Raw genomic sequence first — 62,179 nt, 5'->3', positions numbered from 1 at the left:
AGTCCGTTCACTTTTCTGCTCCAAGCTGCTGGGTTCTGCATTAAGTCCTTGTGCTTCTGGGGCCATGGCCGTGCTGGAGAGCCGCTCGTGGGGGGCGACTGGTGACCTCGGTAGGGCGTGAAGGACGGAGCGGAACGCCCTCCGACCCATGAGGTTTTAGTTGCCCCCACTCCCCCGGCTCATACCTGCTGTCCACAAGGCTCCCATGTGGCCGCCATCTTTCTTTCCAGAGGGAGGAGGGCGGAAGGGAGCAACACCCTTTCCCCTCTGGGCAGAAATGATTGCCTGGATTAACGCTCTAAAACCTCATGGGAAGGGGGGCGTTCCGGTCCGTCCTTCACGCCCTACCGAGGTCACCAGTTGCCCCCCACGAGCGGCTCTCCAGCACAGCCACGGCCCCAGAAGCACAAGGACTTAATGCAGAACCCAGCAGCTTGGAGCAGAAAAGTGAACGGATTATGCATTGATCCAGGCCATCAAGTCTGCCGGAGGGGAAAGGGTGTTGCCCCATTCGCCCTCTCCTCTCTGGAAAGAAAGATGGCGGCCACATGGGAGCCTTGTGGACAGCAGGTATGAGCCAGGAGTGTGGGGGCGACTAAAACCTCATGGGAAGGGGGGCGTTTCGGTCCGCCCTTCACGCCCTACCGAGGCCACCAGTTGCCCCCGCGAGCGGCTCTCCAGCACGGCCACAGCCCCAGAAGCACAATGACCTAATGCAGAACCCAGCAGCTTGGAGCAGAAAAGTGAAAGGACTATGCGACTACTTTTTAAATATTTTTTCTTGTTTTAATAAGTAACTGTAATTTACAAAGTTATTGATAGTTGAGTTTTAAACATACACTATTGAAACACCAGTCTCACCACCTCACGAGTGTTCCCTCACGAGTGTTCCCAGCTTCCCTCCCCATAACCCCGCCTTCAACTTGACAGGCACAGTGCAAAGTTCCAGTGGTTGCAGTTATGATCTCATGCTTTCAGTGTTGTTCAGTCTGTGTTTTGGATATGTGGCTATACCACTCACCCATATCACTAGTATAACAGAAGCCCGATGCCCGTTCATCCATTATTTCTCATTCTCCACACTTTCCAGCCCCCGATTTCTCTCCACCTCTGTCCTACTCTCAAATGCTTGGGCCAAGGGTGCTCTAGACATCCCCTTTTACTACAATACACTCCTCATCCAGTATTCTATATACCAAGGGTAAGTGAGATCATACTGTTTTTCTTCTTCTAGCTTGCTTCACTCAATGTATCTTGCAGTTTCAACTAAGTTGCAGCAAATTGCATTATCTTATCATTGCTTGCAACTCCATAGATGAGTTTAGCAACTATTAAAAGTAGTTCCTGTGGGCTGTCTTTGGGAGACGAACTACTAACAAGGGTCACAAAGAATTTCAGAGAAGTAAAAGCCGAGGCAGGGGGGTATGGAACAAAGAAACCAAGAGAGTGTTGCAAGAAAAAGGAAATGTCTGACAATACCGAGCATTCCTAAGAAGTCAAGAGAAGAACTGAAACTTGCCTGTCAAACTAAGCAACAAGAAAGTCATCAGTGACCCTGATGAAAGGTGAAAGGACAGAGGTCAAGGCTGACCTGCAGTGATGTGAAGAAATGGAGGTAGATTTTATATTTGTTGATCCTTTTTTCCATTTTTATCAAGAAATTTGATTGTGAAGTGGAAGCTAGTTACGAGTAAGAGAGTCAAGTAAAGAGTTTCATTTACTTAACAACGGGAAAGGAAGCCTTAATCAGGAAGGCTCTGGATTATGGAAAAGTCAGGACTTATACCAATTTGACTTCTTCACTTTACTTTCTCTATGAATGTTTTCCAGTTACCTTCCGGAGATGTGATGCTTCCTGCTCTCTGGTTTTGAGGCGGGTTCTGTGTTGTATTGTATCAACACAGTATTGTTGTATTGTATCAAGCCTCACTTGATACGATAGTTATTTCTATTAATGACATTCAGCAAAATATTTATTGAACCTTATATATGCTATATCAAAGAACAAAAGATCAACAGAGCTACATACAAATATATAAAAATCATAACCTGACTTTACTTGTCATGCAAAGGAACATATCAGTGCAAAAATGACGTTCTCTGGAAGGAGAGAACTCTGGGATGTTGCTTTTAAAATGAGGGAAAAAGTCAGTTTTCACAATAGCTATGCATTCTGGATAGAATATTTTGGGAAAATTATTCTCATTGATCACAAAGGAGTCGTCAGCAAATTCTAAAGTAGGTCTAGAGTTACAAGTGACCCCATCAGTTTATTTTTTTATTTTTTATTTTTTTTATGTAGGAGTACTGCTATTTATTCAGCCACTGATTAACTGATTGAATTGTGCATGAACTCCACCTTACTTTTTAAAATTTTTTTTATAATTTTATTTATTGAATCACCGTGAGAGCAGCTACAAAGCTTTCGGGTCTAAGTCTCGGTCATACAATGAAACACCCGTACCTTCACCAGTGCCCATTCTCCACCACCAAAAACCCCAGCATACCTCCATCCCAGCATACACCCTCCCCTACCTGTGGAGCAGATGATTTCCACATTACTCTCTCTCTACTTTGATCACATTCAATATTTTGATACCAGACCCACCATATTATTTGAGATTTTACCCCAACACTCAGATCTGCTGAAAAGGCAACAGTAGACAATTTGTGTTCTATTGCTGGTTATGAATAACATATGATGTCATGTGGCTGCCGTAGGGCTACATGATTTTGAAATTCCGAAATTTTAGCACTTAAATCTGGAGGGATTTCTGCCAAAACCTGCTGGGCTCCGTGATTTGCTCCTGAGTCTCTGGGATCATAGCCGTTAAGCAGCTTGATCAGGAACCAGAAAGGCCTTTTGTGGGCGATGACTTGAGGTCTCGTTGGGGTGGGGAGGACAGGCCCGGCTCCACCCCCATCCCGTGAAGCCCAAAGTGTCTCGTCACTGCGGGCCCAGACCTGACTGTCCAATGGCCTCTGGAAGATGATGGTCACCGTGCCGCCATGGGGAAGCAGGTGGAGGCACAACATTCTTTCCCCCCTGGGGTGGCCTGGCGACAGTAACCTACTGTGTGGTCCGGACACGTTTCTGCCAAAAGCCACTGGGTTTCGAGATTTGTTTCTGAGTCTCTGGGATCATAGCCATTAAGCAGCTTGATCAGGAGCCAGAGAGGCCATTCGTGGGCGATGACTTGAGGTCTCGTTAGGACGGGGAGACCAGGACCGGCTCCACCCCCATCCTGTGAGGCCCAACAAGTTTCATCACTATGGGCCCAAGCCTGACTGTCCAATGGCCTCTGGAGGACAACAGTCACAGAGCCACCAAGGGGGAGCAGACGGAGGGACAACACTCTTTCCCCCCTGGGGTGGCCTGGCGACAATAACTTACTGCGGGGTCCAGATGCATTTCTGCCAAAAGCCGCTGGGTTTCAAGATTTGTTTCTGAGTCTCTGGGATCATGGCCATTAAGCAGCTTGATCAGGAGCCAGAGAGGCCGTTCATGGGCGATGACTTGGGGTCTCGTTGGGGTGGGGAGGACAGGCCTGGCTCCACCCCATCCCGTGAGTCCCAACAAGTTTCATCACTGGAGGCCCAAGCTTGACTGTCCAATGGCCTCTGAAGGGGGAGCAGGTGGAATGACAACACCCTTTCCTCCCTGGGGTGGCCTGGCAACAGTAACATACTGTGGGGTCCAGACGCATTTCTGCCAAAAGCCACTGGATTTCGAGATTTGTTTCTGAGTCTCTGGGATCATGGCCGTTAAGCAGCTTGATCAGGAGCCAGCGAGATTGTTCGTGGGCGATGACTTGGGGTCTCATTGGGGTGAGGAGGACGGGACCGGCACCACCCCCATCCCATTAGGCCCTGCGTGTTATTTATTTTGAATACCCATCCCTCCACCAGTAACCATTTCCCATCACCACACATCCCAGTAACCCTCCCACCCCCCATTCCATCCCACCCTGCCTCTGTGGCAGGGCATTCTCTTTTGTTCTCTCTTTCCTATTTGGTGTTGTGGTTTGTAAAAGAGTTGAGCCTGATTTTCAGGGAGAAACGTTGGAGAATTTACTTTCCATTGACCACTTTATATATAAGAAGATGTTGCATGGTCGTGTAAGCGGCCACACGGTTAGGAGTAAGAGTCCTGGTTCCTGCATAAGCAAGCTATGCTTGTAGAGGCTCATGGTCACCGGGGTTCCCTCTGGAGGAGGCGGGATGTGGCACCTACCCTATTTGGGACTTCCCGGTGGTCTTGGCTCTCTTCGGGACCGGGAGCATTCTCGGTAGCTGTGGAGCCCCTCTCCCCCCGCAGCCTTTCTTCTCTGTGGCTGTGTGCTGTAAAGATGGCGCTGGGGGGCGGGTTGTGGGTATGACTTCCAGAGTCAGAGGTTACCTGGGTGCCGGGGCAGTCCCAGCAGTTTGCAGTGAGAGTCTTGGTTCCTGCATAAGTGAGCTATGCTTGTAGAGGCTCATGGTCACCGCGGTTCCCTCTGGAGGAGGCGGGATGCAGCACCTACCCCATCTGGGACTTCCCGGTGATCTGGGCTCTCTTGGGACCCAGAGCGTTCTTGGTAGCTGTGGAAGGCCCCTCGCCTCGAGATTTGTTTTTGAGTCTCTGGGATCATGGTCATTAAGCAGTTCAATCAGGAACCAGAGAGGCCATGCCTCCGATTATATAGCTGAGCTGGAGGTGGTTTGTGGGTGTGTTTCCCACATACCTAACTTTTGGCCCTTTACTTTCTTGGTAAATTTTGCCCCAAATTTTTGGGGTCTGGCCAAAGGCACAGCAGCAATTTTGGGGTGTCTGGAAGTCTGAAGGTGCCATCAGGCTGTTGATGCACTTGCCTCACAGGTACAGATTGACCTGCTGACTGCACCATACCCCCAGACCCCATCAGTTTAAACCAGTTGAAGTAAAGCAGTTTTGACATTTCCTTAGCTTCTTTGATTAAAAAAAAAAGGGAAAATTCACAAAGCATTGTTTTATTCTCTTGAAAAGCAAAGGTAGTTCTTGCTCTTTTTCAAGCTGTCAGCTTAAATAGAGGTAGAAGAAACTAGGACCGTACAGAGCAGCAGGAGACATAGCGATGGAGGTGACCATGGACAGTGATGTCCACAGGAAGGTCAGTAAGGAGGAATTGGGAACCAGGCCTTGGAGTACTGACTGGAAAAGTAAATGGTAAGAGAGAGATGAACTGTCCCAGCAAGGAGAGAGCAGGTGGAGAGACCTGTCCTCAGACAAGGGTGTCTATCTTAGAAGCTGGGCAGCTAAATCTGTGTTCTAATACTACCCTCTCAGAGTCAAAGCTGCTCCTGTTGCTGTATGACCTTGGGACCCTTACTGACCCTTATAAAACAGGGGTCTGACCTGTGCAGGCCCCTCACATGCAGATTTTCTAGTAAATATATGACATAAATTTATAGTATTGATAAAAGGAATACAAGTACCATCAGTGTATTTTCTCTTCTCTTTCTTCTGATTTTTTTAATAACACTGTCTTTTCTCTAGTTTGCTCTATTGTAAAAATAAATTATTGTAAAAGATACAGTGTAACCCATACATATAACTTGTGAAATATGTAACAATCAGTTAATTGTGTTAATGGTAAGGCTTCCAGTTAATAGCAGGCTATTAGTAAGTTTTGGGTGAGTTAAAAGTTAAATATGAAGTGAACTTAGTCCTATTCCTCCCCACTTGGTGAGCTCTTTTTCTCTGCTACTTTCCAATAAACCTACTACTTTCCAGTTAAAAAAAAAAAAAGTTGGGACTGGAGTAATATCACAGTGGGTAGGGCGTTTGCCTTACACGCAGCCAACCCAGGTTCGATTCCCAGCATTCCATATGGTTCCCCGAGAACTCTATTTTTTAAATAGAGACTTGTTGTTACTGTGTTTGCATATTGAACACGTCCTGGGCAACTTGCCAGGCTCTGCCATGCAGGCGAGATACTCTTGGACTCTCTGAGAGGGGCGGAAAAATCGAACCCTGCTCGGCCGGGCTGGCTGCACGCAAGGCAAATGCCTTACCACTGTGCTATCGCTGTTACTAATTTTCCAAGAAACAGAGAAAGTGCCAGGAATAGTTTAGAAATTACTTGAGGGGCTGGAGCGATAGCACAGTGGGTAGGGCGTTTGCCTTGCACGCAGCTGACCTGGGTTCCAACCCCAGCATCCCATAGGTTCCCCTGGGCACCGCCAAGAGTAATTCCTGAGTGCAAAGCCAGGAGTAACCCCTGTGCCTCGCCAGGTGTGACCCAACAAAGAAAAAAAAAAGAAAAAAAAGTTAATATGAAGTCTGGGCTGGAGCGATAGCACAGTGGGTAGGGCGATTGCCTTGCATATGGCTGACCCGGCTGACCCGGGTTCGATTCCTCCATCTCTCTCAGAAAGCCTGGCAAGCTACCGAGAGTATCTTGCCCTCATGGCAAAGCCTGGCAAACCACCCGTGACGTATTCGATATGCCAAACACAGTAACAAGTCTCACCATGGAGGTGTTACTGGGCCCGCTCGAGCAAATCGATGATCAACGGGAGGGCAGTGCTACAGTGCAATATGAAGTCTTTTAAACTACAAAGGATTCAGAGCACCTGACCCCCCACATTGTTCAGGGGTCAATGGTCCCTAATTTTCGTATTTATTAAAGAAAGAAGAAAAGAGCTATAGCTGTTTTTAAGAGTGTGGGGATCCAGAAACTCACAAATGAATCTCAGAAGAGAGCAGCATGCCCCAGAGATGTTCCCCCACCCCCCGCTCAACCCCCCCATCCCCGCCCCCGCCACAAGGCTGATCTCACAGGAGGGGGCAGATGTGTCCTTCTGCCTACCCCAAATGAACTCCGGCAGTAGCAAACCTCCAGAACCCAATAGCCATCACGCTCACAGCTGACTTTCACAGGCTTGTCCAGAGCCCCCCAAGCATGAGAATGAATCAGGTGAAAACCCAGGTATGTATGCAGCATTAGTGACTGAAAACTCTAGACCTCTGAGTTGGGAATGGGCTCCTCTTCCCATCTCCCCGCCCTTCTCAGGCCCATGAACTGCCACTGGGCACCATTAAAGCGCATTAATGACCATGATTCAGAAGCTCACAAATCAATCTTGGAAGAGAGCAGCACACCGTAGAGATGCCTCTGAATTCTTTTTTAAATATTCTTCAAATATTATTCAAATATTAAAAAAATTTTGATTCCAGGAGCATGCATCCACTTCTGCAGTCCTGCGACATCTCATTATGTTCATACCAAGCAATGCAAAAGGAGTCATTTAGCATCTGCCTATGGGACTGGCTTGGGTGGTGATGGGAAAATTCAAATAATGGTGGTCAGGAGGTGTAATGGTGGTGGGATTAGTGTTGAAATATTGAATATAAACAATTAATTGAACAACTTTATGAAAATAAAATTAAAAAATTAAAAAATTGTGTGGGATCCAATGAGATGATTTGTTTAAAAGTACACTCAGCTTGATTCCACATATGTAATCAATAAACATTAACTATTACTATTCCTGGGATTCAAAAAAATTCAAAAAATGGAAGAACTTTTACATAAACATTTCAGCCCATCTTTAAAAAAAAGAGGAAGTACAAAGATATAAAGGCTATTCCTAAAGTGAGATGGTCCTAGTACACAACCCAGATTCTTTGACTCTGCACTGTAATTGATATTGATATGTGCCAAGCGTCAGTTTCTAGGGGGCATATTCTGGGAGACAGCTGGAGAGACAGATGTCTTCTAATCACTCCCCAAAGGGGGCTAATAAGTGTTTTCCATATCAGACTCACAGAATTTGAGAATATCCTGTGCCATAGGGAAACTCTCTTATTCACTGCCAGAAGATACCACATTCAGTCGCAGACTCTGCACACATTCCACTGGCCTGCCTGCGTGTGTGCTGCACGTGTTTCCACAGACTGGCAGCAGCCCCACGTACACATCTAGCATAGATCAGCAGCACAAGGAGTGGAGCGCTGCTCATCACTGTCATCCAGAGAATATACAGTCTGCTTCATTCTAGCAAGCACCGGGGTACTTCCGCACTGTCTTGCAGTGGGGAGGATGGGTGGATGGGCTGGGCAGGGAGGAAGTCTGTATAGCTTGCCCTGAAGAATTTTTAGGCTGCACAGAGTTTGACCTTGAGGGGTCATTGGTTAGGAAGGTTGTTTAACTGGCTCTGAGGAATTTACAGGTGGGCTTCTTAATTGGGTTTAGGGTTAAGTTTGGTTCTCCTTCATTGCTTCTAGAAGAGTCTGTCCTGGAATCTATGTGTTTTCTTCTGGTCTTGTCTGAAGATGGAAAACAGTATGTGTAGAGGTTGGAAAGATAATACAGGGATTAAGGCTCATACCTTGCATGCTGTTGCCCTCAGTTTGACCCAGGAACCCCACTGTCCCATAAGTATCATGGAGGACACCTCCAGGTGTGGCCCCGGATGCCTGCTGAGCTCCTCCAGGTTGGCCCAGGAGATCTCTGATACGACAGGATCTAAGCAGTACCATGTCGTCAGGCCTTTGCATTTAACCACCAACCTGGTTGAACATAATCATCAGTAGGCTCTCTGGATGCTGGGGCTGTTGGTGACAGCCTCTCCACAAACAAAACACAAACCAAACCAACAAAAAATGCCACATGGATTCAAATTTTTCTCTCTAGTGCATGCTGTGTTATGGCATTAATCATGATGGTGAACCTAAGTCTCAGTTTTGGTTTCCTGTACTATAAAGAGGATATAGTCCTCAGTAATCCCCTGTCATGGGAATTAAATCTGATGACAAGCAACCATGACACATACAGAAATACAGCCAAAGAATCATCATGGCCTCTCTCTGACCTTTCCTCTTCTTTGCTACGAGGACTGTTTCTCAAAAGGAAGACATGGAAAGGGAGATAGGAGTCAGACAGTGAATTCCTTCCTGAACCCTGAATTCTGCCAAGAACCATGGGCAAGCTCTTCTCTACTGTGCAGGGAGAATTTTACAAAGCAGGAGACTTCACTGGAAAGAGTGCTGGAGCAGAAGGCAGTAGGGAGGCTATGCCCCAGGGTTTAGGGGTCCATCAGCATTCAGGGATGTCACAGGTTCAGTCAACTTGATTATACCCATATGTATCTTGCACACAACCTCTGTTAGGATGGATTAGAGTGCAGGTTTCCGGGACACTTACAGGCATTTTTTACAGGACATTGTTTCTTCTCTTCTGAGTCCCTACCAGGTTCTTTCCAAGTGGTTTTAGCAGCACTCAATGGTTCTGTGCTCAGATCACAATATCCTGTTATGAGACAATTAATACAAGAAGTTATTTTGTGCATGTCAAGGGTGTGGGTGTCAGACAGTGGTTCCCAACAAATTCTCAAGACTCCCCACCCCCGCCATTCCCCCAATTATTTTGTTCTGGACAATGACACAAATAATTTGTCCAACTTTAGTGGAGGGAAGGGAACATTGATGAAGCACATTGGTGCACAATTACTGTACGCCTGAAACTCAACCATGAATAATTTTAGAGTATCTCGCCCACACGGCAAAGCCTGGCAAGCTCCCCATGACATATTCAATATGCCAAACCCAGTAATAAGTCTCACAATGTTACAGGTGCCTGCTCGAGCAAATCGATGAACAACGGGAGGAGAGTGACAGTGACAGTGACAGTAGCTCATAGTGACTCAAAATTTTTTAAAAAGTGTCCAAATTTATAGCTATAAATTCACTAATAGAGTGAGATTTTGGAGGAAAGACATTCAAACGGGCCGAGGAGCTGTTCTGAACAATAGAGGGCAGCTGGATTATGGGAAAGAAAGAAGTTCAGGCAGAAACATGGGGCTTGGTAGACATAATGGTGGTTTTTTAATATATTGCTCAGTTTCTGATTTCTCATAAAATTGGAATCTGAGAAGGTTTTGAAGGAAGCACTGCTAAAACATCAGAGCCTTCAGGAGAGAGAAAACTTAAAAAACAGAGACAGTAGGAGACAAAAGGTGGGAAGACAGGAGAGCTCTTTCAGAAGAAGGGACAAGACTTGGCTGGATATGGGGACACAGGCATAAAGCAGGAGCAAGACTGCATCAAGGTGTTCATGATCTGACAAGTGACAATATTCCTTTGCCCAAATACCATCTCACATTTATCCCATGTGATGTCAGAAGTGTGATGTCCTCTAAGTAATCTGTACCTGTGTACTCAACTCAGTATCCTTCCCTCATACTCTGAAACCCTTTGATAGGACAGACCCTGGTGAAAAAAGGAACCCCTACTTACCTACTTCCTACTTCATTCTTTGTCAAGATCTCTGCTCCAACACATCTTCCGAACTCTACCCAGATAGTCATAGGGGCATTTTATTTGGTATCTCTTCTTCCATTTTCTCTCCACTCAATCTACCCAAAAGGTCACCGTTAGGAAAAGTTCAATGCTGTCACTTGTCAGAAAACTTTGATACTGTGGTGTTTTGGTCTGTGGTGTTTCTTTCTTTAACTCAGTTTTTGTTTCATTTTATTTTCTCTCTTCTTTATTGTTGCTGCACTAGCAGGAGTTGAACACTTGGCAGCAGAGCTTAGACAGTTGTTTCTCTCCTTAAGAGGCCTACACTCAGTTGCATGCCAGCACACACTTGGCTGCACTGGACCAGAGACCACACTTGGTGCCAGAAACCACACCTGGCGTGGTGGGAGCAGGGCTGGGTGGGGGAGTGAAGGGCAGTGCTAGAGACTGAACTCAAGGCCTCTTTCTTGCATGTGAGCCACTTACCCTGGCTCAAGAGCAATATTTTAAAACATTTCTGATCTGTCATGAGTCACTGCTTTTGTAGAACACAGTGAAAATGAATTTTAGGGGGCCAGAGGTAAGGTGCCCTGTACCAGAGGCAAGGTACCAGAGGTAAGGTGTACCAGAGGTAAGGTACAACAGGTATCTTGTACCAGATGTAAGGTACCATAGGTAGGGTACAACAGATAAGGTGCTTACCTTGCACATGGCTGACCTGTGTTCAGTCCCTGACACTCCATAAGGTTCTCAAGCCCACCAGGAGTGATCCCTAGTACACAGTCAGGAATAAGTCCTAAACATTGCTGGATGTGAGTCAAACCACCCCTGCCCATTTTTCTCTAGGAAAATAAAAATTAAAATACATAAAATAAAAGCCCCAATTTTGTTATTAGTAGAGGCTGGATAAAACTTGTTCTTTCTTTGTTTTCTTGCTTGGGGACCACATCTGACTGATACTCAGAGGTTACTTTGCACTCAGGGATCACTCCTGGTGATGCTGGGGACCATTTGGTATGCCAGGGATCAAACCCAGATTGGCTGTGTATAAGGAAAAAAGCCTTCAGTTGTGCTGCGCTCAAGGTCCGTGTCAGACTTGCTCTGTCAGGTCTCCTTTGACCCCTGTATTCCACTTACCACATCGAAGTCAGAACAGGCCTTTTCTATCTCAACACCCTCCCATGACTTCTGACACATTATGAATATAACCCAGAGTGTAGTTAAGTCTGGGAGGTTTTTAATAATAGGGTTCTTGCTTCCAACCTTATCTCTCACCCACCACTCAAGTCAAACTGGCATAGCTGTCCCTTGAACACACCGTCAGATGCTATCTCAGGGCCTTTGCACCTGAAGCTCTAGTTTTCCTTCTTCTCTTAGATGTTCTGCTGTGAGCTCTTTGCTTGCCTGATTCCCTATATCTTTTGTTGTTATTGTTCAGTCTAAATTTGAAGGACATTTCCTAAGATTTGCTTCTGCCTCATTGCCTGTTTGTTATATGTACTCTGTTCTTTGGAATGGTTTTATCTTTATCATGTGTTTGTGTTTCTGACTCTCCACCAAGAATTCAAGTGCCCACTTCTTGTACAGAGATGGAGATCATAGCCAAGCAAGTGGGCATATAGAAGATATTCAATAACTATCTGTTGAGTGAAAGAATGATTGATCCCAGGTGTAAGTAGCAGCTCCAGAGCTACAGAGTAGACAATTCAAAGAGATTTTTGAAGTTAGAGTCTACAGGTAAAATCAGAGCCTCCTCAGAGAGGCTTTGCAGGGAACTAACCAACCACTTGGCACATGGGGTTGGAATCAGCTAAGAGCTGGAGTCTTGGCTCTGCTTCTTTCCAGCTGGACATGAGCTTTGAGTAAGTTCTTTAACCCTCAGTTCACTCATCTCTGAGGATGGGAGCACTCCAAAGCCATCACAGAGTGGTTCTGGGTTCATTAGAAGTTCAACCTGCATCTCTTATCTTGTACTGAACATTAATCAAGTGCTAACTTGATATTAGGTGCTATTCTTCTAAAGATTACAGTCCTATGTTCAGTTTATCACCTGCATGAGGACAACAAAGTCACTGGAGCTAGGGGATGCACAAAAGGGGGTCTGTGCTGCTACAATCCCTCTGTCCCAAGTAACCACATGGCACTTTTTTCTCTGCTACAGTAAAACCTTGTGTGGGAGTGAAGTCATTGGGTACAGGAAGTGGGTGGTGGGAACAGAAACTTCTCAACTTCCTCCTCTGGCAAGACCAGGCCCAGCCTCCCAGGTTAGGAGACAGTGATGGAATAGATGATCAGCATTTTTCCAAAGAATTTAGAGCTGTCATAAATTCTGCAATACTGTGTATTGCACACACCAATTGCATTTGCAATGTTGTGTGATGTGTGTGTGTGTGATATGATGTGTGTTTGGTGATAGAGAAGGAGGAGAAATCAAAGTAGTAGACAATAAGCTGCTCTGTGACTCCTGGGTAGATGTGGCAGGGGAAATTTCCTGCAGGGAGCTTTCTGGAGGGACCTGCCTCCCTCAGGTGCTGCACCTCCCTCCACCCAACACCTCTGCCATGGGTTTATGCATTTTAACACAGGAAAGGAGATATAATTGCAATGTAGGGCAATAAAGACTGAGCCTCTCTGTTTCCATTATCCTTCAATCTCTTCTTGATGACAAGGAAAATTCTTTTGTTCAAATGGAAACAAGTAGCACCTACGTACCAGAGGTGAGGCACTATCTGAAATACTTCTCTTGCACAGCTGAATGGTCACATGAGTTGGCTAAACTTATTAGCTCCAAATTACACTTGAGCAAAGTATTACTCACAGGTCTATAATTTGCACAGGTTTACCCAGCCAGTAGGTGACTAGGACAGGACTTAGGCCCTAGCTATCCAGTTTGAATCTATGCACTCCGTCACTGTGTGAAACAATCTGTTCCTGGGGGAATGGTTTGCTTTATAGGCGGTAAACTTCATAGCTGATCACAGGAAACAAAATGTGAACCTACAGTGGAGTTCGTGCACAATTCAATCAGCTAATCAGTGGCTGAATAAATAGCAGTACTCTGTGTAAACTCACACAAAGGGGGCGCGACACTCAGCGGCAGCTCTATCTCTCCCACGTTCGGTAGTCTCACCCTTCTCCCACCCCGGGGAGGTCGATGGTGATGATCAGGCAGAGGAAGGAAACGAGGGCCAGGCTGGTTGGTATTAGTCACAGTTTATTCCAATCCTCTCTCCATCCAAACCAGTCTCTCTTGTCTGTTTCTGCTCCCCCTATGCCCAATCTACAGTCTCATTATATCTCTCTCCATCAGGAATTGGGGGAACAATTACACATAGGTGCGGTCACAATCAATAGGGGTAGAAATCTTAGCCTCAGGGAAAGCTGCTCCTAGGACAGATCCTTTCTCAGCAGGAGGACCCACCCTAGAGCAAAACCCCAAGGGTGTGACTCTCCTCTCCTTGTCCAACAAGCATATAAGAACATATAATATAAATCATTTTGTATGGATACAGTAAGAAATATCTTAAACTTATAGAATTGCTCTCCTAGGGCCATCTCGATCTCAGACTACAGTGCTCAGGCCAGATAGTCTTTCCCACCCCTAGCAGAATCCTAGTCTTGTCGTTACCTTTGGATCATGACAGCATTTGTCTATGATCAATCTCTTAACTTATAGTTAAGAATCGTGGCACTTTGGCCTGGCCCATTTCGATGCCAGGGTAGCTCACCACTTGCCCTGGGTCCATTCAGTCCCTCATCGGGACCCTGCTTTTGGGGTGTTAGGAACTAAGGGCAACTGAGGCTTAAGTTGAGAGAGCAGATGCCCGGGAGTGAATAATATTCAAGGCCAATCAAATCCTAAGTTACAAAGCATAATGTTAACGGTCTTCCTGTATCTGTACAAAAGGACATTGCTTTAAGGTCATGGTCATGGTCATGGTCCTCCCGTTGTTCATCGATTTGCTCGAGAAGGCCCAGTACCGTCTCCATCATGAGACTCGTTGTTACTGTGTTTGGAATATTGAATACATCACAGGTAGCTTGCCAGGCTTTGCTGTGAGGGCGAGATACTCTCGGTAGCTTGCCAGGCTCTCCGAGAGGGGCAGAGGAATTGAACTCGGGTCAGCGATGTTGGCCGCTTGCAAGGCAAACACCCTGCTGCTGTGCTATGCTTTAAGGTAAGCTGTTCATAAGGCATAAGGAGAGGAGAAAGGCAATATTTCACTCATACATATAAAGTCATACATATAAAATTTCTGGGAAACTGATCTTACAAATTAACAGAGTCTGATTAAGGGGAAAACTGATTAACTGGGTGGGGAAGAGAGCATAGGGAAGACTGTTTACAGATAAACACAATGGAGTGGAAGTGTCTCAGGAGCACTGTGATGGGTGTAACCAGATTGATGGGTGTAACCAGATAAACCTAAGCTTCTTGCGGAAGAAGGACAAAGCAATGTCACCCTACATCTCCCCCTTTTCTGTTTACAAAAAACACAAAAATTTGAAATAGAAAGAGTAACGATTACAAACAAAAAGGTCTCATTTGATCACAATTTGAAGAGTTGTTTCTGCGACAGCAACAGTATTAACCTAAAATATTTGGAGCTATAATCCAACAGTACTCCTACATTAAAAAAAAAATGTGAACCCACAGAAGTCTTTTCTATGTCAGGTCTTAGTTTTGCACATGAATAAAATAAACCTGGACAAATTGAGTAACAGGCCAAGGTCTCCAGACGGGAACGGGGAAACCAGCAGGCCTGCCCAACCTCAATTTTTACTTCCTCAGTTCTTACCAAGGAATTTTCAAGAAATTAAATTTCAGAAGAGCTTGTCTGCATAACGTAATTCTTCATAATTTGACTGCAAGCATCAACATAGCAGGTAACTGAGTAAATCCAGTGGTCAGTTTTCAGGACTTATTTTGCTGCATTTAGCAAGTGGGCCAGCTTGGGTCTTTGACTCATCGCCTTGTGGAGTCCACATCTCCTGGTTCCTAATCTACATCTGTGGGGGTCTTTCTCCCTGAGTGGCTCCCAACACCACTCATCAGTGAGAACTTCCAATTTAACTGGTGTGGACTTCTCTGAACTCCAGATTTATATATCTAACCTGATATTCCATACATGTCTAATAAGCATTTTCAATTTACTAACCCACAATCACTGCTATTTTTCAGTTGTGTTTGCATTTACTCTTCTGTTAGAAGATCACTCCATCTTCCCAGCTTCTCAGGCTCTCTTAGAATTATCCCAAACTGCCCTTTATCGTATCTCTTCTGCCAACAAATCTGTCCCCTCTCTCTCCAATAGAGTGTAGCCACTTCTCAGTACCTTGACTGCGATTTGCTTAGGCCATCATCTATCAGCAACCTCAGGTTCTTCTTCTCTTAGAAGAATACCTGTCTTTTCTCTACTTTTTTCATATTGCAGAATCTTATTTTAAGAAAATTTCTAATTTACCACCATGAATACATAGTCACAAAGCTCTTTGTGATTGGGTTACAATGTTCCAATGCCAGCCCCTTCACCAGTGTCCAATCTCCCCATGTCCCCAGTTTCCCTATCCCGCCCGCCCCCCACCCCTCCAACCTGTGTCAACGGCGGTCACTTTTTCCTTTTCCTTTTTCCTTTTCAGCACTGGGTTTACAATACTCTTACTGAAAGGGCATAATGCATATCATTTTACCTCCGTTCAGCACTCAGTCTTCGTCCTGCATCCATAGGTACATAGAGGAAAACAGGCATGATCAGAATACAGCCCACAGACTATGGAAAACTACTTGCCCACCACTCATATGATAGAGTTGCTATCCAAGATACATAAAGCGCTGATAGAACTTTATAAGACAAAACATTCAACCCTATGAAAAACGGGGGTAAAGAGATGAACAGAAATTTTCCTAAAGAAGAAATACAAATGGCCAAAAGACACCTGAAAAATAATTCTCTAATCATCAGGTTTACTCTTAATAAGTTTGAAAACAAATGGCCTACCATTTCTCTTCTTTATTAAACACTTATCCCACCCTCCCTGTGGTTTGCCCCTTAGTTAAATTCATACCTTAGCCCTCCAGCTGTCACACCTACATCCTCCCCCGCCTTCTTGCACCAGAATTCTCTACCTCACTTCTGAATAGTTGTGCTCTAACTCTACTGGTGAGCTGTTCCTCAAACATACCACATGCTTGCTCACCTCAGGGCCTTTGCACTTGCTCTTCTCTGTGTAAAGCATTCTTCTACCACCTCCATCGGTTCCTTCCTCATACCCACCACCTTCTCTGTGAAGGATTCCATGCTCTGTTTTATTTCTCTGGCTGTTTCCTGTTTCATTCTTCTTTACAATAACATGCTTGTGGCTCATCTAACATGCTAATCTATTTCATATTCAGTTTCATTGCCTCTGTTAAAAATGCAGGTACAAAGAAGATGAGAATCTTCTCTTCTCTGTCAAGGCTCTGTCACTGTCCCGGCTCAAGGTAGATATTTGGTATATTCTGTCAGAATTCAATGTATGAATTACCTTAGACGACAGAGTAGAGCTCGGACTGTCACCCCGACCCTCCAGCGTCACCCGCAATGTAGTATCCAAGCAACATTTCCCTGTGTCTGTGCCTGTGCCTGTTCTCTATTCAGAATGCAGATATTGGTACTAAGGAGCGACAGAACGACAAGAGTCTGGAGAAGCAGAAAGAGGCCTCCAGCTCCAGGCAGGGCCAACAGACACCCGAGGGTGGGACACCCACTTCTCTACAGCTATCCACGAGAGCCTGGGACCTGCCAGGCAGGGTACAAGGAGGAAAGAGAGGACGGGCAGGAAGGCCGCGTCTGGAGGGCGCCTGGGGAAGAGAGAGGCCCCTCGAGGCTTCCCCATCCCGGCGGGCCGGTTCGAGCACGTGGACGCCCCATCCGATTCTCTGTGGGGTCCGGCGAGGCCTGCGCGGAGAGGTCGCGCTGTGACCCTGGGGAGAACACTGGCAGCCCGCGAGGCGCGGCGTCCTGGGCGGGGCGGGGCGACGCGGGTGTCCCCGAGGCGGGGCGGGGCGGGGCGGGCACCAACGCCCGCCGGGTCCCCAGTGACAGCGCGGCCGGAGGCGCCAGTGGCACTCGGAGTGGTGCAGTCCGCAGTCTACGCGCCCTTCCAGCCCGGCCCGCGGCGCACCTGAGCGCATCTGAGCACACCTGAGCGCACCTGAGCGCACCTGAGTGCACCTGCCCGGCCCGCACCGCACCTGTCCGGCCCGCACCGCGTCACAGCATGACTGAGAAGACGGCCTTCGACACGGACATCGTCACCCTGACCCGCTTCGTCCTGGAGGAGGGCAGGAAGGCGCACGGCACGGGCGAGCTGACCCAGCTGCTCAGCTCGCTGTGCTCGGCCGTGAAGGCCATCTCCACTGCCGTGCGCAAGGCTGGCCTCGCCGACCTGTGAGTGCAGCCGGGGCCGCCGCGCCCCTGCCCCGCCGCGCGCCCCCACCCCCAAACCCGCCCGTCCCTGCGGGAAGGGGCAGCGCCAGGGGACAGTCGCACCCCTGCCCCGCCGCGTGCCCCACCAAACCAGCCGGTCCCCGAGGGAAGGGGCTGCGCTACGGGACAGCCCCACGCACCCCTACCCCACCGCGCGCAGCCCCCCAAACCCTCCCGTCCCCGCGGGAAGGGGCAGCGCCAGGGGACAGTCGCACCCCTGCCCCGCCGCGTGCCCCACCAAACCAGCCGGTCCCCGAGGGAAGGGGCTGCGCTACGGGACAGCCGCACGCACCCCTGCCCCGCCGCCGCCCCTCCAAACCCGCCTGTCCCCGCGGGAAGGGGCTGAGCCAGGGGTCGTGCTGCGGGTGCCCTCCCCTGTGTGCAAGGCTTCCCCTCTCTGGATGGCTCTGCTGGAGGGAGGGTCCCGCGAGAGGCGCAGGCGGTGCAGATCGAGTGCCTGGAGCCACTCTGAGCGCAGAGCGCGGCGCCTGGCCCGCGGGGTGGGAGGGGTGGGGGGGTGGGGGTCAGAGTCCTCCGGAGCGGGAGCCGGAGGCCGGCTCCGACCCACGCTTGGGGAGAAAAGGAACCCCAGACAGCGCCCAGGCCAGGGGAGCTCCACTACTGGGCAGGCGGTGCTGCAGCGCAAAGTGCTGTGTTGGGTTGGTCCTCGATCTCGAGGCCGGGAACTGGCTGTCACCCGCCCCACACTCCCTCCCGGCGCGTCTCAGGCCAAAGATGTGGCGCTGCCCAGCACACTCTGGGTGGTCCGAAGAAGCCCCCTGCGAGCTGCTTCCGCTCGCCCCTCCCTGTGAACAGTCAAGATCTGCCACTAAGGCATAGGTCGGTGCCACACTGAGGAGGGCCTGCTGAGCGGGGAGAGGACGGGCACAGCCTGGGAGGGGGGATTCCCCTGCTCTCTCCCAACCCCGCTTCATAGTGCTCTTCTGAGAGATGTAGGAAACTGTAACGTCTTTAGTTCAAATTTTAATTTGTAACGAATAGAGGTAACCTCACAGTTTTACCTGTGTGTGTGTATGTGTGTGTGTGTGCGTGCGTGCTTGTGTGTTGAGTACTTGACATTTCTTGTATTAAAATATCAGCATTATTCATAACAGCAAGGTTGACTCAGGAATGTAAGATGCGCTTTGAAGTTTATTTTTTCCACCTTTCGAAAAACCTTAGTAAGATTTTGATGTTGGGACTAGACAAAGGTACTAAGCTTATTTATATAATGTATGTACCTTATTTTACTAGATGTCTGTGAATGCAATATTTTAAAATATTATTGTTATAATCCTTTAATAAGTTGTACTTCTTGATAGAGATTCAAACTTCTCAAAAGAACACAAAGGGAATGGTGAAACTGATCTATATTCATTTGCTGCTGTTTTCCATTAATGATTTAATGGATATTTTCCCAGATACTTCTTTATACTCTTATAAATTTATACAGAGATATGTATTTACATAGGCACACACAATAACAAATAAATCACGCCTCATTATTCTGTAGATGGGTTCCATTATTCAGTAGCATATGATGAACATTCTTCAATACCAGGACATATAAATTCATCTCCTTCCTCAACTGTTACAACATTCCATTGTATGGACATTTATGAGATGTTTGACTTTCCCAGTGTTTAGACATCTTATAGGTCTTTGTCAAACACTTTACCTATGAAACAGAGTAAGCGCGTTGCTGATGAGGAAAAATTAGAACCTATACATGTGAAGTATTTCTTGTGAATATAAGTGTTGGGTTGTGTCAATGTGACATGAATCAGACTGGCACCAATAAGATAGAATCTCAAGCTAGGTCTCTAAATTCCATTCATTATCGGCTTCTCTGTCCTGGATGAAAGGTCAGGGTACCTAAAAACAGTAGCTTAGTACTAAAGATTTGCCCTAGTCTGTATCCGGAGAGACAAGATGATTTCAGATTTGCAGAAACCTCAAAAGAATCAGTTATGGTTCTCAGCCATGATATCCCTCAAGAAGGCATCTACGCATTAAGCATGAGACCTTCTTTAAAACAGCAGTTGGTACTACAACTTCTGTAATTACTCATAATAAAATGCTCATTGAGTCCTAAGTTAACAGTGTAAATTGAAAAAACTCAGAAATCACCTTATCCAACCCCTCTTTTAGAGTTTGTAACCCTGGGGTCAGGTGACCTGATGCATGGCTTTTTCTTTTTTCACCAAATTCCATGTCTTCCTTGATTTTGCAGAAATCAGCTAGAGCTCACCTATTAGTTAAAATTTTTTTTATTTGAATTAAGAATTGCATCCCGTGATGTGATCTATTTTATCCGGGAACTGGTCCTCAAAGCATCAGCTGTGTAGGGCTCCCCTCCCTGAGGAGAGAAGAGGTGATGTTCTAGGTCAAGTGCTGCCAGCCTTCTGCTCACTTGCAGCAACAGTCAGCAACTTGCTACTTACACCAATGCAATCCTGGTTCAAATCCAAGTGTTCCCCTATTTTGTTGTTTTCATTTCTTCTGGGAAAACTGTCTTCTAAGAGTATATTTTTTTATTCATTAGGTATATGAAATTAAAGAATTCACTGGTTCCATTCAGTTCCATAGACATTATTGAATATTTACAATGCATAAAGTCCTAGAAGAGAATGAGGTGAAATGAAATTGGCTTATGCTGCACGCTCACATGTGTGTGTGCACACACACACACAGGACTTGGTATAGATTTAGATATAAAACACAGTAGAGATTCTGCAAATGCTTTCATTGAGGTGCCTGAATATGATGTGCACGGACAAATTAAGGAGCATCATGATGGGGGTTTACAATGAACTGGAAAAGATTGTCACCAAGCCTCATGACTAAAAGCATTTTGGACTAGCTCAAGGTATAAGTAAAGATACGAGTTGGGAAAATGCTCTGGGAAAGTGCCTTATTTGGTTTGATGAAAGCAGAAAGCCAGAATGCTGAGGCCTTTTTGAAAGTTGAATTGTTGTATCCTTTATGTTTAGAGGTGTGCAAAGAGGAGAGTATGGTGGGTGATGGCATGATAAAAATCGATATTAGAAGATATGGATGAAGCCATTGAGTTGGGGGAGAAAAGACTAAGACAGGAAGTAGCATAATAGAAAAAGCAGAGCTATCAAAGTAATAATCAGAACAAGATTATTAAAGAAGAGGAAGAGAGTTGGAAAGACAGTGCAGTGGGTAGAGCGTTTGCACACTATGCGGCCAATGCAGGTTTTCTTTTTAAAGATTTTATTATTGAATCACTGTGAGATAGATCTTTGTAAAGCTGTTCATAATCTTGTTTTAGTCATATAGTGTTCCAACACCCGTCCCTCCACCAGTGTACATTTCCTAGCACCAGTGTCCCCAGGTTCCCTCCCGTCACCTCCCCTGCCCCAGCTTACCTCTATGGCAGGAATTTTTCTTCCTTCTCTTTCTCTCTTTTTCTCTGTCTCTCTCTGTCTCTGTCTGTCTATCTCTCTCTCTTTCTCTTTCCTTTTAGGCATTCTGGTTTGCAGTACAAATACTGAAAGGTTATTCTGTATATCCCTTTACCTACTGTAACCCTCAGTACTTGTCCAGCATGATCATTTCCAGTATTATTGTCATCCTGGTCCCTTCTCTATCTTACCAACCCTCCACCCCACAAACACTTGTGAAAACCCAGGTTTTACCTCTAGAATCCCTTATAGTTTCCCTGGCCCACTATAAGTAATTCCTGAGGACAGAAGAAGGAATAACCTCTGAGCACTGCTGGGTGTGTCCCAACCCTCCCCCTCTGGAAAGGAAGAGACATAGGAGAAGTCTGATGTGGACTGGATGAGAAGAACAGAGAGATACTGTAGTGGATAAGGCACATGCCTTGAATGTAGCTAATCTGGGTTCGATATCGAGCCCCGTATATCCTACCAATCGCTTCCAGGAGTAATTCCTAACCATAGGACCAGGAGTAACCCCTGAACGTTTGCTGGTTTGCCCCTCTCCCCCCCCCCCCCCACACACACACACCAAAAAAAAAAAGACTGGATTTGGCAGAACAGAAACATTTGGACCTTAAGAACACATTTTGGAGAGCTAGATTCAAATTCTTTGCTCTGACATTTAATTCCTGCAATTGTCAGAACAGCACCACACCTCAATTTTACATCTTGCAAGATGGACACAGCTTCTTTTCTTCAACCTCAGAGTGTTATGACAGGATAATCCGACTTTATTAAGTGAGTACTGTTCTCCTATTGTTCATCGACTTGCTCAAGTGGGCCCAGTAATGTCTCCATTTTTTGAGACTTGTTGTTACTGTGTTTGGCATATTGAGTATGTCAGTAAACTGAAGGTTGTTTTCAATCAGTTTGTACCATTATATATTTAATTTTTCATTCATTAATAGTGACCTACACGTGAGTCATGCAGTAGGTATGTATTCCAGACAAGATCATCATATGATATTGAGACTTCACTGGTTATGGATACCTTATCACATCATGTCCTTCATTTGGTGATCAGAAAGGCAACTTTAATGCATATGTATATATACATATATTTTTATGTATATATATGTATAAAATTTTTATGCATGCCCTATATATAAAAATTACTAAGGGTACTTTTAATTGTTTGATGGAAGAAAATAAAAAATAATTTTCATTTTTAATTTTTGAATCACAGGTTGACTAATACAGCCTCCAAATTCAATTTTCAAATACTAATCTTCAGATTCAGAGTTTATGACTTTTGACTGCAAACTTTAAAGAAAGTGTCTTGCAAACTTTCTTCCATTTGGGGCACACCTGGAAGTGTTCAAGGGCTGCTCCCCTGGAGCTCTGGGGACCTGTGATGATCGAACTTAGTGATACTCCGCCTCTCACTTTGTCTAGTGGGGTCTTCTGAGAATAGGCTCTCCTATTCACTCCCTTTGTGGGTGACCAGCATCAAGGGAAAAAGCTCCTGAAGTTAGGTAAAAATAAATAAATAACCCAGGGAACCATAATCAGTTATTCCTGAATTCTTCCTGAGCTCTGGCTCCCACCTCTCATCTCAAGCTGTGCTTCAGAAATGCAGTCGAAGGGAATGCCTCCCGGTCATCACAGAAACAGATCTTAGTCCTGTGAAGTGTATCATTCCGTTTCAAAACCATGCTCAAATTTGAAGAAGCCATGCTAATATTCTTGTTTGTTTATGGTTGGGAGGGGTTTGCATACTACACGGAGCTACGCCAGACTCTGTGCTCAGGTGTTACTCCTGGAGGTGCTCAGGAGGCCCCGCAGTGCTGGGGTCAAACCCAGCCTCCTACATGGAAACCCGCATGTGGCTGGCTAAGCTGACTCTATGGCCCACAATGTGACTATTTAACCCACATTCCTCAGAATTTAAAAATACTAACCCAATTAAGCTTTCCTTCTAATAAGTTCTCAATTTTATGAATTAAAAGGACTTAGAGCTTTTCAATTTTTCAGCAAGGTTTACATTACAGTAAAGGAGACATTTCGATTATGGCTTCTCAAAGTTTTTGGTTTTTTGTTTTTCAGTCTCCAGAAAGAGACCTTTTATGTCTTGAGGAGTTTAAAGAAACAATTACAATAGCGTGGTGTAGCTTTATTGGAAAACAGTTCGGACAGTTCTGAAAAAATTAAGATGGCGCTTCTATATAATTCTGCAATTGCACTCTGGGTATCTCTCTGAAGAACACAAAACCATTGACACAAAAGGGTATTTACACACAATGTTGATGGCAGCATTATGTACAAAATAGCCTAGACCTGGAGACAACACAAGTGCCCAAAAACAAATGAGTGTGTAACAAAATTATAATGTGTGTGTATAAAAAACATTATGCAATGGAATACCACTCAGCCATGAGAACAAATGAAATCTTGCAGTTTTCTGAAACTTGGGTGGGATTGGAGTATGTCATGCTAAGTGAATTAAGTCAAAAACCCCAATTACAAACACCAAGTGATCACACTAATTTGTGGAATGTAAAATCAAGGATTAGACATTCCCTCGTGGAAACAAACCTTGAGATACAGCAGTATATCTGTGATCTAAAGGTGAAGGGCCTTGAGGGGAGGCTTCAGACCAGGATCCTGGCACTCTCATGGGGGGCATGGTATAACAGTACTGCAAGGATAAAATAACATTGTCATATTGTAAAAAGTAAATACATTTCTTAAGATGCAACAATTTTAAAAATGTAACAATCACATGAGCTTAAAATCTGACAGGATATTTTCTCAAACTTGAACCATTTGAGCTACATAATTTGAAATAGAAGTGAAATATCATATACATATTAAATGAAATAATAGTGAGAATTGATCCAAATGGAAACTTGGAAACTTGGAGCACTTTCTTTTGTTGCCCTTTACCTTTGAAAAATTTTTATATCGACTGCTTTTCCAGCAGTTACTGGCAAAACTGACTTAAAGATCAGACTTTTCCTCTCTCTGTCTTTCTCTCTCGCGCTCCCTCTCTCTCTCTCTCTCACTAATATAGTAGGACACGGGCTCCATTAATAGTGAAGGTTACCATTTGGCTATTGTGAACCAGGGACATCATATGGATTAACCCTTATCCTTGAAATTCTGGAAACAAAGAATCAATTAAGGATCTTAGACAACTTTGTGGAGGTTACCTAGTCAATGAGAGGAAGAGTTGGAACCAGCTGTCTCCAGAACACATGGCCTTATTTCTCATGGGTTAAAAATAAACAATGAAGGGAGATGGCGGGGGGGATGGAACCATCACCTGTCTGTGTCAGGCTGTTATGAGCCTTTTATCTCTGTTAACTCTTTTACTTCCCCTCCTTCATCCTCTGAAGCACGTATTCTAATTTCCACTTGGCAGATGAAAAACCAAAGGTCATTTTGCAAAATGACTTGTCCGTGGCTACTCAGTATGTATATGGCAGAACTAGGTTTGAACCCCAGAGCACAGAGTCCCAGTTATGGAGGCAAGTCTTTGCTGTTGTCTTCCTTTTGTGTAAGTCAGGAAAGCTTTCATATATAAATATACATATATATGTGTATATATGTGTGTATGTGCACATATATACTTACTTTTATTAAAAGCTGTGATTTATGAAGTTGCTCATTATACAATCACTTCAAACATTTAATGATCCAACACCACCAGTGTGACCTTCCCTTCACCAGTATCCCCATTTTCTCTCCCATTCCCAGCCTGCCCCTTTAGGCATATAACAAATTGATTTTATGTTATTTATTCCAAAAACCCTTTAAGAAATGGCAAATAGAATTGTCAGAAAATAAATCAGTTAGAACCAATTTGTGATTGCTATATGATTTTAACCTATGTAAATAAAGAAAATAAAACCCTTTGATGCAATATAATAAAATGATTATTCTCATTTACATAAAGTTCTCAACTTGAATCTAAAGTATATTGCATTAAATTTTACTTTATACTTGGATCTCATTATGGCAATAATTATGCCTTATCTGTCTTTAACATAACTTTAAAGGAAATTCTGTACTAATAATTTTGGAGTTTATATGAAGGTGACAAGGCCTACTTATGTAAATTTTCCCCCTACACTTTATATAAACACTATGGGATGGAGCGATAGCACTGGGCAGGGTATTTGCCTCGCACGTGGCCAGCCCGACTGACCCGAGTTTGATTCCTCCATCCCTCTCAGAGAGCCCGGCAAACTACCAAGAGTACCTCGCCCGCATGGCAAAGCCTGGCAAGCTACCATGACATATTCGATATGCCAAACACATTAACAACAAGTCTCACAATGTTACTGGGCCCACTTGAGCAAACCAATGAACAACAGGAGGACAGTGACAGTAGTTTGCGAGGTCATTTGTTATAGCTATTAAATATTCCAACAGCAATCCCACCACCATTATAACCTTCCCTCTACCATTATCTCCAATTTTTCCAACCACCCCTCAAGCCTGCCCCTATAGCAGGTCCACAATATTTTATTTTATATTGCTTGTTATCAATAAATTGATAAGGAGATATCGAAAAATATTTTCTTAGAATAAAATTAGTATAAATTGTTGTATCTTAAGTCCTTGTATGAAGGATTACTAAAATGTTGTTACAGGTTAAGCATTCGGTGTAACTGTTGGTTAGTCAAGATTGCTTGCCTTCTATGTCACATCCCATCTAATCTAGAGTGCTACTACTGGATTATCAGTGTTGTAGAGTTTGGAGGTATCCAAGGAAATCCAGAATTTCTAACTGGGTGGTACAGCTAGAGTTAAATGTTTGACTTGGTGGTGGCTTTAGGGTGTGGGTGTGACTGCTAGGGCTTCCAGAAGTACAGGGAGTTGGTGGTGGGGGAGCCTATCCTGACTCCAGGAAAGTATGGAGAGTTCAGTCACAAAAATCCATGTTCTTGAATTTACAGAAGGTTAATTTCTGAGTGAGGCTTGGTCCCAAGACAATAGGAAAGCTTTCTTAGTATAGTCTCTAGCTTAGTCAAAACTGTTTCTGTTGCTACATGAACAGTGCCAGATCACTATTGAATCCTTTTCTGGGTGAGGCAGGAGAAGGAGATAAGCTGAGATTTATACCTGGCTCAAATCTTTACACTTGATGAACCCATTTCCTTACCCTTTTGCCTTGATTTTCTTTCTCTATAAAGTGAAAATTATAGTTATCCTCTGGAAGTCTCTCTCTTTTTAAAAACAAGATTATATGATAATTTCTTTACATCTCTGCAGCCTCATTTAGTACCAGGGTCTTAGATTGTGTATTAATCTAAGAATTTGTGGTTTTAAACTTTCCCAGGGTGGTTGATGCCTCCTGTTCATGGTGGTGCATGGTTGTTCCTTCAAAATGAGGTCTTGTGGGGCTGGAGAGATGGTATAGCAAGTAGGGCATTTGCTTTGCACATAGCCTACCTGGATTCCATCCCAAGAACCCCATATGATCCCCTGGTACCAACCAAGTCTAATTTCTGAATACAGAGCCAGGAGTAAGCCTTGAGTACAACTTAGTGTGTTCCAGAAACCAAAAAACAAATAAGAACAAAATATGGTCTTTCTTCTGGTCCCCTCTATTTCCCTCTGATTGCCTGGACCATTCGAGAGCTGTGGTTTGAAGAACTCAACCGATTCATTGTCCAAGTAAATGCTGTTCTGAGGAGCTGAGGCTCTTGACTTATATCAGTCCTGTAGATAGGTTACCCTGTCTTCTTGATGTGGCAACAGATAACAGTGAAGACTTTCATGAATCTATCCCTAAGAAAACATGGCTGATTAGAATACAAAAATTCATTATTTTTAAGTGGGGTCTGAAAACAAATGATAAGCAAATGCAGTGTGTTCGTCAATTAATTAGTTCCTTGATGGTATTTCTGAAGTTTTTTCTTTTTTCTTTTTTTCTGTCATATTTTCATAAATCTTGACTGCTTCTAGCTTTTAATTGACCCTTGGGAATGGACTCCAAACTTGTCTTGGCTGCCTCCCAAACTTGATTGAGCATTTAGCTGAGCAATTCAGGATGGTGTAAGAAACACCACTCATGATTAGCTTCATGAGCTAAGATCATGTGCCAGGAGTACTTGGTAATAAATGATATAATTGTGTATATCATTACTATCAACATTAAAGTGTGGAAACTCTTTCAAATCATGTTTGTACTTGAGAAAGTTTTCCCTGCTTTTCAGCCAGAACCATCATATCTCAGGAAACGGTCTAAATGACCAACTTAAAGAAAGAGGAGAGGCCATGTTCTATGTTTTCTAGACTTTCAGAAAGCACAGAGTTGATCCTTTGGCCACAAAGATGTGGACCCACAAGAAAGGTGATACTGTAGGCATTGTACTAGAATGCGCAAATGCTCCCATGACAAAACTGGGAGAAATGTCTAGAGCATTGCTAAGCATGTTGATGTTGGTGTTGTAAACTAGCAAGTAAAGGGCAAGACACTTGCCAAGAGAATACTCTACTGGACATATCAAGCACGCTAAGAGTGAGATAATTTCCTGAAATGTGTGAAGGAAAATAATCAGAAAAAAGGAAGTCAAAGAGAAAGAGAATGTCAACTGACATGTTAGCCCATTCCACCCACAAAAGCAGATTGTATGACTGGGCGGAAGGGCTTGAGCTGCAGGCCATTTCCTAGGAACGCAGGGCATGAATGGTGGTTTTTAAAAAAGACCTCCGGTCTGATGGTGAGACAAGGTCAGCAAAAACCTTCATGATATTGAGGCTAACGGTATCTTCAGAGACGACACTCCACTGACCAACCAAGTGGAAACAGAGATAAACAAATGGGTCTGTCTTAAGCTAAGAAGCTTATGCACCTCAAAAGATATAGTGACCAGAATATAAAGACAATCTACAGAATGGGAAAGGATATGCACCCAATACCCATCTGATAAAGGGTTGATATCAAGGATATACAAACCACCGGTTGAACTCTACAAGAAGAGAACATACAACCCCATCAAAAAAATGAGGTGATGAAATGAACAGAAACTTTCTCAAAGAAGAAATCCGAATGGTTAAAAGGCACATGATAAAATGCTCTACATCACTAATCATCAGAGAGATGCAGATCAAAACAATAATGAGATATCATTTCACACCAGAGACTGGCCCAAAACCAAAAGAACAAAAGCAACCCGTGTTGGTGCAGATGTGGCAAGAAAGGGACTCTCCTTCTGCTGGTAGGAATGCCGACTGGTTCAACCCTTTTGGAAAACAGTACGGACAATTCTCAAAAAAATAGAAATTGAGCTCCCATTTGATCCAGCAATACCACTCCTGGGAATATATTCCGGAGAGGCAAAAAAAAGTATAGTCAAAATGACATCTATACTTCTATGTTCGCAATAGCCAAAATCTGGAAAAAACCCGAGTGCCTGAGAACAGATGACTGGTTAAAGAAACCTTGGTACATCTACACAATGGAGTGCTATGCAGCTGTTAGAAAAGATGAAGTCATGAAATTTACATACAAGTAGTACTACATGGAAAGTTTCATGCTGTGTGAATTGAGTCATAAAGAGAGGGACAGCCATAGAAAGATGGCATTCCTTTGAGAAATATAAAGTAACAAATTAGGAGACTAACATTCAAGAATAGTTGAGGTTAAGTACCAGGAGGTTCACTCCATGGCTTGAAGGCCAGCCGCACAAGCTAGGGGGAAACGCAGGTCAGCTAGAGAAGGGAATACCAAGTAAAGGGTGTTGGGAGGATCCTCCCAGGATGGTAGATGCATACTGAAAGTGGACTATAGACTGAACATGATTGCCACTCAATGCCTCTTTTGCAAACCTCAGCACCCAAAAGGAGAGAGAAAACAAAAGGTACTGCCCTGCCACAGAGGCGGGATGGGGTGGGGGGTTGGAGGGATACTTGGGTCATTGGTGGTGGAGAAAGGGCACTGGTGGAGGGATGGGTACTCGATCATTGTATAACTGAAACCCAAGCACAAAAACTTGTAAGTCTACAACTGTACCTCATGATGTTTCACTAATAAAAATTTAAAAAAAAAAAGACCTCCAAACTCTAAAATACATTTCTTCTCAGCAAAAAAAATTTTTTTTATTTTTCATGTCTTTTATCCCAGAAAATATTGGAAGGAGTAAAAAAGAGGGAAGGGGAGGAAGGGAGAGAGAAAGGAAGAAAAGGAGGGAAGAAGTAAGGAAGTGATATAGGGAGGGAAAGAGGGAAGAAGGAAATGAGAGAGAGAGAGGAACATGGAGAGCAAGTCCAAGACCATTCAGGATCAAAATGTAATTAATAACCTGCTGAAAACTTACCAGCAATTGAAACTGAAAACTCTATTTGCAGAAAAAAAAAGTAGAACTGAATGGAAGCAAACCCTATCATTCAGCAAACATAAGCTCTCCCCTCTTTCAGGGAAATATGATGCAGAGCTCCAGCACTGTTGGGTTTATTTTCCAGTCTGCTTCCTAAAGCTGCTAAGTTCCAGTGTATAACAGTTGCTGAAATTTCTTTTTAAATCAGTGCTCAGAGGTCAAGACAGTGGAGCATTTAGGGTTGGATATTTCTGATATTGGATCTGTTTCGTCCTGTCAGAGATACATGTAGGCTGTTTTGTGGAAATGCATGCTCAGGTGTTGAAGCAGTGACAATCAGTGTTTGCAAATTCTCACAGTGCTCTGCGTCGGGGTGCTTTGATAGCTTTTCACTCACTCACAGCTCTTGGGTGGTGTCTCTGAACATTCTATCTTCCTCTTCCCTTATCTTGTGCTGTGCTTTCTTTCCCTCTTCTCTTATCTTGTGCTGTGCTTTCTTTCCTAAAATTATCTCCCCTCTTTTAATGCTTTTATTCAACCTTCCTATTCCCTCATTCTAATAGATGGGGCTGCATTTTCAGTTAGTTTGGTGCTGGAAGAGGGCGGGGCCCCAGGCAACCCACGTGTGTGCCTACCCACTGCTCTCACCCTGCCAGACTGTGTTTCAGATAAGATGTGACTAATAACCTTTCAGATAAGATATTTGGATTCTGGGCTTCTATAAGTAATGACTTGCAGCTATCTTGAACATAAAGTAGAGGGCCAGGGATGTAGCCCAGCCATAGAGAATTTGCCTTGTCAGGGAGGCCCTGAGTTCAATTCCCAGAATGAAAGAGAGGGAGGGCTGTGGGAATGAAACAGAAGCTCCAACCACCGCCCCCCCCCCCCCATGCCCTTCTCCTAGGGCTCCTGTCAGGCTTCATAGATTACATCACCAAGAGACCCTGGCCTTGAAGTCAAAGTGAGTCCTGTCATGGCACCTGATTCTCTTCTATGCCCCCACCAATGTCTACTGTATTTTTCTAGTTTGGACAAGGCCATTGGTGTCTCATCATAAGCTTACTCCTCACAAAGTGAGGGGTTCAGACAAAGAACCTCTTTCCTTTCCTTTTAGAAACTTTTCACCTTTAAAACCACGAAACCGGGGCTGGAGCAATAGCACAGCGGTAAGGGCATTTGCCTTGCACCCAGCCGACCCGGGTTTGATTCCCAGCATCCCATATGGTCCCCGGAGCACCGCCAGGGGTGATTCCTGAGTGCAGAGCCAGGAATGACCCCTGTGCATCGCTGGGTGTGACCCAAAAAGCAAAAAAAAAAAAAAAATTAAAAAAATTAAAAATAAAACCACGAAATCCCTTGGGGCTAGAGCGATAGCACAGCGGGTAGGGCATTTGCCTTGCTCGCGGCTGACCCGGGTTCAATCCCCAGAATCCTGCATGGTCCCCCGAGCACTGCCAGGAGTAATTCCTGAGCCAGGAGTAACCCCTGAGCATCACCAGGTGTGACCCAAAAAGCAAAAAACAAAAACAAAAACAAAACCATGGAATCCTTCTATTGCTACTCTGGCTCCCCTTATATATCAAATGTTTCCTGGTGACCCTTTAATTCATATGCTCTTAATGATAGATTTTAGTTATATGAAGAAGAAAATTTTATTTTATTTCATTTTTGTTTGTTTTTGTTTTGGGACCACATCTGGCTGTGCTCAGGACTTACTCCTGACTCTGTGCTCAGGAATCATTCCTAGCAAAGTTTGGGGGGAACACCTGGAGTGCTGTGAATAGAATCTGGGTCAGTTATATGCAAGGCAAGTGCCCTAGCCACTGTGCTATCATTCCGGCCCCCACCTTAGCAGTAATTGAATGTATAAAACATACAGATACTTTCTATATCTTGACAATTGAAGGGTTTTTTTTATTTTTTCAAAAGAATTAAACAAATTTTAGAGGGCCTCCAAGTGGTGCTCAAGAGGTCCTAGAGTTCCTCCAGGTGATTCTTGGCCAAAAAGTCCAGTTTCACTGTGAGGTAAGAGGATGTGGTGACAGGGATTACTTGGGATTACTTGGGATACACCAGCAGTGTTTGGGGGATGCTGGGGCTACATCCAGTGATGTGGGGGAGGGAGGGGCAGATGGTGCTGGGGACCCAACCACAAACAGGACCTTGTATTCTCTCCAGTTTTTACATATTAAAATTTAACAGGGTATGTGATTAAGAAAGTGTTTTAGAAGGCTCATTATGAACAACAACAACAATAATAATAATGATGATGATTATGATAATAATAATAATAAAATACTGAGTAACCTAGATTTTACCAGAATGGTGTGCTGATTCTGAAACAAAGGTGAGTCACAATGTTTTCTTCTCTGCAGCAGCCAGTTCAGAGAGATGAACATTCTTGGTCAACCCAAACTATGTGTCTCATTTTCTTTCTTCTAAATGCTGCTGAATCTTTGCTTCAGTGGGTTTATACATGTATCTCTATATTCCAATTGTCGTGCTCACTTCGGCAGCACATATACTAAAATTGGAACGATCACAAATCACAAATCACAAATCATCCTGTTATTCGTTGATTGCCTTGAGCAGGCCCCAGTAACGTCTCCTTCATCCTAGCCCTGAGATTATATTCAAGGCTCTTTAGGAGAATGAGACCCATCATTGTTACTGGTATTTGGCATATTGGGTACACCAAGGGGAGTTTGCCAGACTCTGCCCTGTGGGCAGGCTACATTCGGTAACCTGCCAGTTTGTCCAAAGTAGGAATGAGATAATAAGATGTCATAATAAGATTCGCGGCCACGCGGTTCCGGGATCTGGTTTTTATAGTTTCTGAGTTTTGGCCATTGATGGGATTACACGGTGCCAGGGGGCCAGTTGGTGGGTGTGACCCCCGCCTACTGGAATTTGGAGGATCTGGGTGGAGGATGCTCGGCTCAAATCCAAGTAGGCTTGGAGATCTCGGCCCCGGAACCCGCGTAGCTTTGTCCCTCTGCCAGTACCTTCATGTGTGCGGAGAGTGGTCTCAGCATGGTGGTGGCTGGTCCTGGGGGTCTTTGGCTGTTGGAGGCCTGGTCGGGGCGGGGAGGAAAGCTCAACCCGCTCCCTTCCAAGGGGTCCTGGTGAGCGAGGACAGTCAGGCGCGGGGGCAGAAGACTGCACTCTTCTCTTCCGGGATCTGGTTTTTATATTGGAACGATATATATTCCAATTGTCAATGGCTTATATTTTTGTGACTTTTCCTCCCTCTAGTTTTGGAATTGCTGGATCTACAAATGTGACAGGTGATCAAGTGAAGAAACTGGATATCCTCTCCAATGACCTGGTTATTAACATGTTAAAATCATCCTTTGCCACCTGTGTTCTTGTGTCAGAAGAAGATAAACACGCCATAATAGTAGAACCTGAGAAAAGAGTGGGTTTGCATTTCTGCTGTCCGTGTTTTCATGAAACAATTTTTCTTCCTGGCTTTATAAATATCATTTGTTCAGCTTAGCGGGAATCCTAGGAATTACCCTAGATTTATCAGTTCACATATTTCACCTTATAATAACTTGCTCTCAGACAAAGGTTGAGATGTACATTATTATTATTACTATTATTATTATTATTATTGTTTGAGAATGAGCCCAGGGTCTCACACATGCAAGACAAATCATCTAACCTGAGCTACATGCTCAGCACTCAGCTCTCAAATCTCCAATCTGTACTTACTGTACACATTCCCATCACAGTTCATGTGGTTATCGTGTGCTCGTACTTGGGACACAGTTACTACAATAGCACTGCACAGTAGCACTGTCCTCCCATTGTTAATTGATTTGCTGGAACGGGCACCAGTAACATCTCCATTGTGAGACTTGTTGTTACTGTTTTGGGCATATTGAATACACCACAGGGAGCTTGCCAGGCTCTGCCTCACGAGCGGGATACTCTCAGTAGCTTGCTGGACTCTCAGAGAGGGATGGAGGAATCGAACCCAGGTCGGCCACATGCAAGGCAAATTCCCTACCCAGTGTGCTATTGCTCCGTAATGTACAAAACTTTTCAGTGTCTGAATTCTCTTAACTTTCTTTTACTTCATCTCTCTCCACCAAATTTCCAGCATGTTCGCTCAACTTTGCTTCCAACCTAAACAAATTCTTATTACTGATTTATGCACTGAAATCCACTAAAATTACTACCAATTTGATCACTTATAGAGGAAAGTGAATGAATTATATATTTTTTCTGTATTCTAACATCTAATTCAATACTTGGTACACTCACTGTAGAGTCACAATTAGTTACCATTCAAGCAGCGAATGAAAGTGTATGCACTTGGGCCTAAGTGATAATATAACAGGTCGGGTGCTTGCCTTGGATGTGACTAACCTGAGTTTGGTTCCTGGGACCCGAGCACCACAAGGAGTGATTCCTGAGTGTAGAGCCAGGAGTAACCCCTGAGCACTACTGGGGTGTAGTCATAAAGTCAGAAAGAAAGAAAGGAAGGAAGGAAGGAAGGAAGGAAGGAAGGAAGGAAGGAAGGAAGGGAAAGAAAAAAAGAATGAAAGAGTGAGAGAGAAAGAAAGAAAGAAAGAGAATATATATAGCTTTTAAAGAACAACTATCCTCTATTCAAAAAAAAATTCTTTTTGAGATGAAAGTTTCAATTGTATGAGCTTAGAAACTTTCCTTGTTTGGAAATGTGAAGGAATAGAATTAGAAAAAGAAGGAATCAGAAAAATGGATTTAAAGAGGATGCCCAGTACCTGGTCTTTACCTTTCTAAGTGGGAGAGGGAGCTACACCCAATTTACTTATGTTACATAATTTCTTTTTTTTCCTTTTTCCTTTTTTTTTTTTATTTTGCATTTTCGGTCATACCTGGTGACATACAGGGCTTACTCCTGGCTTTGCACTCAGGAATGATGCCTGGCGGTGCTCGGAGGACCATATGGGATGCTGGGAATTGAAACCGGGTTGGCCATGTGTAAGGCAAACGCCCTACCCACGGTGCTATTGCTCCAGCCCCTTGTTACATAATTTCTATAATACTGCTATATATCATAATTGAAGTTCATGCTATTTCCTTTTGGACTTTTTAAGGAACTTGGTCATTTTAGGCATGTTGATTAAATTTATTTAATTTCCTGTTAGTTTCTTCCCATTGTTTTCTGACTACCATCTCTCTTTGTGATAGGAGTATTTCTTCCCAGGTGATGGATTTTCTTGTTTCAGCCAAGGTGATTTGTAAGAGGAAGGGGTCAGGGAATCAAAAGATCATCCTAATTTGGTGCAGAACATTTAAAACTTCTAAGATGTTAATAACATCATAAAGTGACTAATTTGTTTTTGTTTTTTAGATAGGGGTAGAGGGGCTACACCCATCAATGCTCAGGGCTTACTCCTGAGTAAGCCTACTCTGCACTCAGGAATTACTCCTGACTGTGCTCAGGGGACCATACGGCATGTCAGGGACCAAACCTGTGTCGGCAAATGCTCTATGCACTGTACTATCTCTGCAGTCTCCAAGTGACTAAAGGTAAAGGTAAAGGCCCTCCCGTTGATCATTGATTTGCTCGAGCAGGCCCAGTAACGTCTCCATCATGAGACTCGTTACTGTGTTTGGCATATCGAATACATCACGGGGAGCTTGCCAGGCTCTGCCGTGCAGGCGAGATACTCTCGGTAGCTTGCCGGGCTCTCCGAGAGGGGCGGAGGAATCGAACTCGGGTAGGCCATGTTGGCTGTATGCAAGGAAAATGCCCTACCGCTGTGCTATCACTCCAAGTGACTAGTTTGAGTGGAAAATTTCTAGATGCATCATGATAAACTTACTTTTTCTTGAAAAAAAGACTATTATTTTCCAACCCAGGTTCCAGTCATGGTACCCCATACCTACTCACACCCCTCAACTGTGAGTACTGCCTGGTGTGATACTTGAGCACAGAGTCAGGAGTAAACCCTGAACACCACTGGGTGTGGCCCCCAAAACAAAAACAAAAACAAATTGTTATGATTTATAACAATTTCCAGTTTCAATCAGTGAATACTCTTCCATAGTTAACTTCAACATGGTTTCCCTGACAGGAGAATTAAAAAGAGAAACTCACAGTTAGGTCTAGTGTACCACTGAAAATCCCATTCAAAGAATGAATCTTTGGTCACACTGCAAGAGATTATTTCCTTTGAAATTGTAATAGGGAGATAGTTGAGTGTTCTGTGTACTGCAATCTTAAACGTCATATCAGTAAGACCCTGTATTAGAACTTTCTTATAGATCTCTATCTTATCTTTGCTTCACCTAAGAAATTGTTATATTTTGCCTATAAATAAAGAGAAATAAGTTACTAACCTTATTTATCATTCTCCTTTGGCTGCCATAAACTCAACCCAAAATTGTGATTCATCAATATAAATGACATAAAGATTAAATTTTAGTAAACCTAATGTATCTAATCTGAATTTGAATTCTATCACCTGTATCTATACTTTCTATTCTAAGTTGTATCTTCTTTTTAAATGTTTTTTTAAAAAATTGAGACTGTGGTTTACAATGCTATTAATAATGTTTTTTCAGGCACATAATTCCAACACCACACCCCATCTCCAGTATTGTATTTTCTTTACCTAGTAATCTTTAGATTAATATTTTTTATTCTATATGCCACTTCATATCTTCCACGACAGTATAAATAAGACTCACATATCCTGAACTTCCCCTTGATTCCCTTTTTTAAACCCCTTTAGCACATACTTTACAGGTCATTATAATGTGTTTACTTCCATAATAAAGTGTCTCTCTCTCCCCTCTTTCTCTCTCTCTCTCTCTCTCTCTCTCTCTCTCTCTCTCTCTCTCTCTCTCTCTCTCTCTCTCTCTCCAGGGTAAATATGTGGTCTGCTTTGATCCCCTTGATGGATCCTCCAATATTGACTGCCTCGTGTCTATTGGAACCATTTTTGGCATCTACAAAAAGGTAAAGTGTAATATATCAAGTATGTAGTTGAAGATCAAATGAAAAGTAGAGGTTGAGCATTTAGTCCTATTTCACTCTTAGCAGATTTAGTCCTATTTCACTCTAATGTAAGAGTAACCAGAATGCTACTCTAAATGTAAGCATTTAGCCCTATTTCACTCTAATGTAAGAATAACTAGACTGTAAAGCATAAATCTCAGTGAGCTTGAAATCAGTTTATTTCTCAAATCTTAAAAAAAGGCTTATATCTCAAGTTCTTATTTTTCTATCATTGACTGAACAATGAAGATGCTAACATAAAATATGGTGAAATGTGGGTAGGAAGAGAAACATTTTATTCTTAGCTGCCTCTTGCTTTCTTTCATAATGTAAGATGAAACTGAAAATGAAGCAGAAAATAAGAGACAACCTGGCATGTTTTAGTGATGATGTTATGTGAGAATTGTGACAGTATGACAACAGACGAGATAATTTATATTAAAATTGTCATTTAAGTCTTCTAAATCAAAGATTTATAAACTCTTACCTCCAGACACATCTAACCTGTTTCTTGATTTGCTCTGCCAATAAGAAAATAAGAAAGCACGCCCCAAATGTAACAATTTTACGTTTTTCAAATGACTAAAAAAAATCTCAAGACTATTGTATATATGTATCGGACTTTTTAAAATATTCATAAATAAAATTTTGTTTTAATCTTTGTGGTGCTGGAGATAACATTTTCAGTCCCCATATTAAAAATGTTTTAATGGCATATGGTCAATTCACTTACTGACATTATATTTGGCTGCTGCAATGGCATGGTAATGTAGTAGTGACAGAGACTGTGCAAGTGACACGTAGAACGTTTGCTATCTGTCCTGTGGAAAGAGTTCTCTAACCCTCCCAGACAGCATAAGAAGCTCCCTGGACACTGACTGCTGCATTGTTCCTTCCATCTGTGTGACCTGGGCAAGTCGCTATACCCCCAGACTTCTCTTTCTCCTTTTACTTTGTGGTGTGTGTGTGTGTGTGTGTGTGTTGTGTGTGGTGTGTGTGTGTGGTGTGTGTGTGTGAGAGAGAGAGAGACATGGTTGTGAAGAGAGCTCAAGTGCTCAGATAAGTGGAAAATAAGATGAATACCTTATCTTAATGGCACATCATTATAAAATCTAAAATGTGTCATATTAGATTCAGCTTTCTTGTTTATTTATAAAACCTCACAGATGCCACTGCATATGAGCCTGTCTTTTTCATCTTAGTAGATGAAATGGCTGCCTCAGCTAACCTCTGAGGCTCCCTCAGTTTTCCTGTTCTAGGATACAGAGGTCATAACTTATGGAGTGAGACAATATTTTTTAAAAAAAATTTTTTATACATTTTGTTTTTATAAAAGTAGTTCACAATGGTCCATTACAGATAATATTCAAACGCCAAACCGACCGCTGAAAGACCATATTTTTTTAAAAAAAATTTTTTTATTAGCAAAACACCATGAGGTACAGTTATAGACTTACAAATTTTTTGTGCTTGGTTTTCAGTTATACAATGATCAAGTACCCATCCCTCCACCAGCGCCCATCATCCACCACCACGGGTACCAGCATCCCTCCTCCCATCCCCCCCATTCCACCCTGCCTCTGTGGAAGGGCATTCCCTTTTGTTTTCTCTCTCTCTCCTTTTGGGTCCTGTGGTTTGCAAGAGAGGCATTGAGTGGAAATCATGTTTAAAAACCATATTTTTTAAGGGACTTGATCCCTAGCATTGCAGGTCAGCTTTCAAAGAAATGGAAAGGAAGTTATCCAAGGACAGTACATCTTTCTCCTTAGATTATGTTTTGCTTTTGTCTTGTCTGGGAGTCAGATCCACCTTGAAACCAATGTGAGTAATAAATGATTAATTATTTCAGAAAGGCAAAGGCAATCATTCATCTATTTTCCAAGTCATAATGCGAAACATGCCATTGCACTATAGGCATACTAGGGTGCAAAATATCACACATACAGCTTGGCAAGAGTAGTGAGCAGCAAATTCCTCATGTGAAAGACCTCTGGTTAATTTTTGGACCCCAAAGTAAGCAGCGCTAATGATTGCCTACACCAGTCTCTAACCGCAAGATCTTTTTTTTTCTTTTTCTTTTTTTATTTTTTTTTCTTTTTATTAGTGAAACACCATGAAGTGCAGTTGTAGATTTACAATTTTTTGTGCTTGGGTTTCGATTATACAATGATTAAATACCCATCCCTCCATCAGTGCCCATTTTCCAACACCATGGATAATATCCCTCCCACCCCCACCCCCACCCCCATCCCACCATGCCTCTGTGGCAGGGCATTCCCTTTTGTTCTCTCTCTCCTTTTGGGTGTTGTGTTCTGCAAAAGAGGCATTGAGTGGCAAACATGTTCAGTCCATAGTCTACTTTCAACATGCATCTCCCCTCCTGGGAGGATCCTCCAAACACCCTTTATTTGGTGCTCCCTTCTCTATGTGAGCTGCCCTTTCCCCTAGAATGCCTGGCTGGCCTCTAAGTTATGGAGTAATCCTCCTGGTGCTGATCTCAGCTATTCTTGGGTATTAATCTCATATTTTGTTACTTTATATCCCCCAGATGAATGCAATCTTTCTATATCTATCCCTCTCTTTCTGACTCATTTCGCTTAGCATGATACTTTCCATGTTGTACCACTTGTATGTAAATTTTATGACTTCATCTTTTCTAAGAGCTACATAGTACTCCATTGTGTAGATGTACCAAAGTTTCTTTAACCAGTCATCTGTTCTTGGGCATTCAGGTTTCTTCCAGTTTCTGGCTATTGTAAAGAGTGCTGCAATGAACAAACAAGTGCAGATGTCACTTCGACTATACATTTTTGCCTCTCTGGGATATATTCCCAGGAGTGCTATTGCTGGGTCAAATGGGAGCTCAATTTCTAATTTTTTGAGAATCGTCCATACTGTTTTCCACAAGCAACCCCAAGATCTTTTATGTGGGAAACCAAAACCATAAAAAATGGAAAGACACTATCCATTAATGGGAAAAAATAAGCTAGCTTGCAACAGCAACTTGAATTATGAGTTTATGCTAAAATGACTCATACAGATTGTGCTTGCTGATATTGACGATGTCTATGGAACATTAAATAAAGTGTCCCTCATTTCTTTAATACTAAAGGAGTTGTGTTAAAAATTAAATTTAATGCACCAAGAATAGTGTGTGGTACTTAAAAACTGATCAACAAGTAGTAATTATTTATATTCTTTGTTTTGCATATTGATTTAACAGACAGTATCACATCTAAGAATGAAAGGGAGGAAGAAAGGCAGGAAAAATAAAATGAATGGTTCATGTAACTGGGAAACCCAAGGGGAAGATCTGTTTCTGGTGCAAATCTCTGACCATTCAAGAACTCAGACTCTCAGACTGCCAGAGCAATAGCACAGTGGGTGCTATTAACACGCAGCTGACCTGGGTTTGATCCCCGGCATCCCATATGGTCCCCCAAGCACCTCCAGGAGTAATTCCTGAGTGCAGAGCCAGGAATAACCCCTGAGCATCGCTGAGTGTGAGCCAAAAAAGCAAAAATAAATAAATAAGTAAATAAATACTTTAGACTGTGGAATAAGGATACAATTCCTCACCGTGTCTATTTTTTCCTTTCTCTTGCTGGCCGAATGGTTCATGAAAGTCTGGACTCACATTCACCTTCTCAGTAATTCAGCAGATGATGAAAATTTCTTTGCCAACAATTTAAAAAAGAATACAACCTTTTTGACTCTAATTAGTTTTACCCAGGCACATGTTCATCCCTTTACCAATAACAGTTTCTAGAGTGCAACTGTCTGACTGTCCAGACCTGGAACATGAGCTTACTTATCAACTGGCATTTGTTTGTTGGTTTTCTTTTTGGTCACACCAGTGATGCTCAGGGATTCTCCTGGCTCTGCACTCAGGAATTACTCTTGGCTCTGCTTGGGGCACCATATGGGATGCTGGAATTGAACCTGAGTTGGCTGCATGTAAGGCAAGCACCATGCCCGCTATACAATCACTCTGGTCCCTCAAATGGCACTTTAAGAAACTAATGTAAGGATGATTAAGGTGCAGTTATCCATATAAATGTGATGAGTCTGGTACTTAGACATATATGAACTCTGAAGACAAGGACCTTGTCTTCTAAGTCAACTGGTGCAATAGTAGGTAAACAGTGCTAGCTGGGTTGTAGAAGACTCTGTCAACTGCTCTGTGAGAACTTCCCGAAGGGTCCCCTTGAGGTTAGACCATTTGATGGTCTTCCCACATCACTTAGTCTTCCTCCTCTATCACCTAAAATTTACAGAATTCATGGTGTCTTGTTTGATATATTCCATAAGTAGTATGAGATAAAATAAACCAATAGTTACAGAAGGTAGTAGCTCAGTGTAGCAGAGAAAGGTAGGGTCCATAGGCTTATTTTGCTAAACATTTCATGCACACTGATCCATGAACATCTACAGAGAATATAATGGATTCTTGGGATAAAGGTGCAGCAGGAGGTTTGGAGGAAGACACTTATGCATTAGAATAGGGGTTAGGTTAGGGGAGGAGAGATAGCACAATGGGTAGGGTGGTTTCCTAAAATGTGGTTGACCCAGGTTCTATCTCCAGTACCCCATATGGTTCCCCAAGCACCATCAGGAGTAATCTTGAGTGTAGATCCAGGAGTAAACCCTGAGCATCTCTGGGTGTGGCTCAAAAAGAAAAAGATAAAGGGTCAGATTAGAAAATAATGCCCCTAATCAATGACTTGATGGAATTATTTGCCCTTTCCTTTGATTATGTGGATCATGAACATATTACCAGTTTCATTCTATGCAAGTGGGATTATTTGATAACAGTATTTGAGGGAAAGGCTAATTACTCCTAAATCTCCACTTCAAGTGTAAATGGCTCTAAATGGGACTTTCTGAGGCACTTTTATTTTTTGATGGAGAACTTGTTATTCAGTGGCTTTGAGTCAACTTATTTGTTTACTTATTACCTCTGTGATTTTGCAACGTTCTGAAAGGGTCAAACAATCATAATAGATCATTAGAGGGCTGAGTCCTCCTGGACCTCCTCTTTGACACTTTTAAGGAAACTGGTTTCAGGACTTGAGAGACATCCCTAAGGACGGAGCTCACGCTGTGCATGCAGGAAGCCCAGGTTTGATCCCCATCGCCACATGCTCAAGGAAGCAAAATTCATTTTCAGGTTAGTGGAGTTTAAGAAAATAACTCAAAATTTTAACTCTCGGTTTTTTTTTTTTTTTTTTGTCTAGTCTGTGTTCAGCTGCATGCACTTCATACCCTGTGAATACAAAACAAACTGAATCAGAAAGCTTGGCCCAATCCAACCAATAAACCACCAAGTCGACCAATCAGCTACCTGGATGAAAACCATTTATTAAACATGAGCACACTTTGCCCATACAACATTTAAACATTTACTCCTTTGTAAACCGATTTTACCTTGATAAATTAATCATTGATATACAAATAAAATAAACATCAGCAGTGGGTTGAAATGGGCAAAGGCAGAGTCTCTCACATTAGATCTTTTTAAAATGTAATTTCGATCCCCCATTTCTTTCTTTCATTATTGTCACACACACCCCCAGCTCTGCTGTAATACTTGCATATTTCAATTGTGTAGTGCCTGCCAGGAACCCTAGCTCGGGCTGCAGTGCTCAAACACACGCAGCAGTGTTCTCTGAGGGGTATTCACACATGTACTTGCCAGGGGTCACAAATCCCAGCCATAGCCCACGCACCCTTATAGTTGTGGTGCTTTTCACCCCTCCCTTCCGTTTCTGTGCTCACAGATGCCTGTTTGCAGTGTGGCCAGAAATCACTCTCAGCATGGGGAACTCCAGAGTGGAGCTACCCAGACTGCACTTGTGGCTGAATGTGGCTGCACTGAATTGAGGCTTGTGATCCTGGGTTTGCAAGGCTGCAAGGCAGGTTTTCTAAGCCACTGAGCAATTCTTTCGGGCCCCTACACTAGGAGTAAGCAGTTAAACTTCAGGACAAAAGTCAGCTGTGGTATGTGTCAAAGTGCTGATTCCCGGGCAATCCTAGAAAGGCTGATTTGTAAGTCCAGATTGTAGGCCCTGAATATATCATTTAAACTGAGTATTCTCAGTTATTTTCATGCATACTTTTAAAATTTATACTATATATACTATATATTTATGGAGTGTTTTTGCTATATTCAGTCCCTGCAGCATATTACAGATACTCTTATTTTCAGCTGCTGAGATCATTGAATGAGTAAGAAATAAATGGGAAACATACCAACTTTTATTTCTGTTTAAATTCAGGCTGAAATACTGAGAAGACTACTTGAATTCTAAAGAAGTGTTAATAAAAAAAAGATAATTATCCGGGATAAAAGACCAAGTGCCTACCTGAATAGTAACCTTCCCCTTAAGATGGTCCCTTCCTTGGTATTAGACAACCTGTGGGCCAGTTGACCCAATGAGCTCAATCTTTCTTTCTTTCTTTCTTTCTTTCTTTCTTTCTTTCTTTCTTTCTTTCTTTCCTTCCTTTTCTTTCCAACAACCAGTGGTGGTCAGGGTCAACTCCTAGCTTTGTGCTTGAGTCACTGTTGGTGATGCTTGAGGTACTATGGTACTATGTGGTGCCCAGGATCAAACCCAGATGTGGTGTATGCTAAGTATATGCTCAACTCTTTGAGATATCACTCTGGACATAGGGTTTTTTAGAACTGAAGAAAAAAACAGATCAGGAACCAGAGTAATAGTACAACAAGTAGGGCACTTGCCTTGCATGTGGCTGACCTGGGTTCAATCCATGGAATCCTATATGGTCCCCCAAGCCCATCTGGAGTGAACTTCTGAGCACAGACCCAGGAGTAGGCCCTGAGCACTACCAGGTGTGGCCCAAAAGCAAAGACAAAAAAATTCAAAAAGTAGATCAGAATTCCTATTATATTCTGACTTAGTGTCATTTTATTAAATTTTTGTAGTTGTGTGCGTTGGCATGGGCCTCTAATGTAAATATCTTTCTTTCTGTGGGTCATGGTGAAATAACTGCAAAATATCATCCTCACTCTTTGATGTCTCCAAAGAGATTTTCCAAGTTCCCAGACAGCTGAGAATTTTTTTGTGTGTGTCTGATATGCCCTCTCTGCTCTGTGATGTGTGTGTACAATTGGCAAGAGCTCATGAAATTGATTTTTCTCAATTGATTTTCTCCCAAGACTCTCAGCCCTGCAAGTCCAGCCTTAATTTCTTTAAAGAAAGATGGAGTAGGCAGGTGATACCTATAATAAGATTAAATTTGTGGGAGCTGGCAAGAAGAAGCTGGTCTTTTTTGAAATGTGTACTGGAGAAATGAGGAAATATCAATTAGCAAAACTGAAGAAGAACCTCAAGTGGAAAGAAGCAGTAATGACTGAATTGGAAAAAGATCATAAAAACATGTTTTCTTTCTTGCCCTAGAGCTCAAATTCTGAGCCTTCTGAGAAGGATGCTCTGCAGCCAGGTCGGAACTTGGTGGCAGCTGGCTATGCACTCTACGGCAGTGCCACCATGATGGTACTGGCCACGGCCAGTGGAGTCAACTGCTTCATGCTGGACCCGGTGAGAGACAGTGCGAGTTAGGTGCTCAGCTGGTAATTGTGTCTGCTATGTGTGTGTGGAGGAGGGGAGGGGGAGACATAACAGTAAGAGATGATGCAGAGATCAGGTGGGAAAGGGGGTAAAGAAGATGGAGGAGCAACGTGTATGTCACAAGATTATAGAGCATCTGTCTAGAACATAAGGGAATTCTTGTTCCAAGACAAATTCTGTAGAATGAGATCACTCAGTTGGCCTTGAGACTAGGTAGGGCAGGAAAAGGAGTGAAGTTCTCATGGAAGGGAGGCAGGACCTGAACTGAGCCTGAGGAGCACTCAGGAGGTCCCAGAGGTGTCACAACTAGGCTTGATAAAAGTTCTGACATTTCAAGAAATACTGGCTTTGGGAATGTTTCTGGATTTGTGGAATGTTATATACAGCTAACAAAAGCACATGAATGGACCAGATCAGGCCTGTGGATGGCCTGTTGGCCACCCACTATATCCATTCTAGCTTATTTTCCAGAGGTACATACTCAGACCCGTTCTGATACCCCAGCTGACCAGTTGACTCACTGTGTCTTGAAAGTGGCAACCAGGGTTATTGGACATTGTGTAACACTTGAAAGTATTACACTTTTAATAGACCATTGATGAACTCAAGAAGCAAAAATAAGAAAAGTAAAGAAATCCTACACCTTACCCACCTTGTAGAGAAATGTTACCTATGGAAGGAGCTCAAGGTGCTATAAAAATATTCAGTAAACATTTTAATTTGTAGTTCATATCATCTACAAGTCTATTAAATGGGGCTATTTATTTGCTCAGTGGGATGACAGACAAATCGAAGAAAGAAATTTCCTTAAGAATGTAGCACAGTTAACTAAACCTAGCATCAGGTACAACCCCACAGACAATCCTCAGCAAGTCTACTGTTCCCTAAAGTGGTTTATACTGCCCCAGGGATACCAGAATGATTGGGACGGGGTGATGGAAGCTGCTCGTGCAATTGGGGGCGCTGTTTGCTCCCTCAAAGAAGGCAGTGTCCCTGGGACATTGCACTGTGCTAGTGAGTGTCCCAAGGGCACACTGCAATGCTTTTCTGAAAAGAGGACAGTAGATCAAATACTTATGGGAGTGTTCTGGTTTACTTCATATCCCAAGAGGGAAAGAACTGGATGACAATGTATCTTAGCTTTAGAAATGGCCCTGTAGGTCATTAGTGAAACACTCTATTGATGACGCACTTTTTTGCTGACAAGATGAACTTCAGGTGCAGCTGCCAGGCCCAGGAGGGTCCCAGCCACGGGTTGTGTAAATGCAGTGTGGCTGCTCTGTCCCCTGCATGGTTGCACAAGTGGACTTTGCCTGCTCCCAAGTAACAGCACTTAATAAGTAAACATTATTTTAAGTGCCAACTTAGGCAGAACTAAAGCAAAGTTCACTACAAAATCACCAGCGTTTGCTGCTTTATCCACACATTTACTGCTTCTCTGTTACCTTTGAGTTGATGTACCTGTGAAAAAACAAAAATTGATCATTTCATTTCTAGGTCGCACACTGAGGTCTCCAGCTTGTTACTGTGTTATTTGTAGCCCTCTGTCCCCCGCACTCTGCTGGTCACCCAGTGTTTGGAGAAACAGTGCAGAGTGTCCCCAATGTCTCAGTAACTCTGCTCCCCTCCCACCCCACTCCCTGCGCTCCCCCTCCCCCGGCAGTGAGCATGCCCCCCCCTCCACCCCCACCAGCTTGGCACTATCACTTCAGCTCACTGCAAGCAACAGGGGTCTGATAGTTTGAGCTTCCTGTTTTAAAAAAATGGCAGCAGCTATTTATTTTATTTGCTAGCAGGTTTAACTTTCACAGAATCTTGTCATTCACTTGTCTCCATGTGCAAGGGACTTTCTTCTTTCACAGCCTGTGCTTTGGCCAGATAGCTTGCTTGTCTCTGCTCTCCGGGTTCAGGACCGCTATTCAGTGGTTTCAGCTTTCATAATTGTCTTTGCAAATAAGTCCTCTCTCCTTCTACCTTCCTTGATTTTTCCTTCCTTCCTTCCTTCCTTCCTTCCTTCCTTCCTTCCTTCCTTCCTTCCTTCCTTCCTTCCTCCCTCCGTCTCTCCTTCCCTTCTTCCCTCCTTCCTTCCTTTTTCTTTTTCTTTCTTCATTGTTTTACTGATCATATAAGAAAAAATAAAATTTGAGGGATGAACAAAATAAGCAACATTTTCTGAAGTACAGAAAAAGGATAAAAGATCAAGAATCAATCAAGAATAAGTCAGTCGCTTTTGGTGACCAACGTTGATTGTAATCACTTTTCTTTTCCTTCTCTCCTCTCTTGCTTCCCTCCTCCCTCTGTCTTCTGTATCTTCCTTCTTTTGACTCTTGTTCCAGTTTGTTCCATATCTGCAGGAACCAATCTTAATCACTACCTCTCTGCCCTCATAGTCAGAATTTTAATTATCCTCTTATCAGCAGCACATAAAGCTCTAAACAATTCAGAGCTGAATGTTTCAATCAGAGAAATCAACGTGACATTATTGTCTAAACTCATATCTACTCTAAGAACGTGAGTATTGGCTTAGTGCTGGTCTTGGTGGTAGAACAAGACAGAAATACTGTGTGTTAGTGAGCAAGGGCACCTAAAGTGACAGGCACAGTGAGTTCTGCTCTGGGATTCTGCTCTGTTCAGAGTTTGTTGACAAAAGGGAACACTCAAAAGAGAAATTAACCAGGCTCATTGTCACAAATCAGAGGGCTGCATCTGTTTCAGTGCTGAACAGGACCCCACTGCGTGTATAATATGATATCTCTATTTACTTATGTTGGTGACAACTTGGGTTGTTTTCATATTGTGACTATGTGATGATTTTAATGTGGAATTGCAGAATTTAATGTCTTTATGCAACATGGATAAGCTTGGGGAGATTATGCTAAATAAAAGTATGTCTGATGGAGATAGACAAATACCTATGATTTCACTCATATATGAAAGGTAGATAAACAAAGAAAACAACCAAACAACAAACCCATAGACTCTGACACAGAATAGAGGTTACCAGAGGTTGGGGCTGGAGCAATAGCAGAGCAGGTAGGGCATTTGCCTTGCACGCGGCCAACCCGGGTTCGATTCCCAGCATCCCATATGGTCCCCTGAGCACTGCAGAGCCAGAAGTAACCCCTGTGCAACACCAGTTGTGACCCAAAAAGCCAAAAAAAAAAAAGAAGAAGAAGAAGTTACCAGAGGTTAGAGGTTCAGAGGAACTAACAGTAGGAGACAAATGGATTGTCATGGAAGAAAACTGGGAGTTTATGGAGGGGTTGTAGTTTAGTTACATTAATCTGCTGAGGTATGAATCTGTATATCTTAAACTTAGAGTGTTTTAAACACATATTACCTAAAAAAATTGTTATGTGGAAGGACCTTGAGAGTATGATGCTGAGTGAAGTTAGTCAGAGGGAGAGAGATCAACACAGGATGATCTTTCTCATATGTAGGATATAAAGAAACATAATGATGGTATTTTAAAAATGCCCAAAGACAATAAGAACAAAGAATATGAGTACTGGTATTCTGTGGGAAACATGCTACTTGAGGGGGCTGGGGGATATGATAGGGAGGAGGCAATGTCTGTGGTGGAAAGAAAAACAACCAGGAGGAGGAGGTGGCGCTGAAACATATAAGTGTTGTGTATGAAACCCTATCAGCAACTGTACTGTAAATCACTTTGCAAAAACATATAGATAGATAGATAGATAGATAGATAGATAGATAGATAGACAGACAGACAGATGGATATAGATATATTTTCTGTACCTCTTGTAGAAGCAGACTGGTGGGTGGGAAGCAAATAGGGGTGAGGGCAGAAGACTTCGGTGTAGGGAAGTGGTCACAGGGGAAGAGATTGGTGTTGACACGTTGCATGCCTAAAATCCATCATAAATAATTCTGTAATTTTATAATGACTAAATAAAAATAAGTAATAAAAATAAATTTAAAAATTGAAGTTAGAGGGGCTGGAGTGATAATTCAGCAGGTAAAACATTTGCCTTGCATGCAGCTGGACCAGGTTTGCTCTCCAGGATCCTGTATGGTCCCGTGAGCCCTCCAGAAGTGATCCCTGAGTGCAGAGCCAGGAGGAAGCCTTTAGCACCACTGGGATTGGCCCCCAAAAACAAAACCAAAAAAATTGAAAGGAGAACAAGGATAGCTGGAGAGAGAACACAGGGTTGAGGGCCTTGTAGGCAGCTGACCTCGGTTTGATCCTGGTCCCTGGAGCACCACCAAAAATAAACCCTGAGAATAGAGCCAAGAGTGAGCCCTGAGCACCACTAGGTGTGGCTCAACAATCTTCACCACCACCACCACCGCCGCCCAAAAAAAGGAGAACTGGAGTTTTGAGAGCAGCTGTGACCATGGTGGTATCACTAAGTTGAGAGGACATTGGGGTCACTCAAGGGCACCTTTTTCCTTACAGTCCGTAGGTGTGTGAGTCTGTGTGTGCACACACATGTAATACACCTCTTGTATTACTTTGGATGCACAGTTCTTATTCCCTCTCAGGTTTCGTATGCTTCTACTATCCCCGGTATGCCTGCTGACATATTTGTTCCACTGTAACTATTTGAAGGCAAAGCCAATAGTCTCCTACACTCCCTTCAGTGCACAGAGACCCTCTCTGTGCACCCAGTTCTCCACTCTGACTCTCCAGGCCAGGTTTACAGTCCTGAGGGAGGCAGGGAAAGGCACAGAGGGCCCTGGGAAACAGGGCTCGCTGCTGGCCTGGTCTGCTGCTGCCGGTGCAAGTTCTTGCCCCTCAGGCAGGCCTGCGGTAGACCCAGTAAAGCATTTTCTTCTTCTCTGTCTCGCAGGCCATTGGTGAGTTCATTTTGGTGGACAAGAACGTGAAGATTAAAAAGAAAGGAAACATTTACAGCCTCAATGAAGGTTATGCCAAGGACTTTGACCCTGCTCTTTCTGAGTATCTCCACAGGAAGAAGTTCCCCCCAGTAAGTGAGGAATCCAGGAGAGGACCCTGAATCACGCATAAATGTTTGGTATATGATTTAAAATCCTGGGTGTAGAGGACTCGGAGACCATGATGCAGTAATCTAGCAAATAAGTCAGAATACTAGGAACTTGTCCAGTTTTTCCACTTTCTCTTAGCAGAAGAAAATCAGGATAACATTTCTGCAGAGGTAGTACAAGGTGTAAGATACTTTCCTTGCATGGAGTGAAGCCCCGCTCAAATATCCAGAAGCACATACCTACATATGTGCCCTGAGTATAATCAGGAGTGCTTCCTGAGCACCTCCAGGTAATGCCTGAAACCAAGAGAGAGAAAGAGTGAACGGGGGAGGTAAATAAAACTGGAATAATAAATTCAGTTACACAGATGGGTTCATGGTCACAAATTCATGTTTCATTTCTGGGGTTCCTAACCCCAGGTGCCAGCCCAGTAGTGTCACATACTCAGATTACAGAGTCTATCCTAAATAGACTAAAAAGGCTATAAACTACTGAATCTGAAATGAATAAATGTCTATTATTGAGCTGGTTCTATGTGGGAATATCCAATTTTGTCAAACTCTCGCTTGAAAAAAAAAAACAAACTGAAAGCTATTGCATATAAGGATGAAACCCAGATACTATTCGAGTGAAGTCTAGTGTACTCTGAGTTGGCTCCAGGTACTCACTAGTTTTTCTTACTCACTCTTTCCACCTTATTCCAGATTCCTCCCATACCCCTGCCACCCAACACACATGTACCTGTGTGCCCTGACTATTCCCCAGGCCAATGAAGACAGCATTTGGCTCTACATTGCCAAGCCTGTTTTCAGTACTTTCCTCCCCCAGAAATGGATATCGCACCATGCCCAGGTCTTCAGCTTGGCTACAACCTTCAAGGTCTGGCCAAGTGGTACAATTTTTGTGATGCTTGCTATGATCCCATAGCCAGAATCAAACATATTCTCCTCGGAGAATAGACTCTTCTGTAGGGCATGTAATTATTCTAAGATACATAAGAGGTTCTTATTCCATTTAAGCTCCTTAGGAATAGGAATTTTCATCACCTCTCCAAGCATAGCATGTTCACCACACCTCCTAGCATAGGAACTAAGTTAATGATTGTTGGACCTAGCAAAAGAATTCCTTCACTTGATAAAAAATGTCAAAAGAACAGAGATTGAGACCTGGTCTACAGAAAGATGGGGTGGGTGGGAGGGGACCTTGGGACTCTGGTGGAGGGTGGAGGATTGAAGCATAACATAACAGAATTGCAAATCATGCCGTCTCACTAAAAATGGCTGGCTTTGTCTCCCAGGATAACTCGGCCCCCTATGGTGCCAGGTACGTGGGCTCCATGGTGGCTGATGTTCATCGCACTCTGGTCTATGGCGGAATCTTTATGTACCCAGCAAACAAGAAGAGTCCCAAAGGAAAGGTAAAGAGTCCCCTAAAAAAAGCTATCGAGAAGCAGTGGATATCAAAAACAGCCCAGGGAGTTTTGGCTTTAGGGGAGGAAGGATAAGAGCTATTTATTTTCCCTGCAGTCTGTGGTTGCCTTTGACCTGTCATTTTCTACTGTTGTTGTTGTTGTTGTTGTTGTTGTTGTTGTTGTTGTTGATTCACTATGAGGTACAGTAACAAAGCTTTCATGTTTGAGCTTCGATCATGCAGTCATCAAACACCCATCCCTTCACCAATGCACGTTTTTCACCACCAAAATCCCCAGTATCCACCCCCCCATTTCCACACTTCCCCCTGCATGTGTGGCAGACAGTTTGCACAATCCTCTCTCTACTTTACTTAACTTCGATATTGCAAGTCCAGACCCACCACCACTCACACCTGACAAAAAGGCAATGCTAGACAATGTGTTTGTATTGCTTGTTATGGATACAATATAATGTCACATGGGCGCTCTCGCGGAATTCTAAATTTTTAATAATCAGGATCTGAAGAGATCGCTGCAGCAAGTTGCTCATGTCTGATTCATTTGTGTGTCTCTGGATCCTGGTTGTGTGGAAGCTTAAGTAGACGGTGCCTGGATGTGGCATCATTTCAGAGTCCTATCAGAGCAGGGGGAAGGAGAAGAGCCCACTCCTCCCTTGTCCCGTGGGGCCTGGCATTTGCCGGCACCACCACTCGTACCTGGAGCTTCTTGCTGACTTCTAAAAAATGGCGGCCACTGGAGCTCCTAGAGGGCAGGCGGAGGGACAGCACCTGTCCCCGTCTGGAGTAGCCCAGCGGAAACGGCCTATTGCGAAGCCCAGGGCCATCTCTGCAGCAAGTTGCTCAGGTCTGAGAATCATTGGTGTGTCCTCATTTTCTATTTTAAAGGTTGTTCTGTTTAGTTATGGTCTCTTAAAAGCCATTTTGTTGCTAATGAGTAGTGAGGGTTTTGTGGGTCTAAGGGAACCCAAGGAGCTCAGGGCATCCGTGGGGCAAAATGAGCTGCGTTTATAAAGTGACATGGAGCAGAACAGCCTGACTACCCAGTGTTTAATCAAATATACACTCAAATTAGAGGGTTTCTTTGATGACTTTCAACCCAATAACTACTGAGCTGACATTATTTGCTTCTTGGAAAATAATACCGTCCTCTGGGGAAACTTAGATTTTAGGTAAGCTGTAACTTGTTCATCTGGACCAATTGCACAGATCAAATGATCACAGTGTCCCTGCAAACACGGGCTGTCCTGTCCAGGAGAGATTCCCCACTACACAGAGTGGTAGAGCATTTCCCTACAAGTATTTATTTTTAGGAATGAGCAGATTGTCTTTTTTGAAAGAGGGAACAGATTCCACGTTGTCTTTGGGAAATTAGAAATCTATGTAGAGTTGACCCTTGAACAGCTTATGTGTGTGTATGTGGGGGGGGGGGGGCGGTAACTACTCAGGAACCAATACCGAGAGCAGTAAGAATTGTATTTCCCCACACTCCCCATCTAGAGATTCACCCACATTGTCCCCTTTGGAGAAGCTCGAGTTCTCTCTTGAACACATTTCTCTATCTATCACCCCTTGTATTTATCTAAAGTTATTTCACTTTATTTTCAAAAATCTTATAACTTTTAACTCCTCAGAAATATACTGCTTTATAGCCTACTGCTGACTGAAAGCCTTACTGATAACAAACGGTTGGTTAACATATAGTTTATATGTTAAATAATACACTTTTCAAAAGTAAGGTAGAAAAAAGACAACATTATGAAAGTCTTAAGAGAAGAAGAGATTTGTATTGAGTATAGTAAACTATGGGTTCACATTTTCTTTTTATAAGGTCTGTGGATAAGTGGATCCACTTATTTAAAATCCATATTTTTCAAGGGTCAGTGGTTTTTCAGATTTGTAGGTCTCTGTTTACAGCACATGGTTTCTGGGTCACTGGAGAAATTATTTCTCAAAACAACACCCTTACCATAAACACTTCAAGCATCCTAACCTATGTGATTAGTTCTCTTCATAACACTTTAATCTAATGCCTCAAAAAATAATTTCCTCATACAAATAATTAGGTTCCTTCTTTTCCCAACTTGCAAATTTGATCCTGACACTTATGCGAAAACAGTCTAGTCATGAACACCTGCAGGAAACTGTCTGCTAGTAGTCAGACTGCATGAAAATGCACACAACCCCCAAAAGTTCATATTTAAAGGCTAGGACCAAGATGTAGAATATACTAAATTGCAACCCTGATGTCTTAGGAGAATTGTAAAAGACATGTACACAGAGTTGCAAACAGTATTCTACTGTTTGTAGAATCCAGTCTGCTTTCCAGATGTCTGTAGCCAGACACTACCAGACTTTTAAATGCCTTTAAAATAGGCATGTCTCCATCCAAAACACACACAGAATAACTCATTAGGCCCAGTTCTTTCTAAAAAGAAGGGAACCATAAGCTCTGCCAAAACATCATTCATTCTGAGTCTAGGTGGTCTGTTTCACATTTCCATCAGGCTAGCTCTTGCAAGTTCTGGTCTGAGGAATGACCTCATTTAGCCATTTAGCTCAAATGAACTGTCTCATTTTAGGTGTAGCACTGTGAGGTTGGGGCTTGAGGGTGGGTGGATTTTAAAGCCTGAGGAGGAACGGAAGAATGCGAGTTACTTTGGAAGGTCCCACCAGAGCTGCATGATTTGTGCCATAGAACAACTCCACCCTACCTTCTGATGTGGAGATGCTCTTGGATCTTGTTTTCCAGCTGAGACTACTATATGAGTGTAATCCAATGGCCTACGTCATCGAGAAGGCGGGAGGATTGGCCAGCACTGGGAAAGAAGCCATCCTGGACATCGTTCCCACTGACATCCACGAGAGGGCGCCGGTTGTCCTGGGGTCTCCTGAAGACGTGAAAGAGTTCTTGGAGATCTACAAGAAGCACAGCTGCTAAGCACAGAGCCGTCTGGTTATACTGGAAAGAATTGCCTTAATCTGGACCTTTTACTTTATGTGGCACTGATCTATACTGTGCACATCATCTATCCCTAAGACTTAGAAATAAAAAGCATGACTATTTTCACCATCAAGTGTTGTGTGATCAATGCCTCACTGAAATGCTATCTTGAGAGTGTCACTGATGGTCCAGATATATTATGAGTGGCAGAGGAGAAATAAACATTTTTATTATTTAGTTTTTAAATAGCACTGTAGCACTGTCCTCCCGTTATTCATCAATTTGCTCAAGCAAGCACCAGTAACGTCTCCATTGTCAGACTTGTTGTTAATGTTTTTGGCATATTGAATACGTCATGGGGAGCTTGCCAGGCTTTGCTGTGAGGGCAGGATACTCTCAGTAGCTTACAGGGCTCTCTGAGAGGGGTGGAGGGATCGAACCTGGGTCGGCCACGTGCAAGGCGAATGCCCCACCGGCTATGCTATCGCTCCAGCCCTTATTTTTAAATAAACATTTTAAATAATATTTACATCAAGTAGTAGAAATAGCAGCTAATGCATATAACATTAGATAACTCAAATTTGTAACAGTCTTATGAACTGGGTACTCTGAATAAGGTATTTGGCAATATTGAAATGGAAGACAGAGTGGTAAGGTAACATGCCCTGTCTTTAGCCAATGCCTGGCAGGGTTAGGATATCTGACCCAGTTCAGATTTTGCTTCTCCCGTGTGCTGTTGGTTTAGATCTGGCTATACAGCACTACCCTGAGCAAGGCTGTTTGTGCCCTCTTGGGGACCAGAATGACGATAAATCAATAGTGATACATGACTATGAGCTCTTGGCCTATAATCTGTGGATATAGTCCTCTGATTAAGTAGGACAAATAATTTAAGGAAATAAAATTTGTTGCAAGCAGGTATCTTTCTTACTAAATTCTACATGATTTTAGCTTCTCCTAGTTCTGAATTAGAATTCCAAGATCATGGCTAGTTAGCAATTTTTTTTAGTTGTTAAGATATATCTACATTCTTTCATGAATACTTAGACTTAGAAAACAGGTGTCTGTGTCAACCTCTCTTTTCTTCCAAGTACTCCTACTAACTCATGTTTTTCCAATAGGAAACTTTTTTTTTCTTTAGCATTGGGTCTGCTTTTGTTCATAGACAGAGAACAAAGGTATATGCCCCCAATTGCAGCTGACTTTTCAGGAAAGTTCTGGATTCTCAAAGCAACTTTTGATTTTCAAACTCCTTGTTTGAGTTTTTAATCAACTTAGTAGGACTCTGGCTCCTAAAGCACCAAGGGTGATGTGATGATCTTGGAGTATTTCCTTTCACTAAGACAGCTAGGTTAGAAGTGGTGCTCACCATCCTGGTGCCATGGTGACTATCAGCATAATCATGAGAAAGAGAACTCTTTCCTTGGATCTTATTTGTTTGTTATGTTTTGTATTATTTTTAAATATGAGTCATTTATTAACTGCAAGTTTTCAAGTGATCCTTTTTTATGTTCTAGTGTAGATTATATATATACACTAATACATATAATTAAATACAGTTTTAAGGGGAATTTAATATATAGCAATATAATAAGAGCTATGATTCAATTAGCAGCAAAAGGGGGAGATGTGTTATATACAAGTTAATCTAGAGGCTCAGGAGGCAGGCTTGCTGATGAGCAGCAGAGGAGTGTCTTCACAGAGGAGTGTCTTCACTGTCTCTGTTTGCAGGAAGAAAGGGGACACTTCTTTTCATCAATGGTCTTTGGTGGCTCTTGTTGAGACCTAGAGAATCCTTTAGGACTACGGATGCGGAATCCAGAAGACCTCTCAATCTGGCCCAATCTGAAGGCCCAAACTTACGTAGTATTTCAAAAGTTCATTATTAGGAACACCCGCTACATTTTTATGGTTAAAAAAAAGTTTATTTAGAATCAGGCAGCAGACTTAGTGGGAATGGTCTCAATTTTGTCAACAGTCTCCAAGGCACTTAGATCAGAAGCCAGCCTTCTCCCCAACAGGAAAAATGCATCTAATGGGGCACTTGGTTAGAGCCTCTTCACATGTTTCATCTGCCCAGCATTGGCAGGTCTTGACTTCCACAATGGACTCAAGAAAGCTTCTGTCTTCTGTCTCTTTATGGCTGCTGTGGAGGTCCAATGAAACTTTGTGCTGGCATAGTGGTCAATTTGGCTTCAATCCGGGGTGCTCTCTGAGGATGGTCTGCTGTCTTCCTAGCCCCAGAGTCTTGGGCAGTCGGAAAGCGTGTGCAGTGCTATGAGGGTCTATTTTGTAGACTGCTCTTGTGCATTTCAGTCCTTCTCTCTTGGTCTTTGAAGATTTGGTTTGGCTCTCAGCCTTCGGTGGGGCTGGGCTTCTTTATTTTGTTTTTGGTATTGTCTTGGAGAAAAGCCCACTTCTTGATTTTTGTTTTAGATGGGCCTCACACACAGGCAGGTGTGTATCTGTTCTTGCCCATTCCATGTCTGTTGATCAGTGTTTTCATAAACAAGAGGATTATTTTGATTGAAAAGTCACTCTTGTCCCCACCCTTCAGCCTGGGTCAGTGACCCTCATGTGTTCATCAGTCATGTCATTCCAATGTCATTATCTGTCATCTGTCATATATTCAGAGAAATAGCAGCAATGATTATTCCTTTTCATGGTTCTTGGGCCCACAAAGTCGAATTGGATCTTGGAGCTAGATCCTGGGATGATCTTCATCAAAGATGGCAGTCACGAAATGTCACACAGAGATGTGGCGGGACGCATGTTGACTGCTTGCTAAGTTCCATGGTGTCAGGCTGCTGCTAAAATGGAAACTCTTGACTATGCCTAATTACAGCAGGTGTTCCTTAGCCAAGGGAAATACTCCCTCTAAGTAATTTAAATTTACTGCTAGGAATTTTATATTAGATTCCTGAGTGATGACATTAGTAGAACTAGCACAGCACCCTAAGCCTCCGCCTTCCAACCGACATGTCTGACTTTAACTCATGGAGGATTCACTGCTGTGACCTTCACCCTCCAGATCAAAAACAAACTTGAATTTAAACGGAACTCCTAAATAAACTAGAGTAATCCGTAGAGGAGTAGTTCCACTTTGATCATTGTGTGTCTCAGAGAATGTTAAAGATTCTTGCAGCGTGCCTCCAGGGTGCGCTGTCCTCCCATAGTGTGCCGCTGTGTGCTCCTGAGACACCCCGTGGCTGGCACGGGAGGCACAAGAGCATCACTAGTGTCCCCAAAATGCAGAGTGACTATGACCTGGTGCTCCACTTAAGAACAGCAAATGATTTCAAAGTTCCTTTGTAGACTGAATGGTGGCCCCACAAAACGACCTATAAATCCTTAAAACCTTTGAATGGGTGTATGAGTGAAACTTTAATTATGAACAACTATGTAACAGTGTATCTTAGGTAGCACTGTCCTCCTGTTGTACATCGATTTGCACCAGCGGGCACCAGTAACATCTCCATTGTGAGACTTGTTACTGTTTTTTTGACATATCAATACCTCACAGGAGCTTGCCAGGCTCTGCCCTGAGGGCGGGATACTCTCAATAGCTTTCCAGGCTCTCCAAGAGGGACGGAGGAATTGAACTCTGTCAGCTGTGTGCAAGGCAAATGCCCTCCCAGCTGTGTCAGCTGTGCTATCACTCCAGCCCCAACTATGTATCTTACAGTGATTTAATTTAAAAAAAAGAAAGAAAGAAAAAGAAAAATAAACATGTAAAGGACTGAATGTGTTCATTAACTTGATGAGAGGATTCCTTTATATATATATATATACATATATATATACACATATATATATATATATATATGAGTCACGGTCCTCCCATTGTTCATAGATTTGCTCGAGCGGGCCCAGTAACGTCTCCATCGTGAGACTTGTTGTTACTGTGTTTGGCATATTGAATACATCATGGGTAGCTGCCAGGCTCTGCCGTGCAGGCGAGGTACTCTCGGTAGCTTGCGGGGCTCTCTGAGAGGGGCGGAGGAATCGAACTCGGGTCAGCCATATTGGCTGCGTGCAAGGCAAATGCCCTACCACTGTGCTATCGCTCCAGCCTATATATATAGTGATGGTTAATCATCATAATTAGGTTTTATATTATGTAATCATGTAATTGTTAGGCTTTATGTTTTTTAAACATATTTCCATTTTGCTTCCTCAATAAAACTGGGTGAGGAACTGGTCCAGGATTTTTGGAAAACAACATGGACAATCCTTCAAAAACTAGAAATTGAACTTCCATATGACTCCGCAATATCACTTCTGGGAATATATCCTGAGGGTCAAAAAAACACAGTAGAAATGACATCTACACCTGTATGTTCATTGCAGCACTGTTCACAAAAGCCAGAATCTGGAAACAACCCGAGTGCCTGAGAACAGACGACTGGTTAAAGAAACTTTGGTATATCTACGCAATGAAATACTATGCAGCTGTTAGGAGAGATGAAGTCATGAAATTTGCTTATAAGTGGATGGTCATTGAGACTATCATGCTAAGTGAAATGAGTCAGAAAGAGAGGGACAGACATAGAAGGACTGCACTCATTTGTGGAATATAAAATAACATGAGACTGACACCCAAGGACAGTACACACAAGGGCCAGGAACATTGCTCCACACTTGGAAGCCTGTCTCATGAGCTGGGGGAGAAGGCAGCTGGAATAGAGAATGGGTCGCTAAATCAATGATAGTTGCAGGAATCATTCAGAATGGGAGATGTGTGCTGAACATTGATAAAGAACAAATGTGATAGCCTCTCAGTAACTATATTGCAAACCATAATGTCCAAAAATAGAAAGAGAGTATGGGGGAAATTGTCTGCTACAGAGGCAGGGGAGAGTTGGAAAGGGGGGCGGTGTATACTGGGGACATTGGTGGTGGGGAATGTGCACTGGTGGGGGGATGGATGTTCGATCATTGTGTGACTGAAACTCAAACATGAAAGCTTTGTAACTTTATCTCACAGTGATTCAATTAAAAATTACTGGGTGAGAACACCAAAAAACACAAAACAAAATCGTACAAAAGAAACCTCTTTCAGTTTCCCACGGACTGAGGACAAACAATAATGTTTCTGAAACGATCTAGAGCACTCTGTTGTCAAGGTCTGCCCTTGGAAGGAATGAGACCCTCACCTGCTCCATAGTATAAAGATCTGACTGGTAGGAGGAAAGGAATACCCAACTCTAGCTATGCAGTCAGTCTGTCCCATCTGAAGGTGAAGATAGCAAAGAAACACTTGTGAAGCTCAGTCAGAGGCACAGGCCAACTGAAATCCCGAAACCTAATCATAAGACTCTGCATACCTCTTCCCTCACATCTCAACACTGCATTGCTTAAAACCCCTTTCAGCAGTTCCTTTTACATCATGATCTTGTTTTTTTTTTTGTTTGTTTTGTTTTGTTTTGCTTTTGGGGTCATACCTGGCATTGCACAGAGGTTATTCCTGGCTTATGCACTCAGGAATTATTCCTGGTGGTGCTCGGGAAAACATGGGATGCTGGGAATCGAACCCGGGTCGTCCACGTGCAAGGCAAACACCCTACTCTCTCTGCTATTGCTCCAGCCCCTACATCATGCTCTTATCCAAAAAAACTTATAAGACAAACCAAAAGGCAAAGAAAAATATAAACGGATAGAGATATTATCAGAGAACTATACATTTAAAAGATGTTGGAATTATACTAGAAATTAAAAATTATTATTATGATTGATATGCTGAGATCTCCTGTATATTGCAAATAACATTCAAGAGGAAATGGGCAATAGAAGCAAAGATGAAACCAAAAACCCAAAAGAATAATAAACAGAGAGCTAACATGATGGATGACCCTATGATTTGCTTGTGTGAGGCCCGAGTTCAGTCCCTGGCACTGCATGGTAAGCACTGAGTGTGACAAGGAATGAAAACAAGAGAAAAGTAAAGAAAAATAATGTAGCACTGTCCTCCGGTTGTTCACCTATTTGCTTGAGCAGGCACCAGTAACGTCTCCATTGTGAGACTTGTTGTTACTGTTTTTGGCATAGCAAATATCCCACGGGGAGCTTGCCAGGCTCTGCCATGCAGGTAGGATGCTCTCAGTAGCTTGCCAAGTTCTCTAAGAGGGATGGAGGAATTGAACTCAGGTCAGCCACGTGCAAGGTGAATGCCCTACCCACTGTGCTATTGCTCAAGCCCAAGAAAAATAGTATTTGTCAAAATGCAGGGTAGCTTTGAAGGCCATACTAGAAGATAGGACAAATATGAGGAACAAATCTATTTAGATTGTAGCAGCATTCTTGAGGAGCAAAACCCAAAGGGAAGAGAACAAAGCGCTCTACTCTTTTTTTATTAGTCTGTGAGGTAACTACAAAAGCCTTTCATGCATGTAATGGAAATAGCAGAGAAGGGGAAGAGAAATAAATAGGAAATATTTAGAATAATCGTGACTAGTAATTTCCTTTGACTTAATGTCAGACACCAAATCACAGACACAGGAAGTTCAAAGAATAAATACCAAGAGATCACCTCGAGGCATGACATTTCAAAACTATGAGAGGCCATAGAAAAAGCTGATGGAAGCCTGAGGGAATAAGTATCCTACTAACAGAAACACGAAGACAGGAATTATATATGACTTCTCAAATTTTTCCAAATACAGAAAGAGTGAAGTAAAATTAAATTTAAAGTGTTGATAGTAAAAACCCCAGGAAGTTTTAGTTCTGTACCCTGTGAAGTTGTCTTTCAAGAGTGTAGGGGGCTGTAGACGTAGTACAGCAGGTAGCCTTGCACAGGCCCACCCAGATTCAATCCCCAGCACTCCATGTAGCCCCTCAAGCCTGCCAGGAGTGATCCTGAACTCAGAGCCAGGAGTAAACAGAGAGCACAGCCAGAGGTGGCAAAGAAGAAGAAAAAAAGGAAGGAAGGAAGGAAGGAAGGAAGGAAGGAAGGAAGGAAGGAAGGAAGGAAGGAAGGGAGGAAGGAAGGAAGGAAGGGAGGAAGGGAGTAAGGAAGGGAAAGGGAGAAAGAAAGCGAGGGGGAGGAAGGGAAGGAATGAAGGAAGGAACAAACAAAGGAAGGAAGGAAGGAAGGAAGGAAGGAAGGAAGGAAGGAAGGAAGGAAGGAAGGAAGGAAAAAGAGAAAGAAAACAAAAAACAACCAAATAAGAGCGGAGAATTTCTTTGCCACGTTTACTGTGAATCCTCAATCAACTATCCTAAGCAGGGAGGCTCTTCAGATTACAGAAAATGTTGACATCTTTCAGTAACAATGCTCAGTCATTGTTGAGAACCTCAGAGTTACCCAGAGACTTCAATCACGTTGCAGAACTGTCTTCTTTTAAAGAAAGTCTCTGAATTGACAAATGAGTTGGTAGCCAAGAGCTGCATACTGTTTACTCCAACTGCAGTCTGCATCTGCAGACAGGCAGGCACCAGGTGATCATGTGGCTATGACTGAGGACTTTACATCATATAATCATGTGGATATGACAGGTGGATACACAGGGTTTCTGTCATAAGATGCTACAGGATGAGGTCTGCACGTGCTTACTTCCCTGTCAACGTAGGCATTCAGGAGAATGTATTTCTTGTTGAAATTTGAAATTTATTGGGTTAAAAACGTCTTGGATGAAATATCTTATAAAAAAATATATACATAGGGTTCAGATAAAACCAATCAAGCTAGTTTATATATCAAATTCAGAAAGATGAGTTTTAATTGCATTTTTAATTTTTAAAGTAAATGATGTTAAACATATCCAGTTTAGCTCCTTTAATTCAGCAAGTGACACAGTTTTTAAAAAGTGTATCGGGAACATTTTGGATGGCATCTGTGTTTCTGAAAAATTCTCAGGGAGCTGATGACTAAACCTAAGTTGTGCAGCTGCAGAAATGACAAAATAACAGGATTTCTCAGACCTATCTGTAATGTCTTAAAGATGTAGCAAAAGCCACTGCGGGGGGAAATAGGAAGAGAATTAAAAAAAATTCTCAGATAAATAAAAATTGGGAGAATTTTTGCCAGAAAACTGATTTGCAAGAAACATTTAAAAACTCCATAGAAAAATGGGAAAATAATACAGGTTTGATATTTGGATCTATACAAAGAAAGAGAAATGAAGAAGGAAAGAGCAAAGGTAAAATAAAACATTTTATTTTCCCGAGTCTTAGTTGATCCAACAAATTGTTCAAAATAATATTAGTAATGCATTTGATTATGTTTATGTATTTATCATGATTATGTGCTTCTGGGTGCTTTTACACAAGTAAAATAAATGGTAAAAATGATGTAAGAGATAGGAGGATGGAATTAGGATTATTTTGTAATTATACAGTAAGCAACAATAAAAGGCATATTGTCCCATGGCACCATCCACTGTCGCAAAAAAAAGCGGGGGGGCATATTGTTATTTGAAGGTGGACTTATATTAGTTACAAATTAGATTGTAAATTCCAGACACGCTCTAAAAAACACACTTAACTTACTCTTTCTTTCTTTCTTTCTTTCTTTCTTTCTTTCTTTCTTTTTTTTTTTTTTTTTGCATCACACCCTGCGATTCACAGGGGTTACTCCTGGCTCGTGCACTCAAGAATTACTCTTGGGAAGGGAGGACCAAATAAAGGGTGTTTGGAGGATCCTCCCAGGATGGGAGATGCATGTTGAAAGTAAACTATGGACCAAACATGATTGCCACTCAGTGCCTCTTTTGTAGACCACAACACCCAAAAGAAGAGAGAGAACAAAAGGGAATGCCCTGCCACAGAGGCAGGGT

General features: G+C 43.0%; 1 protein-coding gene across 1 annotated transcript; it reads left to right on the top strand.

The window, feature by feature from the left end:
• The first annotated feature begins 17,351 nt into the window (after positions 1–17,351).
• Positions 17,352–53,538, top strand: FBP1 (fructose-bisphosphatase 1). Its single transcript, XM_056127355.1, has 7 exons — positions 17,352–17,691; positions 32,726–32,888; positions 36,339–36,431; positions 43,892–44,032; positions 48,877–49,014; positions 50,331–50,450; positions 53,214–53,538. Exons 1-7 carry the CDS (start codon positions 17,522–17,524, stop codon positions 53,400–53,402), a joined length of 1,014 nt encoding a protein of 337 aa, XP_055983330.1. The 5' UTR covers positions 17,352–17,521; the 3' UTR covers positions 53,403–53,538.
• Positions 53,539–62,179: the final 8,641 nt, after the last annotated feature.

This window comes from Sorex fumeus, unplaced genomic scaffold (assembly GCF_029834395.1).
Source record: "Sorex fumeus unplaced genomic scaffold, SorFum_2.1 ptg000063l, whole genome shotgun sequence".
Taxonomy (NCBI): Eukaryota; Metazoa; Chordata; class Mammalia; order Eulipotyphla; family Soricidae; genus Sorex; species Sorex fumeus.
This window is presented reverse-complemented; position numbering and strand designations above follow the sequence as displayed.

Coding starts and splice junctions, on each gene's coding strand:
- FBP1 (XM_056127355.1), top strand. CDS start 17,522: ATGACTGAGAAGACGGCCTTCGACACGGACATCGTCACCCTGACCCGC. Junction 17,692..32,725: donor AAGGCTGGCCTCGCCGACCT/GTGAGTGCAGCC, acceptor TCCTCCCTCTAG/TTTTGGAATTGCTGGATCTA. Junction 44,033..48,876: donor ACTGCTTCATGCTGGACCCG/GTGAGAGACAGT, acceptor TCTGTCTCGCAG/GCCATTGGTGAGTTCATTTT.